The sequence below is a fragment of the Melitaea cinxia genome, chromosome 1, assembly GCF_905220565.1.
Source record: "Melitaea cinxia chromosome 1, ilMelCinx1.1, whole genome shotgun sequence".
NCBI classification, from domain to species: Eukaryota; Metazoa; Arthropoda; class Insecta; order Lepidoptera; family Nymphalidae; genus Melitaea; species Melitaea cinxia.
This window is the reverse complement of record NC_059394.1, coordinates 4,691,077-4,763,165: the sequence shown is the minus strand read 5'-3', so window position 1 is coordinate 4,763,165 and position 72,089 is coordinate 4,691,077. Positions and strand designations below refer to the sequence as shown.

General features: G+C 32.7%; 1 protein-coding gene and 1 non-coding gene across 2 annotated transcripts; both read right to left on the bottom strand.

The window, feature by feature from the left end:
* Positions 1 to 28,867: 28,867 nt before the first annotated feature.
* Positions 28,868 to 43,032, bottom strand: LOC123655519 (peptidylglycine alpha-hydroxylating monooxygenase). Its single transcript, XM_045591296.1, has 9 exons — positions 42,735 to 43,032; positions 40,184 to 40,241; positions 39,883 to 39,970; positions 36,761 to 36,836; positions 35,416 to 35,542; positions 32,208 to 32,256; positions 31,635 to 31,780; positions 30,836 to 31,025; positions 28,868 to 29,783 (listed from the first exon to the last, which is right to left on the bottom strand). Exons 1-9 carry the CDS (start codon positions 42,852 to 42,854, stop codon positions 29,615 to 29,617), a joined length of 1,023 nt encoding a protein of 340 aa, XP_045447252.1. The 5' UTR covers positions 42,855 to 43,032; the 3' UTR covers positions 28,868 to 29,614.
* Positions 43,033 to 57,611: 14,579 nt separating this feature from the next.
* Trnav-aac lies at positions 57,612 to 57,684 on the bottom strand. The gene has a single exon. It is a non-coding gene; the product is annotated as a tRNA-Val (tRNA).
* Positions 57,685 to 72,089: the final 14,405 nt, after the last annotated feature.

The window sequence follows — 72,089 nt, the reverse complement described above, 5'->3', positions numbered from 1 at the left end:
AGGGTCTAAACTGATCGTAAAATAGCACACGTAATTAATGGATTTTCGATAATTAAAAATAGTTGCTCTAATACTAAATTGCCTTTGCCTTACTCTTAACTGAAACATAGATCTGAAAAATAAAAATTAATACCGACTAAAGTACGAATATACAATTCCGAAAAAATTGTCGCGCTGAAAAGCACGTTTTGTCTTAAAAAAGAATTCATTTTAGTATTTACTATGTATTTTATTATGTACTATCATACAATTTCGAATATATTTTTCTAATTTATAGTATCGTACTTATAAGTACGGATAATGTTGTTGCGCTGAAAAGCACGTTTTCACGTTATTTTCCTCGCTAGAGAGCTCCGATAAAAGCGAGCGATCGCTGCTAATCATAAAGTTCTACAGGTCGAAGCGCGATCTTTTTTTGTTTAAGTGTCTAGTGCTGTTGGTCCTAGCTCTATTTTAGTATTACAAACAGACACTCCACTTTTATTTAAATAAATTTATTATATACTCCAATTATATAGGTACTCCAATTTTATTTAAATAATTTAAGGGGTAACTTAAGCTAATTTTATTTTAGAAATTTATTTACTTTGTAACTCTACGAACTGAACAATTATTTTTATAATTCCACGCGGACGAAGTCGCGGGCGCAGCTAGTTTTATAATAAAAATCAAATTATGTAACATTAAAAGTTATACCAATTGTACAAAAATTACTGATTATTGATAATTTTATTGTAATAGGGTTTCTTTTCTTATATTTTCCTGTTAGTGTCTTATAAGAGGAAAGAGATGTTTCGATGACGTCATGATTTTGAATGCAATCAAGTATTTGCTTAGTAATAACATGACTCGTTAGCTCAGTGGTTAGAGCGCCGATAAACAATTGCAAACTCATCGGAGGTCGAAGGTTCGAATCCTTTCACGAGTCCATTGGTTTTTTTTTTAACACTAGTTGCTTCTTCGTTAATCGCGACCACCGCTCTTTTTATCACGATGCGTCGAGTAACGCGGGTTTGGCGAAAACAAACTGTGTAACGACATTATCAATTTTTAATGCAACAATAAAGAAAAATGACGTAGAAACAATAATACAAATGAGACTTAGATGAAATGAAGTATTAAGTCTTTAACGATTTTATTGTTCAGATTGCGTGTGTAGATGACATCAAACCAGAATTCGAAAATAAAAACTGAAAACTGTATTCCGTGTTCTGTTTTTTTTTTTTTTTTATATGTCACTAGGTCGGCAAACAAGCTTACGGCTCACCTGATGGTAAGCGATTACCGTAGCCTATAGACACCTGCAACACCAGAAGCATCGCAAGCGCGTTGCCGACCCAATCCCCAATCCCCCCAGGAGCTCTGGTCACCTTACTCACCAACAGGAACACAATACTGCTTGAAAACAGTATTATTTTGCTGTGATCTTCTGTAAGGTCGAGGTACTACCCCAGTCGGGCTGCTCCGTATTTTGAGCAGGAAATTCCTGCTGTGCCCTACCTCAGTTGTGTAGAAGATTTTACATAATAGTAAAACTAAAATCTAATATGCAGAATAGTTATATAAAATGAAGTAGTTATAGCAATGATTTATGTATTCTAGCCAAACAAGTCTAAAAGCTAAATAACTTCTGTCACCTTTCTGTCAGATTTAAAGGTAGCACAAAAAATAAAGGACATTTGGAAAAACTTGTAAGAGCCCTTAGACCTCTTTAATGCAGTCGTTGTCGCAAAATTCGTTCTTAGAGCACGTATACTAACTATTAACTATCATTCTGTAATATTTCAACCGTGTAGCACAAAAAATGAAGGAATTTCAAACCAACTTGTGAGAGCCCTTAGACCCCTTTTATCCGTCCCTATCGAAAAATCCGTTCTTAGCCGACGCCTAATTACTATAAACTACCTCTGCAAATTTTCATCCATTAAGCGCCCAGCAGATTTTCAGATTTCGTTATGATTCAATAGCCGTTACGATTTTATACATATAGAAGTTAATCATATTTTATTAAATTAATTTAAAAATTAAACCACTTGTACAAAAATCATCCGTATTCTTATTGTAATAGGGTTTCCTTTCTTATATTTTCCTGTTAGTGTCATTTGTTTATAACAGGGAAGACATATTATGTTTCGATGACGTCATGATTTTGACTGCAATGTAAGTATTCTCCGTATAAGAACATGACTCGTTAGCTCAGTGGTTAGAGCGCCGATAATCAATTGCAAACTCATCGGAGGTCGAAGGTTCGAATCCTTTCACGAGTCCATTAGTTTTTTTTTAGTACAAGTTGCTTCTTCGTTAATCGCGACCACCGCTCTTTTTATCACAATGCGTCGAGTAACGCGGGTTTGGCGAAAACAATCTGTATAGCAACAAAAAAAATGACGTAGAAATCAATAATTCAAATGAGACTCACAATTGAATTATTAAGTCTTTAACAATTTTTCTTTTGAGATTTCATCGAGCGCGATCGCTTTTTTTCAGAGGCAGACGTTCAGAGTGCTTCACAGAAGCTGGTGATTGTTGCCAGTGTTAAGCCTATGTACTTACCACTGGACATCTCTCAATATGTGTCTTTTAATCGCACTGATGAAATATATGTCATTTCTCGTCGTAGTATCGGGGCTTGCCATGTACACCGCTTTAAGGGTTTCTTTTTGAAAAAAGAATTCATCAGAAAAAATGTATGTGTGCAATTATCCGATGAAATCAATAAACAAAGACACGGCCGCTGGTAGTTTTGGAGATATTATTACTACTGCATCAGAACTTGTATCACTGTTTTGATTTTAAATTAACAGGGAAATTTGAACGTTTTCTGAACTTCTAAGTATTTTAAAGTTGAAGTTATTTCTTAAATATTATAAATATCTTTTACCAGAAGACATATTGTGGTAATCATCATTACAGCCTATACAGTCCACTGCTGGACATAGGCCTCCACAAGTTTACGCCACAAATAACGTGAACTCATGTGTTTTGCCCATAGTCACCACGCTGGGCAGGCGGGTTGGTGACCGCAGTACTGGCTTTGTCGCACCGAAGACGCTGCTGCCCGTCTTCGGCCTGTGTATTTCAAAGCCAGCAGTTGGATGGTTATCCCGCCATCGGTCGGCTTCTTAAGTTTCAAGGTGGTTGTGGAACCTTGTTATCCCTTAGTCGCCTCTTACGACACCCACGGGAAGAGAGGGGGTGGCTAAATTCTTTAGTGCCGTAGCCACACAGCACATTGTGGTAATATTGTGGTCAAAAGGAGTGATGCGATATTTCCTAAGATTACCATTCATTATCTCTTGTTCGCATTTCATTAAAAATTTTGAGTGTTAATTTTGCCCACTAAAATAAATCTTATGGCTATTAAAATCATTTAGTTTTTGCTTTGAATTTTATTTAATTTAAATAAAGTAACTATAGTATACTTGAACAGTTTATTATTTTCCGTCAATCTCTAATATATTCAGCGTCAATCTCACGTAAGGGGAGGGGGAGTCCAGGAAAATCTCACAAAATCTCACCTAGGGGTGGGGGGAAGGGTCTAAACTAATCGAAAAATAGCACACGTAATTAATGGATACGTAGCCCTACGTAGTAACTAACGTCGTAGGATTTTCGATAATAAAAAATAGTTGCTCTAATACTAAATTGCCTTTGCCTAGCTCTTAACTGAAACATAGATCTGACCAGAAGAAATACAATTGATAAATTAGGGTTTTAATCTAATCCTATCCAACCTAACGTACTAACTATAAGTGGGGTTTAGAAATAAAAATTAATACCGACTAAAGTACGAACATACAATTCCGAAGAAATTGTCGCGCTGAAAAGCACGTTTTGTCTTAAAAAAGAATTTATTTTAGTATTTACTATGTCTTTTATTATGTACTATCATACAATTTCGAATATATTTTTTAAATTTATAGTATCGTACTTATAAGTACGGATAATGTTGTCGCGCTGAAAAGCACGTTTTCACGTTATTTTCCTCGCTAGAGAGCTCCGATAAAAGCGAGCGATCGCTGCTAATCATAAAGTTCTACAGGTCGACGCGCGTCCTTTTTTTGCAGTGTCTAGTGCTGTTGGTCCTAGCCCTTCGGTCCTAGCCCTATTTTAGTATTACAAACAGACACTCCACTTTTATTTAAATAAATTTATTATATACTCCAATTATAAACTCCAATTTTATTTAAATAATTTAAGGAGTAACTTAAGCTACTTTTATTTTAGAAATTTATTTATTTTGTCTCTCTACGAACTCTACGAACTGAACAATTATTTTTATAATTCCACGCGGACGAAGTCGCGGGCGCAGCTAGTTTTATAATAAAAATCAAATTATATTACATTAAAAGTTATAACAATTGCACAAAAATCATCCATATTTTTATTGGAATAGGGTTTCCCTTCTTATATTTTCCTGTTAGTGTCATTTGATTATAAGAGGAAAGAGATATGTTTCGATGACGTCATGATTTTGAATACAATTGAAACGTTCGCTCCATACAAACATGACTCGTTAGCTCAGTGGTTAGAGCGCCGATAATCAATTGCAAACTCATCGGAGGTCGAAGGTTCGAATCCTTTCACGAGTCCATTAGTTTTTTTAGTACAAGTTGCTTCTTCGTTAATCGCGACCACCGCTCTTTTTATCACGATGCGTCGAGTAACGCGGGTTTGGCGAAAACAAACTGTGTAATAACATTATCAATTTTTAATGCAACAATAAAGAAAAATTACATAGAAAACAATAACACAAATGAGACTTAGATGAAATGAATTATTAAGTCTTTCACGATTTTATTGTTAAGATTGCGTGTGTAGATGACATCAAACCAGAATTCGAAAATAAAAACTGAAAACTGTATTCCGTGTTCTGTGTAGAAGATTTTACATAATAGTAAAACTAAAATCTAATATGCAGAATAGTTATATAAAATGAAGTAGTTATAGCAATGATTTATGTATTCTAGCCAAACAAGTCTAAAAGCTAAATAACTTCTGTCACCTTTCTGTCAGATTTAAAGGTAGCACAAAAAATAAAGGACATTTGGAAAAACTTGTAAGAGCCCTTAGACCTCTTTAATGCAGTCGTTGTCGCAAAATTCGTTCTTAGAGCACGTATACTAACTATTAACTATCATTCTGTAAAATTTCAACCGTGTAGCACAAAAAATGAAGGAATTTCAAAGCAACTTGTGAGAGCCCTTAGACCCCTTTTATCCGTCCCTATCGAAAAATCCGTTCTTAGCCGACGCCTAATTACTATAAACTACCTCTGCAAATTGTCATCCATTAAGCGTCCAGCAGATTTTCAGATTTCGTTATGATTCAATAGCCGTTACGATTTTATACATATAGAAGTTAATCATATTTTATTAAATTAATTTAAAAATTAAACCAGTTGTACAAAAATCATCCGTATTCTTACTGTAATAGGGTTTCCTTTCTTATATTTTCCTGTTAGTGTCATTTGTTTATAACGGGGAAGAGATATTATGTTTCGATGACGTCATGATTTTGACTGCAATCTAAGTATTCTTCGTATAAGAACATGACTCGTTAGCTCAGTGGTTAGAGCGCCGATAATCAATTGCAAACTCATCGGAGGTCGAAGGTTCGAATCCTTTCACGAGTCCATTATGTTTTTTTTTTAGCACAAGTTGCTTCTTCATTAATCGCGACCACCGCTCTTTTTATCACGCATCTTTTTATCGCTAAAAGTTCGGTGCATAATAATGTGTTATGGTTATCTAAGATCCTTCTCCTACACGGGGAAAGCGGTCTATACCCAGCAGTGGGATATTACAGGTTGAAGCGTAGCGTAAGCGTAAGACAACAAGGGATTGCTCATAGATTTTTACCGACTAAACAAAGGAGGAGGCTCTCGATTCGACTGTAATTTTTTTATGTTTTACTATGTGTTACCTTATAAATTTTTACTGGCTTCTTCGATTTTGATGTTACTTTCTTGATTTGTGTGAGATTTGCCAAGAATTTTTGAATTATAATAAAAAATTGGTATAATAAATTAGGTTAAATAAAACATGCAGGACGCATTGCTCGAAGAATTTTGTCTTCAAGCATTAGCATTCGTGTATAATTGTATATACATATATACTTTATAATACGTTGGGCTTATTATACGCGATTAAGAAATAATACCAATGGCAACATCTCGTCTCTAACGTACCCGAGCTCTTATATTGCATTATAACTGATTTTTAGTACAACTTACGACAGTTGTAACTGACATGATTAACATAAAATTTTATCCGAAAAACGGTCTAGAATATAATTTTTAACATAAACACGCAATAGCGTATTTATAATAGCGCGGTGCATATACTATATAAGTTTGTATATATCAGGCAAAAGATAGTTATTTCTCGATGATGTTGTAATTTTGAACGCTATATAAGTGTTCGATGCATTACATCAAGACTCGTTAGCTCAGTCGTTAGAGCGCTGATAATGCCAATTGTAAACCTATCGGAGGTCGAAGGTTTGAATCCTTTCACGAGTCCGGTTTTTTTTTTACACAGGTTGCTATTTATCAAAATACACAGGCTTACTCAATTTCTTTTCTCCTACGCCAAAAACTATGACTACTATTTCAAATAACTAAAGGTGATAATATTACGAAGTTTGGTCTTACAACTAGATTCCCGCTCGGAGTGGATATTTGTGGTTATACAAATATTTATTTCAGGTCCGGTTGTTAGTCCTTGGGGGTCTCTCCACCGTGCCTCTAAGTCCTCGGTCCCGGTTGTTACCATGTAGGTACACCTGATAACGAACGTTACTCATAGTAGATGTAGTCGAATCGAATGTAGGTCGTTACTCATAATATAATATATAAGAGCAAGGACAGGCATCCAAAGCGATTCGATTGCGGTTTCGATTCCCGCTCGGCAAACTGTCGGTGTTTTAGGCGACTACTCGCTCCACTACGCCAGAACAGTTGTTAAACATAAATTTAATTCTACCTAATCAAAATAAGTTTCAATTAAAACAGTTCCACGAAAGTCATTCATAAGCTTATCGTAATAGGGTTTCCCCTCTTATATTTGTTGTTAATGACGTTTGTTTAATAGAGATAAGATAAATTAGGTTAGAGAGCAGAAAACCTAACTTGCTAACCTATCGGAGGTCGAAGGTTCGAATCCTTCACGAGTCCGTTGATATTATTTGCACAAGTGAAAAGTTAGGTAAGCATAATTATATCTCTTCTAATAGTAAATGGAAATCGTAGTCTTTGGACGCCTGAAAGAGTATTTTCAAGCGTATACAATTATACATTTTTAAAGATAAATCATCATCATCATTTCAGCCTAATACAATCAACTGCTGGACATAGGCCTCCACAAGTTCGCGCTAAAAATGGAGTGAACTCATGTGTTTTGCCCATAGTCACCACGCTGGGCAGGCGGGTTGGTGACCGCAGGGTTGGGCTTTGTCGCACTAAAGACACTGCTGCCCGTTTTCGGCCTGTGTATTTCAAAGCCAGTAGTTGGATGGTTATTCCACCATCGGTCGGCTTTTTAAGTTCCAAGGTGGTAGTGGAACTGTGTTATCCCTTAGTCACCTCTTACGACACCCACGGGGAGAGAGGGGGTGGCTCTATTCTTAATGCCGTAACTACACAGCAAAGATAAATTAGTACTTAAAGATAAATCGCGAAAGTTAGTTGAAGAGCGTTATATTCCGCAATAGTTAAATAAATTTAAAGTAATTTTCATGCATTAAGCGGATGCGTGAAGTTCCTCTCTAGATCATGTCTCCTTATCAGTGATTATTGTTTACAAGAAAAGAAATGTTTTTTGATGACGTCATAATTTTGAATGCAATTGAAACGTTCGCTCCATATAAACATGACTCGTTAGCTCAGTGGTTAGAGCGCCGATAATCCAATTGAAAACTGTGACAACTCATCGGAGGTCGAAGGTTCGAATACTTTCACGAGTCCATTCATATTTTTTTTAGTACAAGTTGCTTCTTCGTTTATCGCGACCACCGCTCGTTTTATCGATATTTCGAGTAACCCAAGTTTGTCAGAAACAAATTTTCCAATACCATTGTTACCATACCACTGGAAGGACATCGAAATTGACTAAATTGGATTTAAAAGAATTAAATTATAAAATTTATTTAACTACTCTAGTATGCTTAGGCAATGAAAAGAAAGTCTCAAATCGAAAAAAAAATCTACGCATCTATCAAAAGATGTTTAAAACTTTTTTATTTAGATCTCCGCCTGCAATTCCCAGGGGGGATCGTCGGCCAGCACGCACGTCGCCGTCTAGGACACCGTCCGGTAACTGCGTATCGCCCTCGTCGTGATGACCCGCTTGCGGACGTCGCAGCAGGATCTTGTTCGCGCGACCGAAGGCGTCCGCCCAGACGGGTGCCCCGTACATGACCATACTCCGGAACCTACGGTTCTCCTAGGCTAGATTTTTTTTAAGACTGATGATATTTCACTGCAATTATTTATAGAGTAGCTTCGCTTCTAGGCTGCGTATCCCTATGATACTTAAGCCAAAATTTTACGTAAAACTGTGTTCAAATTGTTTTAACTAAAATAAATAACAAAGATAATTTATGCATTAAAATATAAATGCAATAAAATGAAAACATTTATTTCATCATAAAGTGATTTAAACTATTGACTAACCCGTTGGCGCAGTTTGTAGTGGCATTGATTTCTGCTCCGCGGATTGAGGGTTCGATTCTAGCTTGAGTCTGAATGTAATCTTTGTATTTATACTATACATTATGTATTATTTCTATGCATTTAAAAAAAATAGCTATAACAAACTGCTGTTACCTAGCATTAAGTTAATTACCGTAGCAACAGACGACCGTGTGTAAGTTATAAGATTAGAAATTTAAATTAATTCTCACCGAATAAAAATCGGAGCACGGTGCATGGTAGCAAAAAAGTCTTATGGCTGCGTAAGTTAGCAAGTGATTGGACATACCTAGTTATTTAGTTTAGCACATGAAAGACAATTTCATTTTAGGTAAATTTCTCTACAAAGAACTGTATACCTATTGAGTATGATAATTTTCATAGTTGACAATCATATTCCAACTTAAGCTTTAGTCTCTTTCTAAAAATTCATCAGATTTTAATTTTAAATGTGTAACCAAAAATTGGAATAATTTTTTGGTAACACATTTAATGTTGGTGTAGTGGTGATGAAACTTCTGACGGTCAAGGGTCATTGTATCGAATCTGCTTGAAGATATTTTTATTGTAATTGTAATAATATTTTATGCTGGTTCCATAAAGTTCTGCTTTTTTCCTAGATTTCCCCATAGAACATCGAAGAGCAAAAGATAACTTCGGTCGGGTCTAATCCTGACTCATAAGTTTCTTGCTAATATTACTTAATAAGAAAATGATTATTATGCAATTTATTAATATCTATTATATAATATTATTTAATAATTATTCTGACTTATTAGTTAGAAATAATTATGGAGACGCACGCATGCAGTCATCATTGCAGTCGAGCAAGTATTGGCTGTGTGTAGCAAGTATGAGCAAGTATTGAGTGAAGTTTGTAAGATAGTTTGGTAGATGGTGGTTTTCTAAATAAAAAAGAAAAAAAAGGATGACTCGTGGAGGATTTGAACCTCCGCCCTCCGATGATCAAGACAAATGTTTATATCGGCGCTCTAACCTACTGAGCTAACGAGTCTTATAGTCACGATGCAAAAACTTCGATTGTATTTATCAAAATGACATCATCACCCAATTTTGCATTGTGCAAGGTTGATTGAGCAAAATGGGAAAGAAAACTATATATAACAACGAATTTAAAATTGGTTTTCATTTAATTTACAGTACCTGGATAATATATATTTCATTTAATATACATAGGTACATGCGAGTTACACAATTGTTGATTTTTTTTTAAACGTAAAAACTGTCTTTGACATTTTCTGAAATGGTTATTACTTACTACGATTACTAATATAATATTATGTACTTACTAACACAAAAGTTAATTATCTATACATAGATTTTTAGAACCTCAAATTGAAATTGTTTAATTTCACATTATCTTACATTTATCTACTAGCCGATGACGAGTAACGATTAATCATAAATCAATATATCGCGCAATTTTATCGCGTGTAATTATTTGTACGACAAAAAGTCTATATGTCAATCCCTATATCGATATTTGAGTTGAAACAAATAAAAAGGATATGTTTCATATAGAATAAGAGTTGCACCTTAATTTGCCACGCTGATCTATTGCAGGTTTGTTTTATACGACCAGGTGTATAATCCACCTGATAGTAAGCGGCTACCATATTATATAGACGGCCTTCTCCAGAAATACAATCCTACTATTTAAAAAAAATCCCCGCGTGGGCTGTTCTAGATTAAAATCATGATATATCCTGCTATGCCCCTTAACCTCAATAGTAACAATTCTACCAAGATGCTCATAATAACTTTTTGTGTTTTAGTTTATAATTTATTAATTGCGATGCTTCTGGTGCCCTAGTATTGCAGGCTCCTGCTATTCTTATATTTAAGTAAGTCTGTAAGATAGTACGAAAAATAAAAAATTTGACTCGTGAAGGATTTGAACCTCCGCTCTCCGATGATCAAGACAATTGTTTATATCGGCGCTCTAACCTACTGAGCTAACGAGTCTTCCTATTGGACTCCGGATAATCTAGTACTATTCAACTCTCTGACGTCATCGAAATATATTTGGTAGAATACGTAGCAAAGAAAATTATCGGATTCGAAGCTTAGATGCTATGAACTTAAAGTTGATTATTGTTAAAAATTGTCGTGCCTGTAGCACGATTCTTATAATGATTTCACCTAGTGATTAACAGGAATGACTAAGTCCTTGGCAAGCATATTCGCTATGTCCACCTTTTAATGCGTTTTGTGACTTATATAAAAAATTCATCAACTACATCAGATGAGAAAAAGTAATTGGGTATTTTTGTTTTTTTTTTTTTTTTTGAGAACCATTCGCTTCCCACCTGAAATGTGCTTTTATCTGAAAGTATAATCAGGACCGACCGATTGAAACGATCTATGATCCAGATTCATTACAAAAGGTTCATCAGGAATCTTCAGCATAGACCGCCATATTATTTATCATCTCTAAATGTCTAAACGAATTGCTTTTCGAGACTCATGACATGGTTTCACGGGACTGTGGTGCAACTAAAAGGCACCGTCGTAGGTTTTCACTTATAAAAACTTAGCAGTGCTCTCATCTTCGTCGGGGGTATCCCTTGATAATGTTACCTTGATATTGATAATGGATTAATCCCTCTGCGTTGCCCACTTTGGCGTAGAGAATGCTTATAGATATCAATAGCAGACACTATTTAAACCACCAATATATGGAGGGAGAAGTCAAGTGTAGAACTGGAAGCGAGACTGCAAAATACATAGGTCCTCGGAATAAAATTAGCGGTAGCATCGGGACGAAGTACCAAGTCACTATCGAGCAGAACGAGAACTCCAAGATGTTTGCAAAAGATTTGTCTATCGCCACAATGAGCCAGCTGAAAACAAATATCACTAATTGAATTTCTTCAGAACACTAAATCTTTGCAAGAGATCAAGATATTCTATGGGCAATCACCACAAACACAACAACAATAAAACCTGTAATAAGTAACGTCAATATTATCCTGACAATATATCGTCGATGTTAACGCACGATAGCCATACTAAGCTCTTAAACAGTAAAAAACAATAAAGCGCCAGGTGACTAAAAGAACAATATTGCAGAAACCAAACCATTACACAGTCTTTCAGCAATAATTTAATTTATCCGTTCACAAGAGAATAATTGTGCTATCCTCGAACCTCCCCAGATCCTCCCAGAAATCCTTTGATCAAACAAAAGCAATGCTCCTGTTATTGCTGGCATCGATAAGCTGCGGTATCCACTAGACAGACTGTACGCTTGTTTGCCTCCTTTGTTCTAAAAAAGTGTGCGTGTGTACTAATGTAAGCACCTAAGAAGTTATACTTTAATGGTTAGCTAACTTCACGTTGCTAACTTCTTCTTCGTTGACTAGCTAACTTCAGGGCATCGGTTTTTAGTCGCGGTGTGCATCGTAAAAAATTACTATCATCATTTTTCCCCAATGCACCAGAAGAACCATAACTTCAAAAAGTTTAACTAGAACAACAACACGTAAATTGTATAGAACTCCAAAGAATACAATCTGCTTCTTTGTTTATCGCTAGGTATATAGCTAAAACTTCAATTTGGTACACAGAGAGATGTAATGTCTCCGCTTTTCACCGCTTGGACTATATTGTTTTCTTATCTCACAAAAAGTTAAGGCAGAGTTGTCGATGAAAGCTTACAGGCGGCTTAATAAATGATATATCTTTTAGCCAAAATTGCTAAAAATTGGTTCAGTATTTTTGAAGTGACTGACAGATAGACAAACGCGGCGGAGTGATTTGTTTTATAATAGGGTAAGATTTATCAACACATCACGTAACACGTAACTCAACGTGGTTGTCTGGTAAACATCACTATTATGTACATACAAACCTATAAAGTACATTTATGTAGATCTATGGAATTTATATTGGAAAAGCATATATTTAGCTAATTGAAATAGGTAAATAACGTTCCACATATACATTTTTATTCATTTATGAAAGTAAAACTGTAAAAAGGTATATTAGCAAGAATAGGTAAGAATGATTTTAAGAGCTAAGTAGGTTATAGATAATTAAAAAAAACAGCATATTTATCGTATTTCTTTTTTCTACAAAAGAAAATAATATGTTTCAGCATTCGTATGTATTACTTACGAAACGTACTTTAGATATTACGTGTAATTTTAATTAAAATAAGCTTTAAATCTACCGGAATAAAGTTCGAAATTCAATGGATTATTAGATTAGAAAATTATCGAATTTTCTTTGTTAAGAAAGCTACGTAGCCACGAACGGAAACGAGCCAAATGTTTTTCGATGACGTCAGAAAGTTGAATAGAACTAGATTATTCGAAATCTAATAAGAAGACTCGTTAGCTCAGTAGGTTAGAGCGCCGATATAAACATTTGTCTTGATCATCGGAGGGCGGAGGTTCAAATCCTCCACGAGTCAAACTTTTTCAGTTGCTTATAATAATTATTGTCGGATTCTCATAGGATTATTTTTATAATAATAACAATATATATGTTATTAAAAAGCTTTGCATTACTATAAAATATAAATGATAAAACCAAAGCTTTATTGTTAAAAATTTGCGACACTGCAAAAAAAATTGAAATATTCCGAAAAACCTTGGCTGAGTACTTTCAGGTACACAATGCAAAGCGACACCCTACGCATTCCAGAAGTCTCAATACTTAAAAAAAAAAAAAAAAAAAAAAAAATTGGTGTACCGCAGTCTTCACAAATTTATGATCTTACGAAATCGTATTTTTTAAGTGATACATTATAGAAAAAGCTATTTTTCATTTTCGTTACACCAAGTAAGCAAATTCGCAATACATTGCATCAAAGAATAAGCTTTTTATCAAGAAAATTATTAGGCATATTCTTAAAGCTTGAATAAAATCTTTGTGGTCTGAGCTAATTTATATATGTATACTAGCTGTGTTAAAAAGGTACTAAAATGTCATATAGCCTTCCGCGCAAAATGGACTATCTAACCCAAAAATATTTTTTCAATTCGAACCAGTAGCTCTTGATATTTGATTGAAAAATTTGAAGATTCAAACGCTTCAGCTTTATAATATTAGTTTAGATTCATATATTATTGAATAAACAAAATACCTATATGATATATGATGATAATTAATGTCATATCTTTACATCTTTTTTATATTTTATTTAATTTTATTATTTCTTTAATTCGAGGGAAAGCTTACAGTATCGACGGGATGAATATTAAATGTTTGACAGTTACGAAACCCATAAACAGTTTGTATTGAAAACTTTTTTCTTTTGTCAATTTTTCAATGTTTTTAAAAGTTGTTCTGCTATTCGGGACGGAGACAAATACAACAAATAAAAAACCGTGCAAACCGGTCCAGCCGCTCTTGAATTATAAGTGTTCGAACGAACCCGACTTTATTTTATATATTAAGATTAGATAATAGCTATGATAAAAAATATAAACATTACCATTCAGTAATTTATTATTATTATCATGTTTATACATATTATTAATTTAAATAATAATAAAAAAAAAACTAAACATATACCTACACATAGTAGGAACGCACTTGTAAGCATCCATTAATTATAAACAAAAGTAATTTATATTACGAATTACAAGAGAATATTTCCCAAAACAAATATTATCACTGTCTCAATTATTTGTTAAAAAAAAGCCGTACTGTAATCTATGTGCATATATACCTATAACACATTTTACACATATTTTTAAAGAAAACTGTTTGGTACAAATATTCAACAATTTTTACATAACTGTCTAGGAGATAGCTCCGTTAAGCAAGTTAATTTTAGTCTAACATACAAACAGTTTAGATCGTTTTAGAATTAGCAGCAATTAAACACTTTGGAAGAGTAAACATGGACAAAAACTCACACATTAACAATCAACAATCGAAAATATTAAATATATTTTTAATGGTAATTTTTATCATTAGGAAGTTTTAAACGTTTCGGGAATCCCGATTAATTGTCTATTACCAAGTCAAACGAAAATCAATTTTAATACTTTCAATATAAAGTCTTCTTTCTCATTTTCTTAAATCGACCTTGTATGATACAAAATTGTGCGATGATGTCATTTTGTGGAATGGGTTCAACAATTTTGCCTCGTAGCAGTATGACTCGTTAGCTCAGTAGGTTAGAGCGCCGATATAAACATTTGTCTTGATCATCGGAGGGCGGAGGTTCAAATCCTTCACGAGTCATCCTTTTTTAACCCACTTTTTTTTTATTTTATGTATGTTACTTTAGAAGTTTTGACTAGGTGGACCGATTTCGACAAAAAAAAAAATCGAAAGATGGTGCGTGTCATTTGGTCTCAGTTATATTTGTTTGTGATCTAGCAACTACTTTTTGAGTTATATCTAATAATGCGTTTTTACTTGACAATTGTTTTGTCGACCCACATTGTATTATACCGCATAACTTTTTACTGGGGGTACCGATTTTGATAATTTTTAATTTAATCGAAAGCTGATGCTTATCATGTGGTCACATTTAAATTTCATCGAGATCTGATTCCACCTTTTTAGTAATCTTCGATAAGGCGTATTTACTTGTAATTGAAGTCGTTTTTTCTTTCTTTTGCGAGCAAACATAATTATTATTCAACTTTTTATTTAAAAATAATGAGTAGAACTTATATTACAAACTTCACTCAGTGCATGCGTGCGTCTCCATAATTATTCCTGACTAATAAGTCAATAATTAATAAATTGCATTTGCATTATCTTCTTACTCATTATGAGTCAGGATTAGAATTGCTTCCTTCAAAAATATAACTTACTAACCACGTTTTATTAAAAAGAAGCTTGAAGATGTCTTTATTTTTTTTATAACAACTAGGCTGGATCATGTAAAAAACACACACATAAGAGGAACCTTCAAAGTGAGACCTATTCCAGATAAACTACTGTAGAGCCGCCTGCGGTAGTACGGACACATTATGCGGCGACCATCCGACTGCATGACCAGAAAAATGCTAGATTTCGCAACTAAGCCCCTAATTTTTATTTATTTTGGTTATGATGATAAGGTGTCACTTTTTTTTTAATTTTACAAACATTGAATTATATCAATGTATATTTAAAGTTCAAAATTTTTAAATTATTTGCACATTTTTTTTGTGTTTTTAATCCCTGTATTCCAAAGTATGATGTAGATTGTAAGGTACATGCATATAAGATACATGATTATTATATATTGTTTAATTTTAAATTTTGTATATGCATGTTGTAAGTGTGCTTTTCAAATAAATAAATAATGAAACTCAGTATTAGATTGACGGATTTAAAACATTTTATATGCATAACTTGCAGTAACGAATTAACTATTAATAGGTGTAGATACGCTAGTAGACGGAAACGGTACAGTAGCGGACCGGAAATCTTATTAATTTATACTATAGTACTTATATTGTTTACCGAATTTTATTTTACATCAGAAATACATATAAGAGAATGAGATGAGATTTTTTTTCTTCTTCTTAGTACCCTCATCCTAATATACTATATATATACCTAATTAGTTTTTGGCATAAATCGAAGACGTAAGGAAAAAACACGGAAAAATTATTTATATTTTAGGTATTTCTTTATTTTATTATAAGTATTAGAATGTAAACTTTTGTATGTAAGTTTATTATACATCTACACAAGCTACCCAATTTAGATAATAAGTTTCTTTTTTATGTCTGGGTTGTTTGAAAGAAATGGCTAATTAGCCATAAGTCCGTCCATTGTACTTCATTCATTCATTCAGCTTAATGGCTTCCAACAGTGCCAAACTAGCACAGATGATTTCGCCAATGTCACGTAGAATGGAGAAGACACGAAGGAGATTAATCGGTGCGGTTGAGAATACGGCATCAATAGACTATTGAAGGTCGTAGTAATAGTAGGTATTTAATAGTTAGCCCGTAACCTAAAACGACACAAACATACAGAGTACAACAAACACATCCAAACATTGTTAGTAATCTATGTATAGTTAAGTAATGTTAGAACCATCAACAAAAATTTACAGTTTAATTTTATTTCGTTTAATATATTTACATAAGAAGGGACAGAAAGGACTAAACACGAGCATTAGCAGACATTCAATATTTACAGGACGGGGGATTTTGCAAGGAAGGACATCATAGATGGGACAAACGAGTTTTGGACAGTTGAAAAGGATATGGGATGGTGTACCTTCGTGTAGGCCACATTCACACAGGGAATGATCACGCACCCTAATCTTAGCCAGATGAACTGGAGTGCACGAATGTCCAAGACGCAAACGGCAGATTGTAGATGTTACCCAGCGATCTGTATGTCTATGAAGAAAAAACCAAGGGCGTCTTGGAATAGAAGGTTGGATGGAGGCATAAAATTTGCCTTTAACCAATTTTGACTCAGCCCATGATGTATTCCACGATTGGTTCAGATGAGTTTGCGCCAGAGCCCGCAGGTCTAGACATGTGTTATAAAAATGGTCTAAGGAGCCAAGATGGATTGCTGATTTAGCACAAGAGTCAGCAGTCTCGTTACCTGGAATACCGGAGTGACCTGGGATCCATACTAAGACAACTTGTAAACCATTTTGATAACATGAGAGTAGAGCCTCCCTGATCTTAAAAATGATGGAAATTCTAAATTTACTACGGAAAGGGTTATTTTTAATTGCTAACAAACAACTTAAGGAATCACTGCAAATAATTGTTTTCAAAATGTTATGAGAAAGCGTGTAACGAATTGCTTCTAATAAAGCAACGGCTTCTCCTGTGAATACCGAGGTTAGAGGGGGACATTTGTACGAAAGTATAATTTTATATTTAGGTATCCAGCAGGCAGCACCGACACAGCTATCTGGGGAGAGCTTAGATGCATCTGTATAGATGTGGAGGAAGTCTGACCAATTTTGATGGACCACATGTTGGAAGTTTATTTTTGTTTCAGATGCACCTTTGACTAGACCAAGATCTGTGATAACAGGAGGGATGTAAACTAGGGCTTGGAAAGGAGTGCAGAAAAGAGGATTTAAAGGGAATGATGTTAAGGGATGGGGAAGACTGGTGAATTTAAGAAAGCTGTCTAAAAGGAGGGAAGGGGATCTTTTCGTGCGTTTGGGGCAAAGAGAGGATAATTCGATAAGACGGGACCACAGAGGATGGGACGACAACTGCAGAGCTTTTATGACAAAACGATCGCATAACATTCTTCTTCTGAGATGTAAAGGAGGGTCAACGCACTCTACCTGTAAGGCATTTGTGGGTGTGGACCTCATAGCACCAAGAATAATTCTAAGGCATTTATATTGGATTTTATTTAATTTCTCTGAAAATTTCTTAATGAGGGGTTCTAATATGAATAAACCATAGTCGAAATGGCTCCGTACGATGGCATTGTATATTAATTTTAGTGTGTAAGGGTGTGCTCCCCACCAAACACCTGAAACGGCTCTGAGAGCATTTATATTTTTTTCGCATTTTTTGGCAATGTAATCTATATGAGAAAATCCGCTCAGTTTGTTATCGAGGAAAATGCCTAAGAATTTTGCCTTATCAGTGAGGTGAATGCGTTGATCCCCCAATAACAAATCAAAAGGAGGAGCACTTCTCTTTCTTGTGAACACAACCGCTTGGCTTTTAGGGACTGATAAGGATAGGCCATGGTTAGAAAGCCACTGGTCAAGATAGTGCAAAGCAGAATTTAGTTGAGTACTAATAATAGTCGGAGAATTTGATTTACAGTACAGAACGATATCGTCCGCATACTGTAGGACATTACAAAAACTGACGACAGACAATTCGAGATCATGTGTGTAAACACTGTAGAGAAGAGGGCTAAGAATTGAGCCTTGGGGGAGACCTTTCCAAACAAGTCTTGGAGGGAGAGAGTGATGTAGGTGTTTAACCACTATGGATCTACAAAATAACAGATTGCAAATGAAATGAACCAACCTCGGAGGTATACTCAGATGGAGCATTTTCTGCCTGAGTAACGGAAGAAGGACATTGTCATAAGCGGATCTGATATCGAGAAATACCCCCACCAGGAACTCGCCCTTAGCAAAAGCTATACGAATGTCTGTGGACAGAATACCCAAGCTATCCATGGTGCTCAAACCCTTTCGAAAGCCAAACTGAGAGGGCGAGAGGATATTTCTGCTTTCCACTATCCATTCCAGGCGGTTTTTAATAAGGTGTTCAGCAATTTTGGCTAACGTAGATGACAAAGCAATAGGTCTGTAAGAATTTGAGTCTAAGGGATCTTTGCCTGGTTTCAGTATTGGGATAACTATTTGACGTTTCCATGGTTGTGGGACGATTCCTGAAGTGAAACAGGCGTTTATAATATTTAAAAAAAATAATTTTGCTTTATCATTTAGGTTAACAATGAAAGAATAGGGGACGCCATCTTCCCCGGGAGATGAGTCCTTAAGGCCATTTAGGGCACAAAGTAATTCTGAAAAAGAAAAGGGGGCATCCATCTCATCAGAACTAGATGATGGCGTTGAAGTTACAAAGCTGTCCTGGGAAGGAGCATAAGGAGGAGCAAGTTTATCGGCAAAATCGTTAAGCCATACAGCTGGATCATTGGATGTAGGATTTTCACAATGGAGAGACCGACGAAATTTCTTAAGATTCGACCAGACTAGATATGCAGGAGAGTTGGGACTAAGGGATTCACAGAACCTAGTCCAGGCATTTTGTTTCTTCTTACTGAATACCCTTTTTATTTTTGCTTCAATATGTCGATATTTGATAAAATTTTCACTTGTCATAGATAGTGTGTAAGTTTGCTCAGCTTTCTTTCTCTCTTTTATAAGGGAACTGCATTCCTCGTCCCACCAAGGATTATAAATGAATAATTTTTTTTGCAATTTAATTTTTTTGAAATATTTATTTGCAGAAGAAATGATCGCGTTATAAAATTTGCTGTAGTAAATAAGAACATTTCCATCATCTACAAAACCAGGGAGGTGAACTAATATGTTGTCAACAAATGTAGCATAGGCATGCCAATCTGGGTCACAGAGCTTGTATTGTTTAAGAGAAGGGTTAGGGATAATACGTGGGGAGGGGCTTTGGGTTATGGACAAGAGGATAGGAAAGTGGTCACTGCCACAGGAAGATGATAGGACTTTCCAGGATATTAGAGAAGAGAGAGAAGCAGAGGAAAGAGAGAGATCAACTACCGATTTGGGATTCTGGTGAGGGTGAACTCTCCGCGTCGGCGAGCCATCATTGAGGATGCATAGGTTAACATCATCAATGATGTCCACCAAAACAGGAGCAAAGCCATCACAAAAATGGCTACCCCACACTGTATGGTGAGTGTTGAAATCTCCCATAACAACGATAGGACTGGGAAGGGAAGAAATAATGGACCGCAGTTCGGGACCGAGGCAGGTACGTGGGTGAGGGATATAGAGAGAAAGAAAAGAAATGTTAAAAGCTCTAATAGCAACAGCGTTGATACTAGAACTCAAGGAGGGAAGAGGAATATGGGAAAAGGGAATGGAGTACCGGACAAGAATGGCACTGCCAGCATAGCCGTCACTTCTGTCATCCCTGAAACAGGCAAAACCCGGGAACCGAAAACGGGAGCCCGGGATCAACCATGTTTCAGAAATGGCAATAATAACGGGATTATGGAGATTAATTAATGAGAGGAGTTCATGTTTCTTGGGACGTAGGCTCTGACAATTCCATTGAAGGAGATTGATTTGAGACATTATTGAGGGCATTTAAAAGTTGACATATAGGGGAGGCAACGTTGGTCGGTAAAGTAGAGTCAGTATGTGTGCTAAAGAAAGTAACAAGGGATAGGATTAAATTTTGAAAGAGACTGGGATTATTAGATAAAGGGATGAGATTATTGTTGATGTTGAGGGCACAGCCATTAGGTTGAGAAGAGGGGCAGTTACCAATGATGGCTTTATGGGCCTGGATATCATACCCTTTGCTTAAAGAAGCTTGGGGACGATGAGTTCGGACCGTTGTTTTTCGATAGGACCTATATGGTGAAGAGATCGGGATAATAGGAGAGGATGATATAGTTTTAGGGGGAATATTAGAGGAGTATATAATAGGAGTAAACATGTCTTTTGCTACCTCTGCGTAGGATCTGTTAGCAGCGGGGATGCGGGAAGATGCTTCCAGGTAAGAGATGCTTTCCTGAGACATAATAATTTTGATGGACTGCTGGCGAGAGAACTCAGGACATGATTTGTGTGTTGTGAAGTGTTTACCTGAGCAATGAAGACATGTGGCATTGTCTTCAGCAACATCACATGACTCACCTGTGTGGGGTTGTGCACATTTGTAACATCTAGGCTTCGACCTACACTGTGTTTTGATATGGCCATACCTACAGCAGTTCAGGCATTGGATTGTAGGGAACTTGTAGGTTTCTACAGGAAGGGAGGTGTGGTAGGAAAAAACTTTTTTCCGGGAGCATTTGCCCCCTGAAAGTCAAGACGACAGATTGAGTTGCAACCCAGGTTATCAAACCTTCATTATTAACTTTTCTATTTAGGCGTCTGGCCTTCATGACCTGACCACAACCAGAAGGAAGCTCCAGAGATTCGACTAGTTCCTCCATAGACCAGTCTACTGGTACGCCTTTAACCAAGCCCATTCTTGTGATATTGTACGTCGGTACAGTAGTTTTATACTTGCACATTTCTAAAATCGGATTTGACATAAAAGAGTTTGCTGCCTGAGCTGATGAAAACTCGACAGATATTTTATTTCGCCCAATGTTCTTAACTCCATCGTTGATGATGGATTTAATTTTGTGCGTATGTAGGAATTGTCCAAATTTAATGGCTCGGATGGTAGTTCCTGCAGCCGGGTCTGAGGCTTCTCTCGAGACGTGGACTAAAAAGGGGCCTTTGTCGTCATCTGAGTAGCTCTTAGGAGCTTCGGAGAAAGAGGGATGCACATAAATAGTTTGAATAGACGGGATAGCGGTAGATGGATCATTCACGGTGATTTTGGGTGAGGGATTAGTTATGGATAGGTCATCAACTGCCAGACGCTTACGCGAGGGATGTGGTCCATCAGGATCCGGGGGATCCGGAGGGCGATCTAAATCCATCTCAAGAATGAATAATAAAGAAATATAAAATATAAAAAAAAAAAAAAAAACTTAGTTTACAAAATAATTATAACCTAATATATTATATAATAATGAAAAATAAAAATAAAAAACTTACCAAACCTTATAAATATTAGTAACAGCTATTAAAAAAAACAAAATACCAACTATTTCCACTGACAAACAAATAAAACCGAATTGAAAATACAAAATAAACAATTAGATCTCTCTAACACGTGTGTTAACCACAGCTAACGCCAATCGACCCCATTGTACTTCACTGTCGGTAACTATCTTTATGCTTTGTTTGTAATATATTTGCGGTGTACAATAGAGTATAAAATAAAATAAAAATAAATATTTCTATTATCTATTAAACTACACCCAAATTGTTTCAAAATGTTATCTCCCAGTGCAAGAATTTTTAAAATCTGTTCTAACAATTTTTGATTTTACCATTAATATTAAAAAAACACATCTTTTCCTCTGTATAATACATATTAGAGTATAATAAAATACAATCTTTGTAGTGTATGTAGTGATAAGGAATTGGACTCGTTTTATTACTTGTTTTTTTTTTTTTTGCATGTACTTAGTTTTCAAAAAAAGACAGAACTATAGTCAGTCGTTTAAGTAATTTAGTACTTATATCTGTAGTGTTCCTAATTGCTAACTTACGTTCCAGCCATAAATAATTATTTAACTATTTTTAATAAAATCTTTTGTATCTCAAATTACGTCTATCGTTTCGATTCACGCTCGGAGTATTATATGGGATATATTATATGGATTGGAATATTTATACAAATATTTATTTCTGGTCTAATTGTTTCTTCTTGTGGGTCTCCCCACCGTGCCTCGGAGAGCATGTTAAGCTGTCGGTCCTGGTTGTTATCATATACACCTGATAGCGATCGTTACTCAAAGTAGGGAATATATCGGCCAACACGTATTGGAACAGCGTGGTGGATTAAGCTCTGACCTTTCTAATACACGGGAAAAGAGGCTTATGACCAGCAGTGGGATATTACAGGCTAGAGAGATTTTATAAATTTACGATGTGTTGATGTGATGTGTGTTATATGAAATGTAAATGTATGTATAAAACAATAATATACATAAATAAATAATGAATGCTAGGTAGTTATGCATGCACCCCAGACCTCCGTCGTAGATTAGTACGTGACTGTTCCGCTGACTTAGCATTGCTACTGGGCAGTTCATAGAATTAAGCACGGAGGACGAGTAGCCTACAACATGTTATATGTACGTCAGTAGAACCTTCCATTACTTTATATGTTTATGGAAAAGGCTTTGGCTTGCACATGTAAAATCGCTTCAGTCTATCGCAGTCCCCTACAGGAAATAGGTTTCCACAAGTTTGCGTCAAACATTCCTATTGTCCGCATTCATCATCCAGCTTCCGCCTGCGATTTTACCTAGACCGTCGGTCCAATAGGCTGGAGGGCATTATAGGCTGTATTTGCTACCACGTTGTCTCACAGTACACACTAGTGGCCATCATTACGGAATGACCAGCCCACTGCTACTTCAACTTGCTGATTATATGAGCTGAATCTGTTATTTCGTTCTCTCGGAGAGTCTCGTGGATATTAAAGACTAAATGGGGTAGGAATTTTTTTCGCGTGGAACGTAATCTATTATACCTACAGAACCTCCCATTTGAAGGAACGCAGTTAGGAGTCGAACACTCTGTATAGATATTAAGTGTGCTTATTTGCAATTTGTAAGAGATGACTCAAAACTAATAATGTTCTTAAAATGTCAATTGAGCCACTGCATTCATTTAATATTTTTGTAAAACGCAGAGCAGTGGAGTTCCCTGCGGTTTTGATGAAACCAATCCTCCAAACTGTATTTATCTTATGCGTTCGTTTTGGTCACAACAAGGTTTGTATACCTATATGAAAATAAAAAAAGGATATACTCATTTTAAAAAAATATGGCGGTACGAAGTACCTACCCGCCCGGTCAACTAGTTATAGATAAAAATGTAAATATATTGCAGAAAAATCTATGTTTATAAAAATCGCAGCAAATAACCCGTTTGTTGTATATAATCTCCACACCTGTTAGACCCACGCACGGCGCGGCGGGGGCGCTGTGGGGGGTAAAACGTGTCTCCTGGCCCTGCACTTTCTACCTCCTACCCACACCCTTTCACTAAGAACATCGATCCACTAACAACAAATGCTATCACAGAAGCATTTAAATGTAATGAATAAAATAATTACCTATTTGCTTCCGAAAATAGTGTAGATATTATTTGATTTAGAAAAACAAAGATATCGTGAACTACTTACTTAAATTAAGTATATAATGAAGTAATGAACGAATATAATAACATAACAACAAAGTATTTGAAATTGACAACTTATTATTTCTCAATATATGCTAAATTAAACAAATACATATTTACATATAACTGCTACTGTGTTATACTTGTACATAGAATTTACATAAGGTTAAAAAGTATTTTTCAGTCGATACTCTCTAATAAAGATTGAATGTCAATAGTAGGAAATATCCAGTTGAAAAATGAGTAATCATTTAGTAAAAGGTAATCACGATCATGATTCAACTTGTAACATCCCACTACTGGGCATAGGCCTCTTTCTCCATGCATAAATATAAAAATCCCGAGGGGGAATGGAACCCGCTAACCGCCGGTGTTTTAGGCGCGTACACGGCGCACGCACCATCTACATCAGAGCGGTTGTTATAAGTAATATGAAAGTGTATTAGTAAGATGCTTTTAGTGGAGCTCTGCCTATTATAAAGGGGCGGATATGAGTATGACCGTGAAAATTAAGCGCCTGTCCGCGCAACAAATAAGGTTATGGAAATTCACAAGCGGAAAATTGTTTAGTCCTTCGGTTTATTACTCAATCTAGTTAAAGGTTATTTATGTTAGATGATGCGATTTTCAACATGACATATTGAACACTATTAATATAAAACAGTAACATTACTAAAAGCTTGTATATTCTTTATTGTAATAAAAAAAAAAAATAATAAAAAAGGAAAAATCATATTTACAATGAAAGTTGTCAACGGCGAACTTATCTCTAGAAGAGATCTCTACCAGTCTACCCATGGTGGTGAGAATTGCTGTTATCGCGGGGCACAGAAGTGCAAGAGTGATTAATAATAATGATCATAATAATAATAATAAATAAACTTATTCAGAATTAATAATATAAAATACATGTATACTTGACTACATACACACTTACATGAACATGTACATACATACATAAAATACATACATACAAAAATAAATACATACATTCGTATATACATAGCTTCGTATATATTTTTGCATTTGGATTAGTCACGACGTCAGATTATTTTTTTCTTTTCAGACCAGGCCAGTCTGATAGAAACCTATTGTTTTATAATATTTATACAAATTTAATGATACATTGAGCTGATGTATGATGAGATGATGAGATGTATCATAGGGTAGTTTCGAATAACTTTGTAACGTTAGGACGTCTGAACCCTCAGTCCTCTCATGACCATGGTTGCTGTAAAGTATTCGAAACGTCGGGAATTTAAAAAACTTAATAAATCCGCGATAAAAACCGAAAAAGTTATTTCATTACATTGATACAAACCTGTTTAGTCTATAAACACTTATAACAATATGAATGTCGAAAGTGCGTTTCTGATACTACCCTCAAGTCTTTCTAGGGGCTATTTTACTCATCACAAGAACACTGCTTGAGATTAGTACAATTTGGTTATAATCTTCTGTAATATTGAAATATTTCCCCCGTGAGGCTGGTCCAGATTTTGAGCAAGTTATGTCCTTATATGATTAACCTCACAAAAAAGTGTACCGTGTGTAAGCACTTCGATATGTTAATGTAGTAATAAGCGACGGTGACTACCCATTTTTTGTAGTAGCCTTACAGTTATATTTCAATCAATTTTTTTTCTAAATTGTTTTATTTAGCTCTAAATAGTAGTTTACATTATCTAGAAACTCTGCCGCCTGTGGTAGCTTAGAAAAGCTGTTAATAGGCCGGTGTCTTCAACAGTTTTGCAGTTAAAAATCACTTTGAATGTATATAGTAAAAAACTAAAATGCCTGACTAATTAACCTGTTTACAAAAATAAATCCAGCTGGTAAATCTGTGTGCATGGAAGTTGTCGTATTTTCAAGCGAGATGGTTTTTGATAGCAAATTTATAACGAAAAAGCTTAAACTAAAAACAAACTAAATGAATAGTAAGTCTATGTACGTTACTGTGAATAATATTGACTGCGATAGGCTGAAGTGATAAAAGTTCTTAAGGGATCAACTTCAGTCGTATGACGGACATGACACACGTTTCTATTCATTAAATTCTTTTAAATAGGAAGGTAGAAATAAAGATAAAAATTAAAATACAATTTTTATTTTTGCATCAATATAATCAGATCTACAGTTAACATGAGGTTCACACATTAGGAATGTCACATTTAAGTCTAATTACGTGGACAGACGGATATACATTTAGTTACACATATCCAATTATATTATAAATAGTTAATTTTAATTTAATTTCAAAAAGTAAGTTAAGCTTGACTACCAGTAATACTATATTTGTTAAAAGAAAGTTTTAAAAGTTGTTTACCAGTAATTTGATGACTTTTTTTTTAATTTAAAATGAAGGTTTTAATATATATTTTTTTTTCTCAAATATATATCCTTTAAGAACTCTTGTAATATTTACGTTTGACACAATGTTTAAAGCTATTATGTAGTACCTGATTAATTTTTTAATTACAATATTTTTATCACTCTTTCAAAGAGTCAACTGTTAATTTTAAAACTTTTTCTTTATTTCATAAATCAAATAGCATTAAAATATGCAATTAAATTTTTTTAATTGTATTTCCATACATTTTAATGCTTTTTTTTTCGAACAATTCTTTGATAGATATTGCACACATTTACTGTGATTCAATAATACTGTTATAACACTCAAGTATTTTAAAAATACATTTGCACACCAATTAAATTTATATGAATATATTTTAAAGTTATACTTTAGGGATTACATAAAATAGCTGCCACGCGGACATAATTACTCTTCTGAACATTTTTTTCTTTCTTAAATACAAATATAATAATTATACTCATAGCATTCGGTATGATGTAGATTTTTAATTATTTTTTTTTAAACACTTGAACACCTTAGTTTTTTTATCGAAATATCAAAAGTTATTGGCCGCCATTTTATGTGTATGTTTGGATCAAATTATAAATATTACATTAAATTATGGCAGTATAGTAATATATTCAAATGTCTTATAATGTCGTATAAGAAGAGTATAGCATTTTCTTGCCTTTTTTTGTTGCTAAGAAACAAGTAAAAAAAGTAACATTTAAAATTTACAGAATATGGCGTCAAATTAATTAGTAGGTACAGGTAAAATGATGTATCAAATAGCGCTTTTTGTTGTATTGTTAAGATTTTTGAATGGTTATTTAATTAAATTATTATAATTGAATACTTAGTTTCAATTACAAAAGATATATATATATATATATATATATATATATATATATATATATATATATATATATATTTTACTCAAAACAACTTTTTTTAAACAATAATATAATATAATCGTAAATTCACAATGATATTTAAATTTCTTAAATTATTTAAAATTATATGTTTATTAGTCATCGCTAAACAGATATCATCATAACAAAATTCAATGTCAGCTAACAAAACATCTATAGGTGAAATGTCAATTTTTGCAATGTCATAATTTTGATACGATTTTCTAATTTAAATAATTATACTATTCTATACAAAACTTTCGATGTCCATATAGCAAGCCGTAGTCGTTATAAGATACAGTACAAATATTTTATGAATATAAACATATTTCTACTATATATCATGTTTATATATATATTTATTAAAAATATACTATTTATTTGGAAAATAAACTTATTGATATGCAACGACATTTTGTTCGAATACAAACTGAGTAAATATGTAAGTAATAAATAGTTTTAGTTAAGAAATTAATATTTAAAATGTCATTATTGAAAAAATATGACAATTATAAAAAAATGTTATTAAATATCAAATGTTGTGAATTTAAATAATCCGCCATTTTGTAATGTTTGACGTTTAAAACATAAAACAGAAAAAAATATGAAAAACGTTTAAAATAGAAAATCTAAAGTAATATAAATATAAAATCAGATCTGAATTATTCGCAGACTTTTTTGTAAAGCTTTGTTGTAGTAAAATTGATAGAAATATAGATTTATTTATATAAAATTTTATATTTAATATATGAAATTAGTATATAGACTACATGGTCTTTTAGATTGACTAGATATATTCTACAACATACCATATATTTAAAAAAAAAGAATACAGATAATACTTACACATAACGCCTAGTTATATTTTACCTTTTTGAGGGGATATCTATTGATATTTTATACTCTATGGTGCATGTCATATTTATTTTTGTTATACAATAAAACTAATATTTTTAACACATATAATAAACAAAATTAAGTGCTAGTAGTTACAATCAATTAATTTAGTTACAGTTTTCATGAAACATATTACTGTTATTATAATTATGCAAATACATGTTCATATAATTATTTAAATAAATATTTTAGAAAAGTAATTAATACTAGATTATAAGTTGCTATTCTCAAACGCGAATTCTTATTATAATTCCTAATAATATATTGAGAACGGTTAGTTTATCATTAAGACATTCATATAAATTGAATACAATTTAATAATATACGAATTATTTGATAAATAAAAGAAAATTAAACCTAGTTAAGACGTTAAAATGATATACCTACGCTGAACCAATTAAAAGTTTGTTAAATAAATCTCTATTTTATGTCATACAAAACAACAGTCTGACAGAAGTTATTCTATCATAGGTTGGACTATATTTTGCAACATTAGTAAGTTCAAAAAAATATGAGGTACTCAAAATGGAATGTTTAGTTACAATAAAATATAATATTAAAATATTATGCATTGATTTTTATCATGTTTTTTTTTTTGTGTATCACTACTGCCTTAATAATTTTTGAGAGACAATAGTGTAAATTTTATTTGCCAGTGTAACCAGTTTTTTTTTTAATATTAGGCTATTTGAGTTTATATTTAATTACACAGATTTAATAAATTATTTGTTAAGTAGAAGTTTAATTTTTAAAGAATATGTCAGTTTTACTTTTGTGTGTATACAGATCATAATTCGACTTACCAGTCACAAGACGAAAAAACAAAAACAATATATATATAATTGTACCTATTAACTACATCTTTATCGTAAAACTAATAAATTCAATTAAACTTACATCATCTACTTATTTTTTTTTTTTAATTTTCATTTTCTATTCATCTTGAGGAACTTGTAACACGTCGAATCAAAAGGATATTAATAATTACACATCAAGACAGACACTATGACTCTAATAATACATAATAACATACATTTTTGTGCAACGTAGGTAATAAACTAGACTACTAGATACATAAAATACATGGAAATGTTTTCTATAATATATTTTTGTTTTACTATTTTATCGTGTTCCTTATTCAAAACGTTTCGTCTTAGTTACGAATAGATTTGAAATTTAACGGTACGTAAAATGTTTTTGGAATATAAGAACAAATCTAATATATATATTTTTAAATCGAGATCAAAAATTAGTTAAGATTTTCTTGTTCCAATCAGATCGCTTATCAGGCTTCTAGCCTGGTCTTTATAGTCGAGGAATATTTGATATTAGATACCTTACAGTATATCGACGTCCATATCGGGGATGCGGTTGAAATCTTCAGGAGCTCGGTTCCAGTAGTAGTACGGTGGTCCAGACGAGAAGCAATACTTTTGTGATAGGGGAGCGTCATCTTGAACCCAGTACATAAGGTAGAAGTTGCACATTTCATCTTTGTTTGTCGGTCTGTAAGTGATAAGTAATGTTTTACACTAACAGTATAAAAATACAAGCGAAATATACATGTCTAAAGGCAAACGGACGCAAAATATGCCATTAAAAAAGCATGTGACAAGTTTTCAATTATGAAAATCAATGAAGTCCATGAAATGAAAATATACTGATTAGTCTATTGTTGATAATGGCTAGTTTTTACAAAACATAGTAAGACTAAATTTTTATCATTACGCTTCAGCCTGTAATATCCCACTACTAGGTCTCTTTCTCCATTTAGGATCAGAGCTTAATCCACCATGATGCTCTAATGCATGTTGGCGGATATATTCCCTACTATGAGTAACGATCGCTATCAGGTGTACATGATAACAACCGGGACCGACGGCTTAATCTGCTCTCCTTGGCACAAATTTTTATTACAATATATCATAATTAATATTTACAAATTGTTTTCTTAAAACTAAATTTAAAATAATGTTTATATGGATGCTCTTCATTTGGTACTTTGATTGTTCATTTCTCAATTAACATACATATACAAAAATTTAGTTTCTAAGTTTCATATTGCAACAAACAAGAAAAGGATTAAATCATTCATTCCAGCCTATACAGTCCACTGCTGGACATAGGCCTCCACAAGTTTACGCCAAAAATAGCGTGAACTCATGAGTGTTGTCCATAGTCACCACGCTGGACAGGCGGGTTGGTGACCGCAGGGCTGGCTTTGTCGCACCGAAGACGCTGCTGCCCGTCTTCGGCCTGTGTATTTCAAAGCCAGCAGTTGGATGGTTATCCCGCCACCGGTCGGCTTTTTAAATTCCAAGGTGGTAGCGGAACTGTGTTATCCCTTAGTCGCCTCTTACGACACCCACGGGAAGAGAGGGGGTGGCTATATTCTTTAGTACCGTAGCCACGAAAAAAAAAGAAAAGGATTAGATTATACTTTAATTATCATACAAAATAAAATATTGCACTGATTAATTATTTATTGATGGAGATATTTTGAAGATATTCAGAGCAATTATAACTCTAGTCTATTACTACTTAAAGTAATTATTTACCCAATCTGAACGGGATGATTGTGTGTGTTGTTCATGACACAGCGGGCGGCCAGTACGTCGTTCTTCATTATAGGCGATGTGTTCACTACCGGGTAGAACATTTGAGGTAGCTGCGGGTTCTTACTACCCAACACCTGCCAGGTATCGCCGTTATTTGTACGGCGGACTACGTAGCCTGTTACCTGGGTACCTGCAAATTAATAAATGAATAGTTATATATATATAAAAGTCTGTTTTTATAATAAAATAATTAGAAAAATACTGATAATGCTATCACTATTCAGACATAAGACAGGTTTGGGTAAGCTTTTTTTCCCGAAAATATGAATATCTTCAAAATTGTAATTAGAGGTAGGTTTAAACATTTTGTACCAAACCCTATGATGTATAAACCAATAATTTTTACCCATTCAAACCATAATTATTTGAACACCCAGACAATTTTACTACGAGCCCGTTGGCACTTCGAAAATTATAGTGACGACTATTGCTTTGTTAATTTGTTTCGTTTACTTACGTTTTATTACTTGTCGATGTAATTGAAGTCGGTTTTTTTTTCGTTTGCTAGCAAACATAATTATTCAACCGATGATTCATATTTATGGCAAATAGGCATTTGCCATTGTGAATCTAAAAGTTAAAGTTTCTTAATCGAATCGAAACAGGTCCTAATGAGCTATATTCTACGTCCTATAGTTAAAGTCTATTCATAACTTATGTGCACGATAAGCTATATCGACAACCATTGAAATAGGCACTAAGTGTTAAAATGTTTATGGTTATATTATAATATATTTACCGAGAGCGTGTGTGTGAGGTCGGAACGCGAAGGGATGAATTACTTTGTCTTCATAGAGTGTGCAAGCCGTTTCCATGTGTTCCACGCCGTTGGGAGCGATCACACCACTGGTACCTAGCAGGAACACTCCCGCTTGCCTTGGCATTCTGAAAATTATAATTTATGTAATCAAAAATCATTTAAAATAAGTTACATTATTTCATTAGTTACATAAGAGGTTTTCGCATCGAGTACAGTATATAGGACCTTTTTTATATTGTAATAGACCACGATCTATTGTTAGATTGATAGAGTTAAACAAATGCAATGATTATTACTACTACAATTTCTTGCATTGTACAAAAAAAAAATCTTTATAGTAAACCTCAACCTTATCCGTTAAGTGTCAGGTAAATGCAAATTGATTTGGTCTCTTATGAATAACTTGGATGCTCGACAAATATAGATAATAAAATGATCAGACAAAAAACCGTAAAACAATTTGCCGGGATTTAATTTTAACAAAACTTATTTTAAGACAAAGATATTGCACTTAAATACAAATAAAGCACGTATTGTTAAATAATTACTTACTTAGTTGTTGTATATTCCAGGAAAACGCCAGAGTTGTCAGTCTTACCCTCTGAAAAAGAACAATTCCTTAAGAAAAATCTAATATATAAAATTCTCGTGTCACAGTTTTCGTTGCCATACTCCTCCGAAACGGCTTGACCGATTTTGATGAAATTTTTTGTGCTTATCCGGTATCTATGAGAATCGTCCAACATCTATTTTTCATCCCCCTAAATGTTAGGGGTAGTTCACCCCTAAATTTTTAATTTTTTATTTTTTAGACAAAATTTTTAATTTCTATTTTTTTATGATACAAAATTAAAAAAAATAGGTAAAAAAACTTTTTAAGTTAAACGGTTTTATGTTAAACATACATTGCAATGTTTAAAATAAATGTACTAAAAACCAAAAAATAATAAAATAGATACAGTCGTGGGAATTATAAACATATGCATAGACTAGACTAAAATAAAACCGTGGGGCACGTCAATTGTCTACAATAATGTTACACTATAATTAGGCAGTTGTTCAACCGACAACGATGGACGTGTGATAAGTAGGACTAGAATGTGGAAACAAGCTAGCAAGCTCGATTATAAGCGAGTTTTAGGGTTTCATAGTGGTGAGCGAGTAGTACTTTTATCATATGTTTTGTCGATTAAAGACAAACTACGAGCAGTGAAACGATTCCTCGCCAGCCAGCAGTGTGAATGTCCAACGATAAACTAGTTGAAACATCTCTTTTATTTACATGGAGTGTATAACTATTGGAATTTCCATGAGCAAGAAAATAGTAAGTAATTTCCTCACCGTCTGCGGGCCAACTGCCTATTTTAACGACGAATTAAACGATTCTTCTATCGCACATTAAGTCGATAATTTGTAGACAATTGACGTGCCCCACGGTTTTATTTTAGTCTAGTCTATGCATATGTTTATAATTCCCACGACTGTATCTATTTTATTATTTTTTGGTTTTTAGTACATTTATCTTAAACATTGCAATGTATGTTTAACATAAAACCGTTTAACTTAAAAAGTTTTTTTACCTATTTTTATTTTCTAGTTTTTAGTTTTTATTTCGCATTCTGTTTAATTCATTTAGTGCTTCATTATTGCAAGGCCCATCTTAAATATTGAGGTTGTATAGTGCACTGTATTCTTCTTGTCAAGCCCTTTTATTTGATACCCATATTGGTGGGATTGATAAAAAATTGTTATCAGACATTTGGTAGCGGCGGCCAGCTTAGATTTCAATTTTGCATAGTAAATTGTATTCTACTTGTTGAGACCTTTCATTTGATACCCATGTTGATGGGATTGATAAAACCTAAGTTATCCGCCATTTTGTAGAGGCCGCCATCTTGGATTTTAATTTTATATAGTACATTGATTATACTGGTTGAGCACTTTCATTTGATACCCATATTGATGGGATCGATAAAACCTACGTTATCCGCCATTTTGTAGCAGCCGCCATCTTGTATTTCAATTTTTTATAGTATATTGTATTCTGCTTGTTGAGCCCTTTCATTTGATACCCATATTGATGGGATCGATAAAACCTACGTTATCCGCCATTTTGTAGCGGCCGCCATCTTGTATTTCAATTTTTTATAGTATATTGTATTCTGCTTGTTGAGCCCTTTCATTTGATACCCATATTGATGGGATTGATAAAACCTACGTTATCCGCCATTTTGTAGCGGCCGCCATCTTGGATTTCAATTTTTTATAGTATATTGTATTCTGCTTGTTGAACCCTTTCATTTGATACCCATATTGATGGGATTAATAAAACATAAATTATCCGCCATTTTGTAGCGGTGGCCATCTTGAATTTATAATGATAATGAATAAACATAATTGTATTGTCACCAAAATCCAAAGTGTATACAAAATTTCAGATTAATCGGTTGACAGGAAGAGGGTGAAATTTAAATTACTAAATTTGACCCAAGAATAATAAAAAATAAAACAAACGGGGTGAGCTAAATAAAACCGTTTAATAAAACCGTTTAAAAATACATACAACCCTAAATTTTCAACCCTCTACCATCAACCCCTATTTTTAAATAGCGTTTAGCGGCAAGACAACGTTTGCCGGGTCAGCTAGTATCAGTATATAATTTAACTGAGCTGGGGCACAATAGGAAATATCGCGCTCAATATCTGGCGCAGCGCGACTGGGGAAGTACCTCGACCTTACAGAAGGTCACAGCTAAATAATACTGCTTTCAAGCAGTGTTGTGTTCCTGTGGTGAGTAAGGTGACCAGAGCTCCTGGGGGGGATTGGGGGTAGGGTCGGCAGCGCGCTTGCAATTCTTCTGGTGTTGCAGGCGCCTATAAGCTTAGGCTATTTAAAGTAATAGCTTACCATCAGTGCACTAGCTCATTTAAAATCGAATTGGCAAGAAACTCAGTAATAAGTAATTCTTTAAAATTCAGTAATTCTTTTAAAACTATTAATAATTATAAACTTAGCAACATCTTGCATAAAATACAGCGCTACAAAACCCACACATCTAATATAATCTATAATAATAATCTAATATTTTTTCTATCATTAATATAATATTAATTTAAATTAAATTATTTTAACGTATACAGTAAAACAGTAAACACTTTTTTACGCATATAAATCTTAGTTTAAAATGTATTTAATTTAAAGGAGTGATGTCATCAAGATCATCAGTATTATTAAGTAAATAGTTGGTAGTGTATATAATATGATAATATAATATTAAGGATATAGACGAAAACCATTTACGATTCAATCTTAATATTGAGTAATCGTTATTTGTATGGATGACGTCATCTACAACATGTATGGGCTTTATGAACCATATTGTAATGAAAGTATTATTGTTGACTTGTAATGTCTGATGTCCGTTTTCATTTAAAGAACAGATACCGTTAAGCTCTAGTAAAGGATATAAAGGCTATATTAAATATGAAAATTAATAATTTACTAACAAAAGATAAAAAAAAAATATTATTTTGAATTAAATTACTTTTTAAATATTAATGTACTTAATGTTCTTTTTAATATAAAGATATAATTAAATTATAAAATATTGTGATACTCAAGGAAAACTACATATTTAGAAAAAATATCATAAAATTTGTAATATGTTTTGAAAACGAGAACTTACGAGTACTAAGCATCAAATAATATAAAATGATTATTATTTCGAAGTTTTAAATCGTTTGATACAAACATACTTACTAGGAAACTTCGTCATATAATGTACTTGTAGTACGAGATATTTGATAGAAGAATCACGGCCAATCAGGAAACCCACATCTTCGGGCAGTTGGAGGCTGGGCGCGTCTCGGGCCCACGCGTATACTATCTGTTTTTATTAAAAATATACAGTAATACCCCGACTTACGCTACCTCGACTTACGCGAATTCGGAGTTACGCGATTTAATTTTCTCGTCTATTCGTTTTTTGTTTGACTCCCCCCACCCGTATTATTATTCGTTCAGTTTACAACAGGCACAGACGTGTAGTGCGGAATCGGCGCGTAGGTACATAAGTTACGATTTTGTGTTTTTTGGGAATCGACAGTCAGATCAATTACGAAAAATACCCCGCAAAACTGTACCCCGACTTACGCGAATTCGAATTACGCGGATAGCGCTCAGTCCCACCTATCGCGTAAGTCCGGGGTATTACTGTATTATCAAACCAAACGCGACGGTTAAATGAATACTTTCTAACATAACGGAGCGGTAAATTGTATGTGGAAAGAAAACGCAGGTTTGCGGGTTCCATTCCCGCTCGGAATGGATATTTGCATTTGTGCAAAAATATTTCTTTGCGGTTTGGATGTCTGGTCCAGGGTCTCCCTACCGTGCCTCGGAGAGCACGTTAAGTTGTCGGCTCCGGTTATTATCATAAATACCTGATAGCGATCGTTACTCAAAGTAGGGAACACATCTGCCGTCCATCAGTGGAGCAGAATGGTGGATATAGCTCCAATTTTTCTCCTAAAAGGCGAAAGAGGCCCATGCCTAGCAGTGTGAATAGTTTTTTAACAGACTTCAAGAACTCAATTCAATTCATTGAATGAATTTATTTTATTTGTGTGTTACCTTGTAACTTTTTAGTGGGTGTAACGATTTTGATAATTCTTTGTTATTCGAAAAATGGTGCTTCTCATATGGTCGAGTATTTTTTGTTTTATCTCTAATAATGTGTATTGTACTAAACTTGTCGATATAATCGAAGTCGGTTTTTTTTCGTTGAAAGCAAACACAATCTTATATATCTAATTATCTATACTAATAAATGGAGAGAGGTTTTTTTTATTCGGTTATGCTGTGAAAATTACTGAGCCGATCGCGATAATATTTATACCATAAGATGCACCGTGTGTCGACAAAAGTTTTAATATATGGTATGTTGGCTAGTTATTTAATACAGTAACCGGGTTTAGATCGGTAATATAAATCAATGTAATAAAAACTGTGTTATCAAAATAATTATATGCTGAAATTAAAAGATAGTTGTTATCTGTTATTAAATGCCGTAGAAAATTAATTATGAAAAACAAACAGATCTAACCTGAGATCCAGAACGACAGGGGCTAGCTGTGTTATATTGGTCATCAATTTCATTACTCTGCATTTCGCCGCAGCTCCTGTAAAATCATATTAAATTTTTGTGTACAAATACAATTCAGGAGATAATTCCACACGAAGTTCGAATCGCTACGTTCTTTGAAATTTTCTTAATTTATCATTCCGTAATAAAAATCTTCTAATAAAATTATTATTTAAAACTTATAGAGAAACAAAATTGAAATTATTTTTAATGAAATAAAATTATATTGATTTGAAAGGAATTTTATTGGTTTCATTAATCAGTAAAATCGTCTGAATATTTTTATTCATATTTATATTTGGAGATCACCGCTTTGAAATTGAAATATCAATCTTACAAGCTTTCTAACACCCACAGGCGTTTGGGTAAAATTAAATTATTTGTCGAAGCATTCGCAAAAGATCCTAAGGAACAAATTTTAATAAATTTTGTTTATCATCTTTTATTTAATTGGCGTTGTACAGCTTCAGTACTATCTATAAAGATTACGGACATTTATTTCTTAAGTGGAAAAAGACCTATATCAGTGGAATATTATATGCTAACAGTTTTTCAACTACATTATTATCTAATAAAATCTATTTCACGAAGTTTATATAATAAAAATAGACAAAAGGTAGCACGACGAAAAAAGACAATTCCATCCCCCCGAAAGCGTTCAAGGCCGTAAGCAGAAACTCAATTACGTTAAAGGGGCCTACTCAAAGCACTGCCTGCAGGGCCCTGCTTGCAGTGCCACTGCCGATCGTATTGTATGTATGCATGCAGGGCCGATATTTTAATTGTTCACCCTGTCGCAGGGCCGCAGTGTCGTTCTGCCAGCCCGACACACGATCTCCCCACTCCGTAAACTGCAATCAGGGACATGTGTAGCTCGGTCGGGCCGATTTAGACCACCATTTTGTTTACGTCGGTACATTGCGACGTTTGTCTACTCTATTTGACCTGGGGTTTGTCTTGTCAGTGGTTGTCATTTAGCAATTAATCAGTTAGTTGGTGGTTAGTTGGTTTGGTTTTATTATATTATTTGTTTGGCTCTGTTTTCTTCAAGAAAAATGAGCCAGCGAGAAAAAGACGTGTGGAAGGACGTAATCTAATTGTATAGGGATTTGCCATGTCTTTGGAAAACTAACCACGATCATTATCATAACAAAGATATGCGGTCGCAGGCTATGTGACTTTTACATGAAAAATATAAAACTTTTTTACACCAGTGCTTCCTTTTTTTCTTTTGAACGCTACAAGTACTCAATACAGTCAAACCCAATGCCATTTTTTGGTGTTTGAATAATGTAGGAGCCATTTATAAAAACTGACGAATTTAGGCAAGGACAAAGAGAACACAAGTGAACACGACAACGTATGCCGCGTAAATGATTTGCAGTGCTTTGTGGAGCAACATCCTCTGCGGCAGTAACTGCAAGCAGGCCCTGCAGGCAGTGCTTTGAGTAGGCCCCTTAAGTGGTAACGTTTCCCACATGTTTACCGACGTAATGAGTTACAAATGTTACATTCGTCCTTCACGGAACAATATAGGTTGCCGAATAACATAAAAATATACATAACGTTCTCGTCTGAATACATTTACATAATGTTTGTTGCTTATTTTTATCTTAATTACATTTCAATATTTATGTGTTTATTTAAAAATTATATATTGAAGTAAAACTTCTTTAAGCACGCTTGACTTGGGGAGTAAGCGTGTGAATTCGTGACGAGAGCGTTATGAAAAGTGTGGTCGGGTGAGGCGAACGGAAGTTGCCCTCTCAACTTCCGTTAATTCTGATATAATTTTGTGAAAATAGAAAGAGACAGAGTTACGTTTCGTATATTAGGTACTGTAGAAACTAGGGAAGTTTTACTTCAGTCGTCTGGCAAAAACGTAAAGTACACTCGTTTTTTTTTTTTTTTTTATATATAGTAAGTCCCTAATTTATTAATTAATCTAGGTAATAGAAAATCAGCAACCCTACCCGGGGTACCATAATGTATTTATGGCAGATAGAGCAACAAGCCTTCCATGGGTGGTCGCAATGGTTTATTGTGGCCGATTTCAATTTTTAAGGAAGTATTAGATATATATATATATATATATATATATATATATATATATATATATATATATATAATAATTAGTTTGTTACTTTTAAATACTAAACATCATTTATCTTAAAATGAGAACATTCATAACAATTTACTACTAAGCGGTAATAACAATTCAGAATATTTTTCCTGTCTTATTTATGAAACTGTTGTTATTTATTTAAAACTGAATTTGTTTACCATTATCAACAATTTGTTTACAATATTTCATAAGTTTGTTTTCATTTCTACATGAAAAATTCTTAAAAACTGTCAACAATGCACACAGACACATTCATATAAATATTTTATATATTATTTATATATTATATCGATGGCTCCTAAGTATACTGAGTCAACTAACAACTTTTGATAATTTAATTTTTTAAGATATTAATAACATTTACTTCATTTCCTATCTACCTATGTAACAAAAAAATAAAGTTATTAAAAGTAGAGTTGACTCAGTATACTTAGGAGCCATCGATATTATAGTGACAAGCATCGCAAGCGCGTTACCGACTCAACCCCTAATCCCCCCAGGAGCTCCAGTCTCCTTACTCACAACAGGAACACAATACTGTTTAGAAGCAGTATTATGGTAATTCTTGCTATGCCCTACCTCATTTATATATATACGTCGTATCTTTCCTATTAAGCTAACATATACAATTATATACTACATATTTATAACTATTGTGTTTGATATTGAATAGAAGTAAATATCTTGGTTACAATGCATTTACTGTACATTGCATGCTCAATTAAAATGTCAAAGGAATGTTTATTATAATGATCTAAACTAAGCTGACGATGAAATGACAATGTCTGCGAATAAAGTACAGCTCCGTAAAGGCTTTCTTTAGAAAAAGGATTGAAGACCAAGCCACTACGTTACTTTTGCTGATTAGCAAATAATAATATATAAGACCTCATTACAAATAATCAAACTGAACTAATTATGAATAATTGTTTCAAATATAAATAATGTTTTTCCTCACCATACTGGGTCATTAGATCCTGGTTCAGAGCAGCCATATAGAAGCATGTGATGGGCTGTGTGCATTGTAGCGTTTGGTTTGAATCCCACTGAAGAAAAAACATATGTATAGCACTTATACAATTAGAATATAGTTAAAAATAAATAAATAATTGAATAGAATAAATAATAATACCATAAAGCAAAATGTAGAAGCAGTAAGTAGGAATTTAAGCCAAAAATTCTAAGCTGTTATCTGACAGAGATTATGTATGTTGGTTAGCCTTTACTAAAACTATTTTAATATAACTTATGTAACTTACCTATGTAAAAGTTTTTCTGTGGTGCTATTCTTATCGGAGTACATAAATACACTTCATCCTGTAAGCAAAGATATTTGGAATACAGACATTGCCTATTATATTCTTATTTTCAATTTGTCGTTTATATTTTCATCCCTATGGCATGCAGTTGCCTATATTATAAAAATAAAATTTGAAATGTTTTGAGAATCTACTACAGGAAAGAGAGAAATTTATATATTACTTTAACTACAACACAAAAGTACAATAATACAGTCCTGGCTGAAGATACTATCTATGAGCTATTTTTTAACCGACTTTCAAAAACAGGAGGTCCTCAATTTGATTGTATTTTTTTAATGTATGTTACCTCAGAACTTTTGACTAGGTTGACAGATTTCGATATTTTTTTTTATAATTTTAAGGTGGTGCATGTCATGTACGAACGCTTCAGCCTCCAATATCCCTCTACTGGGCATAGGCCTCTTTCCCCATGTAGAAGAAGGATCAGAGCTTAATCCACCGCGCTGCTCCAGTGCGGGTTGGCGGATATATTCCCTACTATGAGTAACAATCGCTATCAGGTGTACATGATAACAACCGGGACCGACGGCTTAACGTGCTCTCCGAGGCACGTTGGGGAGACCCACAAGAACTGCACAAACACCCAGACCACAGCAAACACCTGTATGGCCAATACAAATGTTTGTCATGTGCGGGGATCGAACCCGCAACCGCCAGTGCAACAGATACAATCCATGGTTGTAACCGTTGCGCCAACGCGGCGTCAAATAATATGAGCAATGCAATAATTTATTTTGTTCTAAGTTTCAACAAAGAGCCAGACACCTTTTACTCAGATATGCCTAATAGCATAGCCGCTGTTTCTCATTTACTGCTGAACATTCTGCATAAGTCCCGATCTATCACGGCCTAGCGGCTTAAATCAATACTTCAATTGCATCATCGATAAAGTAAATATATAATGTAACACCCACATGTCATTCCCCTGATATTTATCTATGATTTAGATAAAGCTCAAGTATTTAATCATGAAGCAATATCTTTCAACAATAGCTTATTAAGTTTATTTGGTTCAGTAGGTATCTTCTGGCATTTCATTGATTTTTAATACATGTTATTTCTAAATGAGTTTCAAGGAGCCTAGGAGCATAATTATTCTTCCACTTGATTATACACAATTGTTAGGCTTTCTCTTAAACTGTTCCTCAATTGTTGACTCATTTTGGTATTATCTAAATTAGTTCTGGAGAAGGGGCTATGAAAAAGCCCAGTAATTGGGCGACGAGGCAAGTTGAACGGAACATTGACAGAAAAATGTTTGTTTTATCTATACATATAATAAAATGGTAGGAAAGTCAAAACTGTACATTGAATATTTTTTTAAAAGAATACTTGGGGTGTGATCTACAATCGATACTGAAGCCAAAAATATGGGTTTTAGAATTTATGTCTGTTTGTCTGTATGTATGTCCGGGATAAACTTAAAAAAGAACTGCATGGATTTATTTCAAATTTGGCACGAATATTATTAAGAAGTCGGGTCAACATATAGGGTACATATTATCACGCTATCACCAACGGGGAACGAGCAGTGAACCTTTATTTCTTCAACGCATTTTGTAATAACGTGTAATCTAACGACGCATAGTTGAACGTTGTTGTTATTATGTTAATAACCATACTATAAGCTAGCTTCACTATAAATAAAGACATTCTGTAGTATATTTAGTATCAGCATTGCACCCGTGCGAAGCCAGGGCGGGTCGCTAGTACTATATAAATTAACAGTTTTTTTTTTTTATAATACAAAGGTAGTAAATAGCCTAGGGTCCACCTACAGGGTATAGTAGCCTATGGTCACCTGCAATACTGGAAAATCATTGTAAGCGCCTTGTCATCTATAGCCCTGATCCTCTTCAGGAACTCTGACTACCATACTCACCACAGGAACACAAAACTACCTAAGGAAATGGTATTATTTAGCTGTAATAATTTGCATTGTTGAGGTACTTCCCCAGAGGGATGGCCCTAAATTTTGAGCAAGAGATTATCTGCTACAGCAGAAAGGTACACCTTGCTTCAATAGTTTAGATACAGTATAAAGCAGAGTTATTGAATTGTTATATATAAAAAAAAGCATACACTAAGAGCTCTGTTATTTTATCAGCCAATAGCAACATATGGTTGAAAACTTCCAAATATTCTAGCCAACTTATACATATTATTATGAAAAAAATTGAAGTGTTATTAATATTTATTAATGGTATTTGAATGTGTATATAAAATCTTAATGAAATTTATAAAACTATTTTTTTTTTAATAACAGGATATTTTATAGAAGCTCCAATAGCATAAATATATAACACAAATTCAGAAACAAAAAGACATGTGACGTTATAATAAAAATTATAACTTTAAATAAGCGATATATTCTGAAATAGTTTCAATTTAAAAATATTAATAAAAATTAAATTGAAAAAGCGATAAAAAACTAAACAAGCGTGTAATTATTGATTTTTATGTACGAATGATAAGTAAAATTATTTACCTTGTTAGGCCAGACATTTGGCATGAGAAAATCATAGGTATCAATTTCGTAAGAAAAAACACTTCGACTTAGAAGGGCAAAAACAAATAGTAATAGTATTAAAGAACTATGTGACTTCATTTTATTTTTTTATATGAAAAAGTATTATACACGTCAATGCCGCGGTAATTCCCTCACGTATTACGGTACGGTATTTACAACACGAAGTCTTGTCAACGATATGCTAATTGATAATGCTAACTTTAAATCTAGCGCTTGCTAAATAATAAGCTTCCTCCGCGCCTGAGCACTGGAGCGACTACTGTTTATATTATTTTTTTAATGTTGAATGGATCGATAACATTTTATCAGTTTACTAACGTCATAGATTTGGGTGGTCAGGGCAAAATATTTTATAATAAAATAGGCAAATGATCAAACAGTTTTTTTCTGATCCACAGAATTGTCAAGAAAAAAGAGATAGTCACTTTATATTTTAGTCAATAAATAAAACTTTGAAAAATGAGATTTTGCAATCTATTGATTCAAAATATTAATAAATAACTCACTAATATATTGAATAATAAATAAATAACACTTTATCGACACCAGCAATTTATACTAAGCTAACTCTTAAAAGTGAACTTTACAATAGAAACTTATAAACGGGAAAAACGTGATACCTTTTATATTAATTAAGAAACTTATTTGAAATTTGGTATCTTCAATAGTTAATTTATTCATTGCAATTTCACAATTTTTTTTATTACATATAAAAACACATTTTATCAAGTTCGCATTAAAAAACAAACTTATCGAAAAATCGAATTGGCGTAGTATAAATTGTTGGTGTCGTTTTCTAAAAAAAATACATAAATTGCTTTTTCATTAATTGCCTATTGTGAAATGTTCAAATACATGTACCTATCTTATTTTTCTTAACACAACAGAACTGTGCGTGTGAATAAATTACGTAAATACAAAAAGATTGTTCTTAAAATAACCAACTAACAATTTTTTTTTAAATCTCATTTATTTAGAACATTGTGTGAAATCTTTTCTGTAAGGCTGGTATCATTATTCGTTCAAAAATAAAATGAGCTAAACTCAATATTAATTCTTTAATGTGAATAAGTACAAATACTACAAAATACTCCACACTATTTAATATTACACAACATGGAAATAAAACTATTGTCCTTGATTTTATCAACAAAAACCTGTTACACTTTTAAGCAAATTATTTCGTTTTATGTAGTCATTATTGTAGTTTTTAACATTTCGTATAGATGTCAGTGCCGTTAAGTAGTTTTATATACTTACACTAGATGGCGTTAAACAAATATTTTGCTTTTTGTATTTGTTTATTTTGTAAGACATTTTTAGCTCTTGTATGGCTCTGTGTCACGGTTTCAGAATTTCTTCTTCGGGTTTGCATAGAAACGTCCGCTAATCCGATTAATTAATATTTTTACAACCCAATTTAAGAAAATATATAATTAAGTTTAAGTTTGTACAAGTAAAGAAATCTGCAGCTTTTGTTATTAAAGTTATTTTATAACACTTCAAGCACGGTTTCTATACAGAAAGGACAAAATGATTTTTTTTTGCATATGAACGAATTCGTTGGCAACGGCTACCTCTGTATAAAGAGTTTCCGTACTTTGACAACGCGTTGGCGCAGCGGTCACAGCACTGTCTGTTGCGCTGGCCGTTGCGGGTTCGATCCCCGCTCACGACAAACATTTGTATTGGCGATATAGATGTTTGTCGTGGTCTGGGCGTTTGTGCTTGTGTATTGTTTGTGTTTCCGGACTCCCGACACAGGAGAAAATCCTACTGGGGGCCGTTGAGTGTGAAGCATTTATATATTTATTTAGTACCTACGTTAATTCTTAAATCCTTATGAAATGATAAATACAAAGTAGTTTCAACTGACAAACTGTAGACTGAAGTCATTACAAGATTTTATGACAAAAAATAATTTTGAACCGTCTCAAAATTGAAACTCATAGAAACAAAAAAAAAAAAACTCTTTTGTAGCTATATATTTTAGCAATAGCAGGTAAGTAGGTCATAGCTATGGATTTTGTCGGTTGCGGGTTCGATCCCCGCACATGACAAACATTTGTATTGGCCATACAGGTGTTTGCAGTGGTCTGGGTGTTTGCGCAGTCCTTGTGGGTCTCCCTACCGTGCCTTGGAGAGAACGTTAAGCCACGTCGGTCCCGGTTGTTATCATGTACACCTGATAGCGATCGTTACTCATAGTAGGGAATATATCCGTCAACTCGCAATGGAGCAGCGTGGTGGATTAAGCTCTGATCCTTCTCCTACATGGGGAAAGAGGCCTATGCCCAGTAGTGGGATATTACAGGCTGAAGCGTAAACACAATTTAAGACTCAGTATTATATTTTATTTTATAAAAGTCTTTGAGTCTTCCATTCAATCCTAGGGCTACAATGACAACAAAGAAGGTTTGTTTACATTTATCTCGTCACATAACAAACTATACATCAAGAGTGTAATGGAAGTATCTTGTAGTAATAACGTTATCTGTCAAGTCTCAAAACTACTAACAGTGTTGCCCTCTTTGAAAAATTCTATTACGCTTAGCAAAATAAATTGACGCCAGAGACTGCACGCTTCGTTCTCTGAACGACAAAAGTTGGTTAGTGAAGAAAAATTTTGAGATAGGATTTTTAAATTGAATTCTCTATATAAATCTGTTTATTTCTATATAAATCTATGTTTATTTACAATTTTCACGCTTTAAATCAACTTTGTAAATATATATATATATATATATATATAATTCGACGCCCCCGTGCAATAAGTCGGTAATGTGCTATAATGGACTTTTTGCTGTTATGTTAAAATCGTAATCTATGGGTCAGAATACACATTGTGAATTTTTTTTATAATTTTCCTACTTACATTTTGGGAGATATTTGGAATAGCCACTTTGTTGTAGGGAAATTGTAAATACATTTATGACGAGAAAAACATCATTACACATTAATACATAAGTGTTTTTCTTTTCGGTATTCGGTAAGTTGCTATTACTGGGTTATTGTAGTGAATAATTTGCAATTTCCGTTAAACGCATATGCCATATTTATTTCGTGTTTAATTTGCAAAACATTAATCAGTAATAGCAAATAACAAAGTTTTTAGAAAGGAAAATGTTTTGTAACATTAACATACCTACTATTCGTTTCAAATTCGACCATGTCGATATCTGTATTCAACATTATTATGTTTACTTCATCATCAGATAATTTGTAATATACATGTCTTTCTTTCTTTTTATGGTATTCTGATTATTATAAGTGTATTTATGTGTAAGTGTGAATGAGGATTGTATAGGATACTGTTGTTTACCGCTTGAATTAGTATTTTATGATGGAATTGAGAAAACCTAGAGAATCAAAAAATTCTCGTGTAAGACGAATGCTGTTCTTGGTGAACAAATTAGATGACTTTGAGAGTAAGTACTTCATTCTACCTATTAAAACTATTTTGTTGTTTTATGTTGTGATAATTTCATTTCTGTGACAATTTTTAAATAAGGAAGACGTTTAACTTCCTACTTCTTATATTTCAATTTATAATTTTAGGTGAAGATGTAGAATCAAATAAATATTTGAATACTTCGAAAACGAAAAAAACGAATTATGCGATCAAATGATGTAACCTTGGTAGACAGTAATATAGCACCAATACATACTTCATGTAAAAAATCTACTATAGATCTAGATGAAACATAAGAACCAGACCAAAACATAGAAACCGAAAGCTTTAACAAAATTGATGTGACACTAACAGGAAACATACCAAGGAATTGTCCTGAGGGTGATGACAAGATTGAAATGGAACATAATTTTTCTGAGGCAAGATGCACAGATGATGAAGAAAGCGTTACAAGTAACCAGGATAAACCAGCTAAATCAAAGAAAGAAAAAAAAAAAAACTAACTAGGAAACGCAAACTGGACAAAAATGAGTGGAGTTATAAGAAAAATAAAAAACTGAACAACAGCGGCGAGGCCTAAGAAAGATATAAGAAACTAAAAAAAGGTATCCTAAAAAATCTTTAAATCCCTCGTGCGCGTGTAAAAAGGGTTGTGGTGAAAAATTTATTTCGTCTGATACCATCAAACGTATGTCATTAGAACGCAAAAACAATCGCTTTCAAAGATTAAAATATCATTTTTCCTTAAATAACGAGGACGTATTAGTTTGTAAAAAAAATTTCTTAATACATTACAAATTGGGGAACAAATGGTGTATACAGCATTAAAAAAGGTTAAATCAGATGAGGGCTTCAAAGATAACAGGGGAGTTCACAATAACAGACCTCGGAAAATGAGTACTGCTACAGAGTTAAGTATTAAAACGCATATTCAACTGTTTCCAAAAGTAGACTCGCATTACACTCTGAAAACATCTAAGCGGGAATATCTTTCAGAAAATTTAAATATTTCAAAAATGTATCGCATTTACACTGAGTGGTTTGCAAATTAAAATTACAATAATATAACAATGGCTACAAAACGCCAATATGAAACTGTTTTTAATTCAAATTACAACTACTCATTTTTAAAACCAAAAAAGGATCAATGCCCTTCGTGTTCTTTATTTGATCAAGCTGATCCTTTGATTAAAGCGTGTCTAGAGGAAAAACATAGATACCATTTGGAAAGAAAAGATATTATTAGAAAAATTAAGAAAGGCAAAATAGATACTGCTGATAAAAATAGTTCTATGACAGCAATTTTTGATTTACAATAAGTTTTAAGTATACCACAATTTGAAGTGAATATATTTCACTACAAGCGTAAATATACTGTATATAATTTTACAGTTTTTGACGCTCTTAGGAAAAAAGGCTACTGTTATGTATGGCACTTCCAAATAGCAAAAAGAGGTAGTACGGAAATAGGTAGCGCTTTGCTACATTTTTTTTAAACTAACCACGAAGATGGCATTACCACATTTCACTTTATCTGATGGATGTTATGGGCAAAATAAAAATAGATATATTTTTGCTCTATATCTTTATGCTGCCAGATTACTAGGCATTTCTATTACCCACAGGTTTTTCGAAACGGGACACAGCCAGAATGAGAAAGATTCCATGTATGCATACATTGAAAGAAACTTAAAGAATAAAGTGGTATACCCCCCGATCAAATATATAACTTTATTTTTAACTCTAAAGTAACTGGCGAAAAGTATTGTGTTGAAGAACTTGAACAATCCAATATCTATGATATTAAACAACTTGTAGAACCTAATAATTGGCGACAAGATAAAGATGGAGAGATAATCCACTGGGCGGACGTAATGGAGGTTAAAGCGACACATTTGCGGGAAAATAAACTGTTTTAGATACAATTATGAAGACGCATATTCCAAACTTGATACTAATCTACAATCTACTTTAAATATTAGACGGCGAGGACGTAAACGAAAACAAATTACACCTATAGTTCCAGGTATCATTGAGTTGCAGCGAGTCTACCACCAGCCCATTCCATTTACCAAAGCTTTACACACAGATCTAATAAGTTTATGTAAAAGTGGCACTATCTCGTGATTTTTTCATTCCTTTTATAAGTCGTTATCATTTATTGAAAATGAGGACGCACAGACAAAAATGAAGAGGATAGTTGTTGATTTTTTAAATTTATGTTTGTATTGATTTTTATTTAGAATTTCACACTGATTTTGTTAATCGTCTTATTCAATATGTGTTTCTTATATTCCATTTATATCGTTGATTCTGGCTATAATTTATGTAAATTGTATTTAAATATAATAAAAATAATTAAATTCATAATTATAAATTTATTTCAAATAAAAACCTTGGTTTAATATTCTTCAAAGGTTCTTTTGTTATGAACGGTAATATGAAAAAATTGTTGTTAAATTTTCTATTTAGTACTGTATTTTATTTATACGGTATTTCTTGCATATAGAAAATTACTAGAATAACTTGGTTAATATATATTACGTTCACTAGCTATAATAATAATAAACGTTATAAAAGTCGATAGTATGCTGTTACAAATCAACACTCTTCATAAATTTTCCACAATAATCCCGTTAGTTACTATTGCAGAACAATGAAACTTTTCTCGATACTGTAAAAAAATATTTTTCATATTACAGCCGACAGGATGCATTTAATTTAAATCAGGTGATAAAATAGCATTTCATAAAAAATTAGCTTTCATTTGATGTATCAATGACCGCAATACTCCCAGAGGTTAGAAAGTTATTCAAGAAAAACAGTAAATTATTTTTCCTGTAAAATTTGCTTTTTTCGATTACCGACTTATTGCACGGGGGCGTCGATATATATATATATATATATATATATATATATATATATATATATATCACAAATAGTTATAAAAATTATTTATTTGATCTCAATATTTTGTTCTATCTAGGTACATATGTATCAAAATCTTATAGAATTATTGTGTTGTCTGCGTTGGTAATACGTATTATTGAAACAAGTGTTTTAAAACAACTTCCTACAGAGGTCAATGAAGCTGGCGTAAACTGGTGAATAGCAGTCAGGGTAGTATTTAAAAGTAAGCTTAACACTTCACATGGTATTGTATGGATGATCCTGCACAATATCCAAATCAATTATCGTAGATAGGTATACCTCGTTAATCAATTTATCATAAACTTTTAATACAATAGTAACTAGAGATATTAGTCTGTTATTGCGCGCTAATGATGATTATAAGAAGCTTAAACTAAAGACCAACGGAATAATTACCACAATTAGAGTCCTACGTAAGCTGTGGGCTGTGGGCTGGTTACGTGTGCCACTGGGCTGATGAACGCTGGAGCGGCTAACCCAATTTGGGGCGTATTTGCGTAAGACAGATGAAGGTTAGATGAAGTTTGCGGACATCCGGGAAAGTCGACGTAAACTTTGGTAGGGGTTTGTCCAGCAGTTGCAGTCAACTGCAAAGGACTGAAAAGAAACGCACTCAAGCAAAAATAAGTAGAACGACAAACTGTCAAAACTATCCAATATAGTGTCCCTGATATGTGATCTCCCACTGTATCAAACTGCATTATGAGCCACAATGGACAATTTTATCATAAAAAATAAAATAAAAAAAAGTTCATACTATTATTTTTAATACAAAAAAAAACACCGATATTGATATAAAGTGAAATAAAATTACAAACAAATTGAAAGTCAGCACATTCACGTTTCAATGTATTATTATATTACACTGATGTAGAATTGTGGGAAGATGCTATCAATATCAATTTATGGTTATTACGATATGGATATCGTATTGATTTATTTTATTGTCACGTTGTATTATTTGATCCTGTACATTTTAGTTACAGCCGTCGGTATCTGCAGTGGATCATAGAATATAATCTAGAAAGTTTGGATTATACTTTTTACATTTCTAGATCAAAAATGCGGTCAAGGTATTTAGGCTAGGTATTTATCGTTTTCGTTGTTTAAGCGTTATGAATCTGACAAGATATTACAGTACTAAGGAAATGTAATCGCTGCCACCTTTAAAGCTTAGCAAAGCTTGCGATGGTCGTTAGTAAAAAGAGCACTAAAATATTAAATACTTTGTAGGTCTTTGTTTCTGAATATCAGCATTCCAGAAATCTATTACACTTTCTATAAACATGTATTTTTCGCTTTAAATATGGCGTTTAATTGTTTTAATTTCAATTTATAGAAATCTATATACGTGAAGCAAAAATTTTGTACCCCTTTTTACGAAAATTGCGACATGGAGGAGTATGTAATTACGTACACTTATAGTTTATACAGAACTTTCTCTGCAAAATGCTATACATTTTTTTAAAATTATGCATAAAAGTATATTACATGAATAAAAAAAAAAAAAAACATTACACACACTACCATGTATTTGACACTTTATTATACTTATTTGTTGATTGTCAAAGTCTGTAGTCAAATTGGATTTTTTTTTTAAATGTTCTTTATCTTCATAATTTTTTGGTTTTCTTTGATTTAAATTTTTAATTATGGTCGAATTTCGACGTCTGGGCAACCGCTAGTATATTTTAATAGCTATTTTAAAGCTACTTCTACATTATCTTTTCTGTGTAATCTATTTTGTATTTGAGACTTTTTACAGCTAGGCTGAAAATGTCAGTCAATTCAACTGTAAATACTATTTTTTATTTCTATTTTAATCTAAAGCTATAAATTATCTTGGCTGCCTCCGACATTGGAGTCGAAAATATACTTTGATATAATTTCGTATTATAACCTGAGATATTTTTTTTGCTATCGATAAATAATATAATATACCTAGTGTTAAGTAAGTCATTTAGTTTCTGAAAAGACTTGTTTTATTTACGTTCATAAATTAATAGTCTCTTTGAATTTTGTCCATGACTGTGCAGAAATGACATAATCTCAAAGTACAACACAGTTTTGAAAACACACTTGAGAGTGCCCCAGGGTGTTAACATTTTTGCATAATAATTTCTTTACGTGGTTATTCTACGAAAGTTTACTCTTTGGAAACACATTACCACACAGGCCACGTAGCGCGGTATATATCGAATGATCCAAGATACACGTACCGTGACGTGTATTTACGCGTGACCTTATTCGGTTTATGGGTGAATGGGGCACAAATGTCGCTCTTATTGGGGTAGGCATAACTTTGAGATGTTGTTAGTATCTCGTCTGTTTCAAAAGTTAACTGAATGCGTGGTCGGAATTGCTTTTTTATTTACGTTATGTGACTTTATTTGTGATGGGACATAGTTGTATTAGTATGATTGGAAAATAAAATTAATAACAGAACAGCCTGTAGTAAAAAATTAAATTGCTATTTAATTTAATTACTATTTTGTGAAAGATCGTTTCAATGAGCATCTCGTCTTAATATGTATAAACTAGCTGTACCCTGCGCGCGGTGCTTTACTATTTATTTATTTTTTTGGTCATACAAACTCAGAAACCTTTGTGGGCTCATGCACAACACTTTGCTGAAGAGTATGACATGATCAAACGCATAGTTTACGATTCTATAAAGGACATACAGACTAACATTCATTTTCATATATATAGATAAATTACGCGTCACGTTGTTTGTCCGCGATGGGCTTATACAAATACTTGCACAGATATGTAACTTTGTGCAACTTAAAAGATAGACTATATTTTATTTCGGCATGTATAATGATGATATATGATGATGATGATGATGATTGCTTGATGGATGTTCACGAAAAAAAAATAAGGCGGCTACGAAGTTGTATATTATTTAAGAAGGAATCCGTTTTAAAGCAAACAAATATCATATAAGATTATTATCTTATATATAAAAAAAATCTACGTGCTAGAGGTAATCTCAGAAGCAGAATTAACCCACAATATATTATAATATTTACTGTATACTTTCCATGATATATATAAACATAGGAAACATAGCGTTTTATTATATTCTCTGAAATTAATTTAATTTTATTACTTGTAGTTGTAATGGCACAGTAATAAGTAATTTGAATTTTTTTTACCGTTTGTTCATTAATAGGCAGACAGACGGTATATTAGACAAACGAAGAGTGGAGTTTTTGGTGTATAAGATTTTTTTTTATACAACTAGGTCGTCAAACAAGCGTACGGCTCGCCCGATGGTAAGCGATTTCCGTATCTTATAGACGTCTGCAACACCAGAAGCATTGCAAGCGCGTTGTGGACCCTACCCCCAATTCCCCCCAGGAGGTCTGGTCACCTTACTCACAATAGGAACACAACACTGCTTGAAAACAGTATTATTTAGCTTTGATCATCTGTAAGGTCGAGGTACTACCCCAGTCGGGCTGCTCCATATTTTCAGCAAAATCGTGTTCAAATGTTTATTAAGTTTCACACACAACTTATGAAAGTTCCTAAAATATATCCTTTAATATCAATTATTATACAGAGTAAGGCGATTATATACTAAAAGCTCTAAGTACTGAATAATCCCAGACTAAACTACGTTCATGGTAAAAGGTAATTAAGACTCAACGAACTCCACCTAATATGTCAGAATGGTAACGTGATTATGTTACAATTTTGACGTTTACTTAATGTACTAATAGTCTTAGAGCTAGTTGTTTAAAATAAAGTATTAATATTATTATGGCTTATTGATATTTGTATTAATATTAAATATTCCGTGATTCACAGTTTTTATTTACTGCAGCCTGTAATATCCCACTGCTGGGATTAGACCTTTTTACCCCACGTAGGAGAAAAATCAGAGCTTAATCTACTACGCTGCTCCAATGCAGGTTGGTGGATATATTCCTTACTGAGTAACGATCGCTATCAGGTTTACATGATAACAACCGGGACCGACGGCTTAACGTGCTCACCGAGACACACCCACAAGGTCTGCAAAAACATCCAGACTGCAGCAAACATAAGTTATGGCCAATACAAATATTTGTCATGTGCGGGGGGATCGAACCTGCAATCGCCAGCTCAACACGCACAAACATGTGCACAGTTCTTAATAGGATTAAAATCCTGATTCCGGTTCAAAAACACACAGGAACAATATAAATATAAGCTTCTTGACAATCACATGATATGGAAAATTAAAATGTACACGATTTTAAATTAGCACCAACTATGCAAGTGATCATCAAAATACAAATCTTATGTAAGTTACTATAGAAATGTTATGAGATGTTATCAAAATTATATAAATAAAGTGTTTTTTGAGAATTAATTTCGTATTAATAATATTGTATGTACAAATGATTTATTTGTTTCTATGAATCTGTATTTTAAGCGTATGACATGTGTTTGAAAAAAACTGCTGGCTCTCATACTACAACATCCTAATTACCTTAGCGCTAATGTTGCTTCAATTTCTTTAATTAGGTTAAAATTACTTTGACGAGTTTACTTATTATTTTATCAAGATAATATTGAAATTAATTTCATTCGTGACATTTGACTTAAGCATTGTTTTACTAAAAGCAATGCAAATATTACTATTATATTAGTTAAAGTAAATAGTTTTATAAAGTAGTTATTTCTTTAATAAACTAGACAAATCACACAACCACGTCTAATTTATACTTACAATTGCACTATTTATTAATAATACGATAATTTGAAAGATTTGTTGACGATTTAAATAATTGTGTTTGCTCGCAAACGAAAAAAACCGACTTCAATTACATCGATTTTCGAGGGTTTCGATATATACGGTCGAATTAAGTAGCTTCCTCCTTTTTTTGAAGTTAGTTAAAAAATACACAGAAACTATAAAGAAATTAAGTTCTTTGTAATAATTTTTTTACATGTTTCTTTCTCTAAGTATAAATGCTTAGTAAAGGTTCTAGTAGAAGATAATTAAAACATGAACCACAGACAACTAATTTAACTGTCCTTCAAATTTATATTCCACTCGTTGTCAAGAAAATATTTACAATTTATCTTGAACGGACTTGTCCCATACAATTCGAGCGGAAAAACATAAAATATCTCTAAACTGCAATGTTGCATTCGAAACCCCTGAAGATGGTCTGATACGGGGAACAATTTCACTGATACGAAGGGTGTGTGGGGCGTAGTGATATTACAGCTACACTTGGTTGCACGTTGATACGTGAAATTCAATTTCTTTCTTCTTTGATTTTACAACTTTTTTTTTATCTTTTCCGTTTGAGGGTTTGACTTCAAAGTTTATTTTTATATTTGTTTCTCTTCAATTTAATGTTTAGTTACAAAACAGCAATATACCTAATTATAGAATTATGTGTGTTGAATTAAATATTATGGCGTTTATTTAATGCGCACGGAAATTTATTGAGCATGGCTAGAAAAAAATCGTTCTAATTCTGGAACAGCCTGATTTATGAATATGAGATCACATTCAAATAATACTGTTTACAAGTTCCTAGTGTTTTATTACTATAGTGACTAAGATGGCCAGAGCTATTTGGGAGGATCGAGAGAACGCAATGCAGGCGAACATCGGCTACGGCATCCGTTTATCATTAGGCGGACCATACGCTATTTTTTGGTTCCCTTAGAGTACAAAAAAAAAACTTAATATATATGTTTAAGCTCGTGGAATTTTTATTACCTTAAACAAATAGTTTGCCATTCCGACCCCATTCGATGGACCTTTTCCTATCGCAATACTGCAATGTTATTTGTCACGCAAGGTCGTTTCAGAGATAAACAAATTTACACAGACTATAAGAATTCCTTTACATAGTTTCGTCATACTGTGCCTTCGATAAAAGTGTTCAAAAAGTTACTTGCTCTGTGTTTGAGTGGGTTTTTAAAAATATGTTGGCGACAATTTATGTATGAATGGCGTGTTAAATGGCTATTTCAGCCGTGAAAACATCTGTCATAGGCTTAACTGGCGAGGGTCAGTAGGTTAACTGCTTTATTTTGTGTTTCACGAATGTTTACTTAATATCTTGAGAATGCGTTGAAATGAATAATTACCACCCCATCGATAACATACCCGCGCTCTCAAGAATTTGGTCACACCTAATACTTATATTGTAAGCGTCATCTATATGATCTATATACATTTATTTATCATGTATTAAGAAACATGAATTAAATTTTGTTCAATTGAATATTATTGAGAGCATCACTGCTAAAAACAATTTGACTGTCTCAATATAAATTTTTTAATAATACGAATGCTATAAGCGGATATTCGTTTTAGTTGTTATAATAGCCTTTGTAATTGAAATTTTGATTATCATTACGTTTTCAAAATATGTGTTTTGCTGAGATAACCAAACATAGCAGTTGTAGCAGTATAAGTTATGACTTGGGAGGTATAGCTATTGCTTACCGTAGAACGGGCATGCTTTCATCCCTGAAAAATTATAGAAAAGCTGATTAGCGTTGATCATTAATAATAAGAACACCTACCTATGAAAATGAGAGAAACAAAATTATCTCAAGTAATAGATATTAAGTATATGTACCAAAAAGTCACAAAATGAAGCTTGTATGTAGCAAATATACCAAAGTTATTTTCTATTCATCAGTTCACCCGCAAATAGCAATAACATCATCATCAAAGAATAAACATTCAGTGGAGTCTATCAGGCAATACAAACAGATTTGAAATTGAAGCGTTATATCAAAAGTGTAGTCGTGCGAACGGGACTCGGTTCTAGTCTAAGAAATATACGCCATATATAAATAGACGGGACTGTTTCACTTTGTCACACACACACGGAATGAAATGAAGTCTTGCTGCTTTTTCTTTTACATACCACTGCTAGACCTCTTTCTCCACATACGAGAAGGATTGGAGCTTGATCCGCCACGCTACACCATTGCTGGTTGGTGGATATATTCTCGTGCGTATCACCATGCTCTCCAATTAAGGTGTTTTAGGCGCCTACATGGAACCACTATACCACAGCGGTTGTTGAATCGAAGTTTATAAGGAGCTAATTTTTTTAACGTTTGACGGAGTCTACCCTAAAATCGATTTTTATGAATGTTTAACGAAAATTTTGCAGTGATATGCATGCACTCGTGTTTTCAAATTCACTAAGGTGTAGAAATAAGTTTGATAAATTTTACTTTATAAAATAACGCTCTTTTTTACATATTAATACAGTGTTTTTTTTATGAAAATATTCCACCTTAAAAACTTCCTCATTAATGTTTTAGAAATACTCAAATTTTATTGGAATTTTTGTTCAACGAATGTCAAGCAATCTGACTGACATTATTAAAAGTCACTTTGTACATAATATTTCTAAAGCAAATACTTTTTATTTTATTACTCCCTTTTATAGTTTTATTTAAAAATTCTTTATTTAGACGCTGGCGGTGCACGAAGGAGTAAAACCATTTTCAGTTGTTTATTTTTAAACGGTACATTTAACTTTGAATATCTGTCACGGATCGGTCGGTTTGCGAATTGTTGTAGCGAATAATTTTCACGATTTTCGAATGAGCTGCGAGACGGTAATAATTCGAATAAAGCGTTTCGACAACTTAGTTTTTCAGCGATCGTATTGTTTTGTTAAATTAATGTTTTTTTTTTAATTTTTATTTCACAAGACATTTCTCGTCATTATCGATGCCTTTTATTCTATGGAGTTTGCTTATATTTTGAAGTTATTTCTCATTTACTCGTTACTTATATTTAAAGGAATGTTAATTATATATTAAATCCCTAATCTTAAATAATTTTTAAGTACAACTGTAGCGCGTCTATATTATTATTAAGAAAAAGGACTGGTTTGCTATCAATAAAACCTAAAAATAATTGATTACTTTTTATAATTCTTTTATGATTACAAATATACGTTATCTTAAATTACTACCTATAAATCATTATGCTAAGACTCATAAAAGCGAAACAATGTCAACCAATATATTATATGATTATATCAACCATTTATAGCAGTCAATAAAAACATAATGTGCGTGAAAATCTGAGGAATTTCTTAGTTCAGAACTATCAGAGATATTGATCTAGGTAATAAATTGTTAATATTTTTATTTTATTTTATAGTTGAATTTTAAATTTAGTTATTTAATGATTTGTTTTTATAATTTCCATTTTGTTCAGTATACCTTCTGTCGGGAATAATTAAAATGTTTTTTTTTTTCATTTGTTCAACTCCGATATTTTATAATTAATGATATGATCAAATCTGTAACATTGGAGTGCCTGTCATTTTCGAAGATAAAATATAATCTATAATGACTTATTGTCGTTTTAGATAAAAAAAGTAGTGTATATTGTTCTTGATTTTTGCATTTTTCTTTACATGAAAAACACGAACAGTTTATTATTATATTAAAATTTACGTAGATATGTTTTATTCTTAGTGTTACAAAATAATTGTTTCCGCCCGGGATCGAACCGGGGGCCTTCTGCGTGTTAGGCAGATGTGATAACCGCTACACCACGGAAACTTAAGATAGTGTGGCATATATTTTGATAACATACAAATTGCCACCTACCTGCTATTTGTACATTCAACTCGTTTCATTGCTCTGATTAAATTTTGCGTAACATGTTACATAATGCGTTTACATATTATCAAGGTCGCATATATACGGATACAATACTTTTTAATTAATTATATGACTCTAAAACTGGAGTTGATAACGAGGTCAAGAATGTACTAGCTTGAAAAATATTTTGCATCGTATTTATAGATATCTATGAATATTACTATCAATTTAATTTATTTTAAGTCACTAGTATATATTTTTTTCAAGAAACTGGAATAACAACACGGAAAAAAAGCTGTTTGACGACGAAACAGTTCGTATAACCTAGTTCTTGATTGCTTAGAAAAAAACAATTCTTATTCAATTTATTTAATTCACTAAAAATATTTTTAATGAATTTGTTATTGTCAATTAGTAATTTATTTTACTGAGACATATTCTATTCGATCGATATAATTATGGTATGGTAGGATATAATATATTGCATTAAAAATACTATTGCTGAATTTAATTATTTTCTTAAATTATATTTGTACAAGACACATCAAGAAGCCTTCAGTTAAAATTTTTGAAGTTAAGGAAGCTTTAATTAGATATGACGACAATTTTCTAAGTAAATGCTTGCCCTTACTAGAGTGTGAAATAATGACGCTACGTACGATATAATGCTTCCTTTACTTTGTAAATAATGGTGATACAACAGTAAGAAACAAAAGTCAGTAGGATTTATTGTTAGTCGTAAAGTTAATGGAGGGAACAGGAAAAAAGTTTTACGGGTCATTCTATATACCTATTGTCTTGTGCTGGTTTTTAGGTCACATGTGGAAATGTTATAATTAAACTGATTATAAAATATAATGAATTTAAATGTATTGGTGACCTCAAACCAAAGCGTAGGTTCTCGTAATTATTGAGAATACGTTATTTATTTCTACTAACATTATATTTTATTAATAACTATTTTTTGCATTCATGCATTAAAAATGTTTTCATTTATAAAAATAAAAAAAAAAACTAGATTGAGACAACCATTCAAATGTACATCAGACTTTTAAAACATTTTAATATAGAACAGATTCATATATTTTTATCTATATATATATATGTTTCATTTATTTATATTATGTTTATCTTTATTTCCTTTATAGAATCGTAAACTATGCATTTGATTACGTCATGATGTTTTTCACAAATATTCATTTTTTCAAAAAAAGCGTAGCAACGCGCGCAGTGACCAGCTAGTTGAGAAATAAAAAGCTCGGTTCACAATTATATTATAATATTGAAATTGGTTATAATACTACGTTAATACAATACTTCTATTGCAAAATACATATATATATATATATATATATATATATATATATATATATATATATATATATATATATATATATATATATATACCTTTCAGAAGATTTTATTATCCGTTTCCAAACAAGAAGGTTTAATATTCACGAAAATATAATAATATAACGTTTAATGTAAATAGAGTATCAACTGTGTTATTAAACGAAATAGCAAACAAACCCTTTGAAATTCGATAGGCTATGAGTCTGGTATCAGCTAGAGGAAACTGTGTAATTGATTTACCCACGCCCGCTTCGACGAAAACGAAAGTAATGATATTATACACGGGCTTTTAGCTACGGGACACAGTCTAATTGTATTATACGGCAAAAGGAGAGATTAACGTGGAGCTTTGAATATTTTTAAGTAGACGACTGATATTGTTGTGACCGCGTTTCAAGTTTTATATTTAATTAAATATGAACGAATCATATTTACCTTATTTATCATTGATGTTCTGCGTTTCGTTACATATTTTGTTATTTTTTAAATTGATTTTTATTTTATCTTTTGTAGATTGAAACGCTGAATTAAGGGCTTTATTTATTTATTTATTTATTTATTACTTCTTGCATACATATAATCAAACACTTTTACGTAGTAAAAAGAAAAGAAGAAAAAAAAAACCAACAGAACAGAAATAAAATTAAACAAAAGGTAGTTACAATGACAGCATGCAAAGGCGGTCTTATTGCTTTAAGCAATCTCTTCCAGACAACCCCAGGTAAAAGGAGATTATTAGTAACAAAGTGCGGGATTGTGCAAAAGTAGATAAATATAAATAGAATTATAAATACATTAAAAAAAAAATACATACATACACTTACAGAAGAATAAGGTCATACAAAATCATGAGAATAAATAAATTTACGTAAACCATACGTAAAAATATAGGTACACATATTAAATACATACAACATACACAAAATACATACATCCATACATACACATATATAAATACATACACACACATACATACATACATACATAAATACATACACATACAACATAAGTACACAAACGCATATCACAAAATAATATAAAAAAAAAAAAAAAAAAAAAAAAACATTTAAAGCGATAGGTAATGTTTGTATAAGCGATTCTTAAAAATTGATAACGAATCAGAATGACGAACATTTCCAGGTAGGCTATTCCATAGTTTCGCAGCCTTAATCGTAAAAGAGTTTCTGTACACTTGCGATTGCGAAACAAACATCTTCAGCCGATTGTCTTTACGTGATCGAAGGTTTAGGTCAGAATTTGAGCCAAGAAATAAAAAACGTTCTTTTAAATAAGAAGGAGATAAGGGATTATAAAGAATGGAGTAAAGAAGGGAAAGCATGTGGAGATTACGGCGCAGTCTGATTGGTAGCCACTTGAGTCTTGTTCGGTATTCGGATATGTGATCAAACTTACGCAATCCATATACGAAACGTATACAATGGTTTTGAAGTCGTTCAAGTTTGTTCAGCAATTCCTCTGAAAGATCGGGATAAGAGGAGTCTGCATAGTCTAAAAGCGGTAGAAGAAGTGAATGTGCTAATGATAATTTGGTCTTGACAGGAAGTAAACGCTTCCACCGTCGCAAACAGCCAATAGTCGCAAAAAATTTTCTGCTCATCTCATTCACCTGTGGAGCCCATGACATAGTACTGTCAATAATAATACCAAGATTCTTTACTGAGGTTCTCACAACTAAGCTAGTATTATTTATTTTAATTAAAGGTAGACTATTAATATTAACCTTCGCGATCTGTTTTGCGCCACCTAACAAAGCCACCTGGGATTTATTGGGGTTTAACGCTATCCCAAAAGACTCACTCCACGAACTAATTTTATTCAAGTCAGAATTCAAGTCTTCGATTGCCTTGTTGATATTGTTAGCAGGGGCAGAAGTATAAACTTGCAAATCGTCAGCATATAGATGATAAGACGAGGAAAGAGATTTGGCGACAGTGTTAATAAAGATGGAAAAAAGGAGAGGAGAAAGAACACCACCTTGTGGCACACCAGCAGTAAGTGAACAATAAGATGAAAGGCGGTCATTACTGCGAACACACTGTTCACGACCACGCAAATAACTGTCGAACCATTGGATGGCATCAGATGAAATATTAATGGACTTTAGGACGGCTAGAAGGATGTCAAAATCAACCGCATTAAAAGCGTTGCTGAAGTCTAGCAACGCTATGACTGTAATGCGCTTATTGTCCATATTAAGTCTTACGTCATCAGTTACCTTAACTAGAGCTGTTACTGTACTATGGCCAGACCGGAAGCCAGACTGAAAAGGACTAAGTATATCATTTTTAATTAGAAATAGATGAAGTTGATGATACACTATACGTTCAAGGACTTTAGAGAGAAAAGGGAGAATAGAAATCGGTCTGAAGTGAGAAAACGAAGTTGGATTTTTAATCTTAGGGATAGGGATTATTTGAGCTTTACGCCAAGAACTAGGAAACTTATGACAGGTTAAAGAGCAATTAAAAATGTGAGATAGGATAGGAGCTATATGGTCAAGTAGTAAAATAATCATTTTTCGATTTATTCCATCGTAGCCAGCTGCATCCGATTTGACAGACAAAATGTGTTTTTTGACGTCATCTGGAGTAACTGGTTCTAACTGAAAAGAGGAAGGGATAGTAACAGGAATAGATTTGAGGTAATTAATAGTATTCTGTTTGATATCAAGATCCATGTGCGGAACGGAAGCGAAGTGCTTATTAAGCGCATCTATATCGACGCTAGAGGGGACACTCTCTCGTTGACGACCGATACCTAGTGTGTTGAGAAATCGCCACACCTTAGTAGAATTACTGTTACGTATTGTTTCATTAATGTACGTACGTTGAGCATCTCTACAAGCAGTACTGCAACGGTTGCGTAATAATTTATATTTACAGAGATTTTCTTCAGTCGGTCTTATTTTGTATTTGTATTTGGCAGCATTCCGCCTCACCATCAATGACTTGATATCGTTCGTCAACCATGGTGCTGGAAGATGCTTTAGTTTTGTTGGACGAAGAGGGGCGTGCTTGTCGAACAGTTCGTTAATTAATGAGTTAAAAATTTCTATTTTGCCGTCAATATTTGACTCGTCGTTAATGGTATCCCATGCGATGTTATTTAAGTCGCTCGTAAAATGATCAATATCAATATTTTTAAAACACCGACGCATAGTTATCGTTGGTCGTACTTTAGGTGGTCGTACTTTATATGACAGAAAGAGAAGGTCGTGGTAGGAGAACGCATCAGCAGAAAATTGACCGTGTGTATCAACATGCTCCACAGAGGAAGTTATCATTAGGTCTAGTTGTGATGGGGTGCAGTTAGGGAAAAAATGAGTTGCGTTAGTGGGAAGTATGTTAAGATTAGAACTGTTAACTATACTAATGAGACGTTTAGCGCGTTTATCATTTTTTAATAAACATGTATTAAAATCTCCCATAATTATACTGTGATCCATAACCGGAACATATTCCTCAATAAGACTCTCGAACGCCTGAAAGTAATCTATATGAAGAGAGGGACTATAGAAAACGCCTAAAAGTACCCTCAAGCGCCCGAAAATAACCTCCACAAGAATATGCTCCAAAGATTCTGAGTATTGTGACGGGGATTTACTTAAAATAGTGAAAGATATATGGTCTCGCAAATAAATCGCCACACCACCACCACCCCTACCAGTACGGTCATTACGAATTAAGTGAAAGTTAGGTAAACAGAAAGACTTTGAAGGTAAGCAAGGTTTTAAAAAAGTTTCAGAGACTAGGACAGCGTGAATGTTATTATTGTTAAAAGAGGAGAGGAGGTCAGGAAAATGAGAAGGAACACTTTGTGCATTGATGTGAACAACATTGAAATTTTTAGGATAGGCAGAGAAGGCAGAATCAAGGAGAAAACTGAGAGGAATAGTTGAGCTATGGAAACTATCTCCAGAAGATGATGAAGCAGAAAAGAATACATTTTCATCATTAGAAAAGCTACAATTGAGATCACTTAAACTCATATTGTAAAATATTTTTGAAAAAAAAGAAAAAATAAAACGCTATACAGTAAATTAATATAATAATATGTGTAACCAGATATATATAAATAAAATAAATATGTAGTAATAAAATAAATATGTAATAATAAAATAAATATGTAATAATAAAATAAATATGTAATAATAAAATATATATACAGCAAATAATTAACGGTGTTCATTTATACACCTACCAGCTGTGTAAAAGAGATTGCAACACTTAACACATACATAAAAAAGAATACAAATTAAAGTAAAAAAAAAAAAAAAAAATCAACAAATTCTGTGGATCCGTATAACTATAACAATGACTACAGATACAAACAACTATAACAATGACTATAGATACAAGCGTGAAGCAAACGAATATGAAATGTATATAAAGAAAAGAGAGGGTAAAATAAAATAAAAATTAACATATAATTGAAGGTAATATAAAAAAGTATCTAAATGTACCTATTTCTTGGTGGCTTTCTTGGATCTGAGCGTCATACCTGTCTTGATAGTGGAACTCGAGCTGTCAGAGGTGTTGGGAGCTGTGATGACTGAAACTGAGGCGGCAGATGATGCAAGAGAATTGATGTCACTCATTGTATGGATATGATTATGTGTTCCATCAGGCCCCATGACAAAAACTTGTCCATTTTGTGTCCAACATTTGGTAATTCCAAAACGATGACGAGCAGCAATGAAGACCTCATGTCTTTCTTTTGTCAAGAACTCAGAGAGTGTTATACCTGTATTTTTAAGAGTGCTTTTACTAGACCATAGTTTATTCCTCAATGATATATTACTGAACTTTATAAGAACTGCTCTAGGCTTGCTGTCAGCTCTGATCTTTCCTAAGCGATGACATCGACTAATATAATCCTCAGTAAATTCAGGAATTTTGAAGTGGTTGCCGAGTGTTTGGGTAATCAAAGATGTAATTTTTTCAGTTTTAGACTCTGGAATACCATGAACTAACAATATCCTTCTACGACTCCTCATCTCCAGATCATCATATTTCTTACTTAAAATCTGTACTTGCAATTGAAGTTGCTCAAGTGCAGTCAAAACAAAACTTCTGAAGGCGGTGAATTCTGCAGCAATATTTGCAATATTTGATGTTGGGCTACTAGCTGAAATGGAGCTTTGCAGACTGGTCTGGAATTCATTCATTCGGCTGATGAAACGTTCATTCATTTCAGAAATATTTTGCTTGATAGTATCCATGACTCACAATTTTTATATCCCCTTTCTTCCAAACAAGTGTGCTGGGTTAAAGTTATTTATAGGAGTAGTCAGCTGGTTGGTAAAAAACTTCTAGCACATAATATGAGTAACTATACTATAATTGTATATAAATAATTAATTTTATTATAGCGAGCTGTGTCAATACGTGTTTACTTTATCACAACTACCTTATTATATATCAGTTATGAGTTTTATTTTGTTTCTTTGTTGCTATGAAAATCGATATATAGTAGTGAAAATAAAGTGTACATTAAAGTAACAGAATTTTTTTCCTGACCATTCAGAACATAATGGCAGTATGGAATTTGAATATACAATAAAAATATATCTTCTTTTTCGTATAATTTTGTTAAAAATATGGAAACATAATAAACAAGAAATACAAAAAACAAAACAGTAACAATAAACATACCCTTAGACATTATATTTATTGAATTCATTATTACGAATTTTTATTAATAAATTCATAACTTTTCGAATTATTCATAAATTGTATGGTATTTCAGAACTAAAGTTTTTTTGTTGTATTTGTTTGAATATGCTAATTCCAATTAAAAAAAATCTTGAATTGTAAAATGGTTGTTTTAGTTAAAGCTTCACACCAAATTTCATTTGTTTACAACATTATTTTATTTTTATTATTTTATCAACCATATAGTAGAGAAGAATGTGTACGTGCATTTTTTTGTTATAATTGTTTTTTTTTTTTTTGTTGTTTGTACATAGACTTTATTGGACACCACACATAAAGAATAACATAAATAAAACAGTAATTTTTCAGAAAAAGAAAATTACGACAATAGCGGTTGTATTGTCGTAATTTTCTTTTTCTGAAATTCAGTGATTTCTTCCAGACAACCTAATGGATCGAAAATTATTAATGCCATAATGCCAAACAGAAGAAAAAAGGTAGTGCAATGTAAATAAAACGAATTAAATTAGATACACGTACATACATATACATTTATTGGTAATTATTAAGTAAGAGGAGTAATAATAATAGTATTTTAGTCGTCTTTTAAAAATATTTAAATCGTCCAACTAGGGAATAGGTAGAGAAAAAGCATTTCAAAGTACAGTAAAATAGTATAGCTTGAATTTTAAATTATTTTTGAAACATGATGGTATTTTTGTACTGCTAGTCTTTGCATCGGATTCTTCGAAGATTGCAATATTACTATGCCGTCCAATGAATATTTAAAATTGAAAGCATTCAATAACATATAGTTCACGTTTTCAAAGATATTAAAGAGACACCATTATAACATTACCCTTATTTGCTACATAAGTGTACATAAGATTAGTAAAATTAACAAAAACTGCTCCTGTTACATAAGTATATATTATTACTTAATAAATAAGAAATACTGAATGTAAATACGATATAACGAAGATAGACAATATAATAGAAGTAATATCTTAATGATTCCTATAATTTTAGCAGTAGACATACAACAGTTAATTAAACAACCATATGTATATGCAAAAGTAATATTTGACAAATTGTTATCTACGTCTGTCTTCATAACATTAATTATAATTATACAAAATTGAATTTATATTCATTATAATAAATGTTTCGAGAAATGATCACATCATAGGTAATAAACGTTCAACATCGTACGTGTTTCAAAGTTAACGTCGTGTAACCTTGTTAATTGAATATGTCGCGAATGTAACATAATTGAATTTAATATCTATATTATGTATATTTTCATTAATTTATGTGTATATTTTTAATGAATGAAATGATATTTTTAATGTATAATTGCTCTACCTACGTTTTTAATCAACAATAATATTAATAATGATGTACATAGACATGTCTTGACAGGGTTTATTGCAATTAGAATAAACAAAGTTAAATAATATTGTTATCAAGTAGTAAGTAGTAGTAAGTAATCAAGTGTTACTGTGGTAAGATAGTCAGAGCTTCTGGGGATGCATTGCTTGCGATACTCCTACTGTTATACTGCGTCCATAGGTTACAGTAATAGTTTAATAATTTACGCTCATCCAGAATTCTCATTTGATATAGTCACAGAAATATTAAAATTAGTTATATTGTTTTGCTGTCGATTGATAAAAAATATTTACACAAACAAATTTAACTCTTTATAAATTATGAGGTGGTTTTCCAAGTTAAATTGTATTTGTTCCACGTCCCCATGTCTCTATTATTATACAAAGTAGGCTTTCAATAGGCTGTAGACACCAGTAGACACCCTAGGCCACGTAATTAGCATCCTGCCCTGTCTGAGAGATATTTGAATAACGCGCAGGGGAGGGAAACTTGTTAGGGCAGGTGCACGTGTATTCGTAAATAATAAATATAATTAATTTCAAATGATATTCCATTTATCTTATAATGAATGCTATGGCCTTATAGTAGTCATTGAGGCTTTCTAGATAGAGATGAGATTTGTTCTTGTTTTTATCGGAAACAACTATAACACTAAATTGTAATGCAAAAAGTTGTCACGCTATATATGGCAATTTCTTGTTATCATCACTACATAGTATAAAACAATGTCGCTTTCTCTGTCCCTATGTCCCTATGTCTAAAGTTAATGCGTGCGGGCCACGGGCAGTAATGAATAAATCAAAACTACTGAATCGATTTTAATCATTTTTTCAGTGAATGACATAGGCTATAATTATATTTTATACCCGTGCGAAGCCGGAGCGGGTCGCTAGTATATCAATATAACAAGTATGAAGAAATTGCCATTCGTTAGTTAGTAGAACTTGTCATATTATTATAGTTCAATGTCTAAAATATAATTGAACCTACAGAGCAAACCAAACATTATTTTGATTTGGCTTTCTACTTGACATTAGTTGGTAAATTTTAGTAGAAACCAACCAATGCCAACTTAGACTTTTACTCAACAATATTCAGTAATAAAAATTGACATACACATGATATAAGTGAAATAATATTCATAACATAAAAATATCAGAGAAAATAGTAACATGAACCCTCATTAGACATAATATATAAAATGAAACGAATTTCATTAATAATGTGTACAAAGCTTAAAATCCGGAGCGGCGTGTATGGCGTTAACGCTTCTCTGGACACGTTAATTGAAAGTGGATTGGAGGTGACAGTGTAGAACGGGGTTTTTGATTTTTTTTTTAACATCGGGTGTTTGTGTTTGAATTTTTTTTAAAGCATTGTCTGATACTGGTAGTCTTATCGGTGATATGAGTTTACTTAATAAGTTTGTATTCTTGATTTTATCTGTATTTGTATGTTTTTAAACTGGTCTTTTTATTCTGTATTATAATATAATAACGATAAATACAAAATGAAGTATTGTGAGTAGAAAAAACTCGTGTACTCTGTCCGTGGGCGTGCAGCAGATTTCCACTTTAGAATAAGTATTATAATAATAAAGTATAAAATATTTCACTGCCCCTGGCAGTAACCCATGTTAACGCAGTCGTTGAAATGGGTTACAATAACAAAATTTCATAATTTTAAAACAAACAATTAATATTGAGTACGTTACGAGCTTTACTTAGAAATTTAAGTTTTTAAATATTACTATAAAACTGTTTCTTGTTGTTAGCATCTTTTAAAATACACAACAAAGCTAGTGAGTAAACTTTCTACTTTGAAAATCTTTAGTTAAATTCTATTTACTAAAAATTGTAACTCATTTGAAATTGAATGTATCAAAACAAAAAATTACAATTTTAATTTTCTTAAAGAAACCAATCGCTCACCAAAACAACCGCTATGGTGTAGTGGTGCCAGTAGTTGCCTAAAAGTCAACATTTTGCGGGTTCGATTCCCGCTCAGAATGATATTTGTATATGTACAAATATTTCTTTCCGGTTTGGATGTCTGCCCTCATGTGTCTGCCCACCGTGCTTCGGAGAGTACGTTAAGCTGTCGGTCCCGATTGTTATCATAAATACCCGATAGCAATAATTACTAGTAGGAAACATATCCGCCAACCCGCAGTGGAGCAGCGTTGTGTATTAAATTCCAATCCTTCTCTTACATGGATGAAGAGGCCTATGATAAATAGTGGTATGAATGATGAGGATGAAGGCTGAATACGCTAAAGAAATTAATGGACAATATTATCATACTTATTACGTGTAAACAGAATTTGTTTCGTGTTACGTTTGTTTGTATTCCCGTCACAATATAGATTATATTTTCACAAGAATGTTCAAGGAAAAATTCAATGTTTAGTAGCTATAAGTCGGATCTTATCAGAACGCAGTCGATTCAAGTTATAAACTTTTACGATAATCACAAACAGTTTTAAGTTCTTCTTCATCTAATATTTTACTGTTTATTTTTATAATGTAAGAAAATAAAACTAAGCGCTCAATTTCAATAAATTTCATAACATACTTTATTGATATTAAATATCGTAAAAAATATTTTATATTTGTAGAAAAATGTTTCGAAAAAATTTACCAAACATAAATATTTTAACAAAGTATTAAAAATTTTACACTAATTTCTCTTTTTTTCGTCATAAAATATTCAAAAGAATAATTCTGATAGTGCGTTAGTACTTTCATTGAAAAAGGGAAGAATTAGGATTTCCAATTTCTATTATTATTTAAAGCACATTATTATGGATATCGATGGATCAATATCGATTTATAAATACTATCTTATTTCAACATAATACACTCTAAATATTATAAATGCTAAAGTCAAGTAAGAAAACAAATACATACATAATTGAATATATGCTCCAATTCTTTTAACGTTACTATTTATCTTTATTTTTTATTCTACACAAATATATCAGTATTCGCTCATATCTTAGACCAATATATAAGATTTCAGAACCGTTATCCATTCTGTTCGGCGCTATTCGCGCGGCAAAATGAGATATCAGTAGATATTGAATGACGAGAGCGTTACTGTGAACGTGGTTTTCGCTTCCTATTCCTTTTTCTCCTCTTTTTCTAAACAAAGAGTTCTCAATTGGCATTTTGTTGCGATTATGGATAGTAAACGGCTTAGTTTTATATAAGTCGTATTTATATAAATATATATATTTTTCTGTTGCGTATATATTTTTTTGGCAGCAACGCAAAACAACTAGCTAAGTCGTATCGTTCTATTTATTTATTTATTAAGGACAAACAACAGAAGATACAATATAAATGTTTTAATACATTAAGTATGTATACAATGATCATTGTTCTTCTTTTTATAGGCAGTCACTACATGCTATACTGCTCAGTGTAAATTAAATTTAATATAAAAAATCACAAAAAAATGCATTTATAAGAAAAATAAAGATAATATAAGAAATACATGAAAGACAATTTAAAAATGTTAAGCAGCGCACCTAGTTTAGCCAAGACCATATGTGTTAAATGAAACAGATTTGCATTCCAAATTTAAATGTAAAAAAAAATATCCAGAAGAGGGGCATGTTTTGTCAGAAAGTATTGCTATAAAATATTGCGTATTAGCTGCGCTCATATGAATTTTAAGAATAAATGTAATTAAAATCATAATTTGGAGACTGATGTTGGGCGTGCGCCTCTATCTTCACGGGTAATTTATTAGTTGTATTTAAGAAAAAAAAATTTTTTTCTTAGATTTCAGTAGGTTATTTTATACGTTTGTACTCAGAAGCGACAGTAAAGTTCCATCGTCTATGTCGAAATCATAATAATGTATCTCTGTATATTCATTACATTATAACAATAAAATAAAATAAAATAAAAATATCTTTTTATGATTGGTATATATAGTTTGTATGCCAGTGCTGAGCATAGGCCTCTTTACCACACTGCTCTACATTATATTCGATTTACATAATCACATTACAGCTTGACGAAAACGGTTAGTTGCGTTTAACTTATGTAAATGGTACAGTATAGATGTACACGTGACCTCGTTCAAAATTATTCGTTTTTATTTTCAACTCCTTTTACAATGAAATTAATTGTATATTAAAATTTGGTATAAGAAGTCGGTTTGGTATATAAACGTCGTAGTATGGAGTCAAATATAATCTTAATTCAAATCTATACCTATTGTAGTTTCAGTGTGTTTCGCGTTAAGAAAAACTAAGCGCGCTTGTAACTTACAAAAAATAATAAAAAATGATCCTTTTGGTTTCAGAACAGATTAAAAGACATCCCAAAATAAAAGTATCGGCTACAAAATAAAACTGTAAAAAATACCAAAATATCCATAAAAATATAGACTGTCGTTCCGTAAACTTATAAATAACGTTCTAAATACTTCATAGCCCTCAAAATAATCACGAGTACAGCTTACGTCGCTGTCAAAACCATACACCATTGACGAGGGTCGCCCGAGCCGGTTACGGCGATTATTTAGTTGACCTCTCCACGGTTCTGATCCGCGCTAATTTATCATTTTGTAGGGCTGTTTACTCCATGAATTATGACATTGTCAATTATATTTTATACATAATAGCGGTATCAGATTTTATCGGTGAAGCTAATTTATCATTTAATTCTGGTCAATTAAGTTTGAGACGATTTGTTTGCTATAAAGTATCACTATGAATTCATTAAAAAGAAACTTGTAAATAAATTATACTGTTTCAAAAATCTTTCAATTCATATGTTCCTTGTATTTCGTTTGTAGTTGTGTCAGTTTGACACAAATTAATTTAAAAAATCCATGGTTTGTTTTTTAGGGTTATTTAGAACAAATAAAAATACAATATGAATTATTATTTTGGATAATTCTTGCTTGATATTACATGTTAACTGTATAACCGTATCTACAAAATTTACGCTTACGTGCTATGCTTCAGCTTGTAATATCCCACTGCTTGGCATAGGCCTCTTTCTCCATGTAGGATAAAGATCAGAGCTAAATACATCACGTTACTCCAATGCGGGTTGGCGGATATATTCACTACTATGAGTAACGATCGCTATCAAGGTGTACATGATAATACCGGGATCGACGGACTAACGTGCTCTCCGAGGCACGGTGGAGAGACCCACAAGGATTGCGCAAACATCGAGACCATAGCAAACATCTGTATGGCAAAATATATTTAAAAAAATAACTTATTTTATATATCATCTTAATGTGTATCGTATACGTAATTTAAGATAAAGAAGATAATTTTAACGGAACTACAAATGTAATAAATTCTCACGCTATATTATTAACGTAACGATGTGTTAAACTTTGTAAGATAATTACACCAAACAGCAACCCTACGGAGGGAATGTCAATTATTGCTGAAGATTATAATCAATTTTCATTGTGTTAATAATAATGATGTGTGTACATTTACATAAAGGGTTTCAGCTTTAGTGTAATACTTGATGAGCGGAATAATTGATCGCGAAATTACGTTACTGTCTGTTTTACTATTTTAAAGTGTTCCGCGTAAATGATTTGTATAACACAATACAATATACTTTATTATTAACTTTTTTTTTATTATTACAGCCTATACAGTCCACTGCTGGACATAGGCCTCCACAAGTTTACGTCAAATATAACGTGAACTCATGTGTTTTGCCCATAGTCACCACGCTGGGCAGGCGGATTGGCCGCTTATTATTTGCTGTTATTGTTGTATCATTTTTTATTCATTAACTTAAATGAATAAAAACTAATACAACAATAACAGGACAAATATATAAATGTACAATTGGCGGTCTTACCGCTCATCTATAAGCGATATCTTCTAGATAATATTTGGTCAAAGGACATGAAAAGAATAAAGGGAAAGAAGGTGTACCAATTATAAAT

What these genes read in the sequence shown, in the direction of transcription:
- LOC123655519 (XM_045591296.1), bottom strand. Translation starts at nt 42,854, where the DNA reads ATGAAGTCACATAGTTCTTTAATACTATTACTATTTGTTTTTGCCCTT. An exon ending in CAAATGTCTGGCCTAACAAG is followed by an intron (nt 40,242 to 42,734) that starts GTAAATAATTTT and finishes CTTTGCTTACAG; the next exon opens with GATGAAGTGTATTTATGTAC. An exon ending in ACAGAAAAACTTTTACATAG is followed by an intron (nt 39,971 to 40,183) that starts GTAAGTTACATA and finishes TTTTTTCTTCAG; the next exon opens with TGGGATTCAAACCAAACGCT.